This window comes from Oncorhynchus mykiss, chromosome 10 (genome assembly GCF_013265735.2).
Source record: "Oncorhynchus mykiss isolate Arlee chromosome 10, USDA_OmykA_1.1, whole genome shotgun sequence".
In the NCBI taxonomy this organism is placed as follows: Eukaryota; Metazoa; Chordata; class Actinopteri; order Salmoniformes; family Salmonidae; genus Oncorhynchus; species Oncorhynchus mykiss.
In genome coordinates, this window is record NC_048574.1 from 48,223,964 (window position 1) to 48,294,753 (window position 70,790).

The 70,790-nt window shown below is 44.1% G+C and overlaps 5 protein-coding genes across 10 annotated transcripts in view; 1 reads left to right on the plus strand and 4 right to left on the minus strand.

The window, feature by feature from the left end:
- Positions 1–1,762: 1,762 nt before the first annotated feature.
- On the minus strand, positions 1,763–9,453 carry htatsf1 (HIV-1 Tat specific factor 1; the record flags this gene model as incomplete). Its single annotated transcript, NM_001124178.1, is given in 8 exon segments — positions 1,763–1,998; positions 4,521–4,617; positions 4,738–4,901; positions 5,108–5,262; positions 6,736–6,783; positions 6,883–7,087; positions 7,765–7,929; positions 9,439–9,453. Coding segments are annotated over 8 exon segments (861 nt in total), but the record flags the coding sequence as incomplete, so codon positions are not given.
- Positions 9,454–23,181: 13,728 nt separating this feature from the next.
- LOC110533133 (adhesion G-protein coupled receptor G2) lies at positions 23,182–31,486 on the minus strand. The gene is made up of 15 exons (XM_036933249.1): positions 31,194–31,486; positions 29,626–29,726; positions 29,320–29,524; positions 28,834–29,002; positions 28,540–28,680; positions 28,311–28,436; positions 28,159–28,204; positions 27,905–28,008; positions 27,668–27,789; positions 27,181–27,449; positions 26,937–27,042; positions 26,138–26,421; positions 25,760–25,861; positions 23,902–24,057; positions 23,182–23,767 (listed from the first exon to the last, which is right to left on the minus strand). Exons 3-15 carry the CDS (start codon positions 29,514–29,516, stop codon positions 23,613–23,615), a joined length of 1,977 nt encoding a protein of 658 aa, XP_036789144.1. The 5' UTR covers positions 29,517–29,524; positions 29,626–29,726; positions 31,194–31,486; the 3' UTR covers positions 23,182–23,612.
- Positions 31,487–36,362: 4,876 nt separating this feature from the next.
- On the minus strand, positions 36,363–38,908 carry LOC118936699 (adhesion G-protein coupled receptor G4-like). Its single transcript, XM_036933250.1, has 3 exons — positions 38,810–38,908; positions 38,148–38,224; positions 36,363–37,420 (listed from the first exon to the last, which is right to left on the minus strand). The coding sequence occupies exons 2-3, from the start codon at positions 38,215–38,217 to the stop codon at positions 36,759–36,761; spliced, it is 732 nt and encodes a 243-aa protein (XP_036789145.1). The 5' UTR covers positions 38,218–38,224; positions 38,810–38,908; the 3' UTR covers positions 36,363–36,758.
- A 439-nt stretch (positions 38,909–39,347) lies between these two features.
- Positions 39,348–60,097, minus strand: fhl1b (four and a half LIM domains 1b). Of its 3 annotated transcripts, XM_021618854.2 has the most exons (7): positions 59,944–60,097; positions 47,502–47,686; positions 42,658–42,832; positions 40,447–40,616; positions 40,081–40,267; positions 39,780–39,932; positions 39,348–39,690 (listed from the first exon to the last, which is right to left on the minus strand). In XM_021618854.2, exons 2-6 carry the CDS (start codon positions 47,655–47,657, stop codon positions 39,781–39,783), a joined length of 840 nt encoding a protein of 279 aa, XP_021474529.1. In that variant the 5' UTR covers positions 47,658–47,686; positions 59,944–60,097; the 3' UTR covers positions 39,348–39,690; position 39,780. The 3 variants fall into 3 exon arrangements, with proteins under 3 accessions (XP_021474529.1, XP_021474528.1, XP_036789146.1); XM_021618853.2 differs by having other exon boundaries at positions 39,348–39,932; XM_036933251.1 differs by lacking the exon at positions 59,944–60,097 and adding an exon at positions 47,850–47,869 and having other exon boundaries at positions 39,348–39,932.
- Positions 60,098–70,221: 10,124 nt separating this feature from the next.
- Positions 70,222–70,790, plus strand: part of LOC110534150 (sorting nexin-12) — a 10,936-nt gene continuing 10,367 nt past the window's right edge. For 2 of the 4 annotated variants that reach the window (XM_021618857.2, XM_021618858.2), the window contains exon 1: positions 70,224–70,584. In XM_021618857.2, coding sequence (XP_021474532.1) covers positions 70,420–70,584 — 165 coding nt within the window. In that variant the 5' untranslated portion in view covers positions 70,224–70,419. Of the gene's footprint in view, positions 70,585–70,790 lie in introns of all 4 variants that reach the window. The other 2 variants (XM_036933252.1, XM_021618855.2) reach the window with 2 other exon arrangements.

Genomic DNA, 70,790 nt, shown 5'->3' on the forward strand with positions numbered 1-70,790 from the left:
CACTAGTTAACTACACATGGTTGATGATATTACTAGATATTATCTAGTGTGTCCTGTGTTGCATATAATCTGACTGAGCATTCAAGCATACAAGTATCTAAGTATCTGACTGAGCGGTAGTAGGCAGAAGCAGGCGTGTAAACATTAATTCAAACAGCACTTTTGTGCGTTTTGCCAGCAGCTCTTGGTTGTGCGTCAAGCATTGCGCTGTTTATGACTTCAAACCTATCAACTCCCGAGATGAGGCTGGTGTGACCGAAGTGAAATGGATGGCTAGTTAGCGCGCGCTAATAGCGTTTCAAACTTCACTCGCTCTGAGCCTTGGGGTGGTTGTTTCCCTTGCTCTGCATGGGTAACGGTGCTTCGATGTGGTGGCTGTTGTCGTTGTGTTGCTGGTTCGAGCCCAGGGAGGAGCGAGGAGAGGGACGGAGGCTATACTGTTATACTGGCAATACTAAAGTGCCTATAAGAACATCCAATAGTCAAAGGTTAATGAAATACAAATGGTATAGAGGGAAATAGTCCTATAATAACTACAACCTAAAACTTCTTACCAGGGGAATATTGAAACATGGTGTTAAAAGGAACCACCAGCTTTCATATGTTCTCATGTTCTGAGCAAGGAACTGAAACATTAGCTTTCTTACATAGCACATATTGCACTTTTACTTTCTTCTCCAACACTTTGTTTTTGCATTATTTAAACCAAATTGAACATGTTTCATTATCTACTTGAGGCTAAATAGATTTTATTTATGTATTATATTAAGTTAAAATAAGTGTTAATTCAGTATTGTTGTAATTGTCATTATTACAAATACATTTTATATATACATATATATATTATTTTTTAAATCGGCCGATTAATCGGTATCGGCTTTTTTGGTCCTCCAATAATAGGTATCGACGTTGAAAAATCATAATCAGTCGACCTCTAGTCTGAATACTTTCCGAATGCACTGTAGTTCCCGTCTGAGTTAGAACAGTCATGAATTCTCCACTTCCATTTTACGTGGACAGAGCACGACAAAATAACTGACAATTAGGCACCTGCAGGCGTCAGAATTGTCACCCTCTCGACTGGGTCGGAGGGCCGTGTGCGGGAAGAAAAGGAAATCCCGCTTTACACTTCGTTCCCCTCTCGTTTCTTTACTAACCTTGTGGGCACACCACATCTTGAGGGCGGGGATACAACCACAAATCTCACGTGCAGTCTCACCCAACACGCTTCCCATCTACACACAATGGAGGGGCATTGTGACGCGGACGTCCGGCTTGCCAGGCTATTTAAGATTTTTTACATTTTTTTAAAACATTACTTGGGAGATGGACAATCTGTTACAGTTAGAGGATGGGGGCAGCAGCATTTTGTCTGTGAAAGACGATGGCTATTGGCGTGACAGCGCATTAGGGCACATTATTAAGAGGCTGCACGTGAGCTCGTCAAGCTGGAGGTGTTGGGAGGCCTTGACCCAAGTGAACCTGCCTTCAGTACAGCCAGCCTGCTACCGGGAGAGTATACTGATATCTCTTTCTCCCACACAGGCTGAAACCTCAACACTGCCAGAAACACTTCCCACTACTTCCCCAGTGTCTGCTGCCCTTTCTAACATTCCACAACTCTTATTGTATTTTGTTACTTTGTTCATGAGACATTCACACACACACACACACACACAAAACAAGTCTACTGCCTCACGGCAATAGCTACACAGAAATCAATAACATGGGTGAAAGATTACACACCATACCATGCACGGTTGCCACTGGTAACGTTACGTTTATTTTCCATCTCAAAACAAATCATGACAGGACAGGATGGAGTTTTAGCTTTTACGGTTGAAATCGAGTTCACTGCTATATTCAAGAGAGACAATGAGAAACATGGATGTAAATCCTTTCAGTTTCAGACCTCTCCGAAGCTTGGTCCCTAACTGCGTATCCATTCCCAGCGTATTCAAATCAAGACCAAGATCATTTAGTTCATTACACAAATTCCTAGTATAAAAGACATAAAAGTGATGTTGCAAATTATTGAGGTCAATCAATAAAACAGGTCATTGTGGAGGGAAAGAATTGAAAATATACAAATAACTTTTTTTATTATTCATCACTAAGTATGCAACAGAGTATTTCCATCCCAATAAGCCTTATTCCTCAGCGTGTCACTTTCCACCAATCAAACAAGGTGTGGGGGCAGTTTAGCAGATGTCAGGCAAGACTGTCCTTTTATATGCTGAACACAAGGAGGTGTACAGTGATGTCTGTGTGTCTGTCTACGTGTCTTCTTCGTCACTTCCTGCCAGGCTGCTGTCAGTGGAACTTACTTCTGCGTCCTCAGAGGTCTTTGGTTCCACCCCAGGGTCAACTGCTGCCTTTGCTCCTGCTTCCTGGCTCTGAGAGTTGGAGGGCTCTGTCACAGGCCCCTCTGCCTTGCTGGATGACTCCTCTGTGGTTGTGGTTGGTCCCTCTGTACTCCCTGGCGGTGCCCCCGGCGGTGCAGGCCCCTTGCTCCCACCTTCTAGGTAGGCTGCCCAGCCTTTCAGTCTCTCCTCTCGCTCCCTCGTGGTTTCCTCCACCTATAGACAGACACACGGCAAACACAGTTATTTTCGCTAGGGTACATTAACCGAGGTGGTTGATATGTTCCCCGGAAACAATTGACGAGGTGCTGAGCCTCTCTCAACTCTAACGTGATAGTGACCTAGCAACTGTACTACCTGTCGCTGCCTCTTCATGAGCCCCATCTGTGCTGACATGTGGGCCATAGCAGCTTCTAATGTTGCAACAGCACACAGTTCTTACCTGGTAGTCAGTGGATCCATCCCACAGCTGTGCTGATAACTTCTTGCCACCAAACCAGCGGCCGTCCAGCGCCATCTGACACACGTCTGCATCCTCTGGCTCTTTGAAGGCCACCGAGGCCACTCCATCAGGATGTCTCTATGGAGGACATAGGAACCATGTCACTAGCTAGGTTTCCTCTCCAAAATTGACCGAATGATTTGAATGCGAAATTCCCCCCCTTCTAACTTGCTGGTTTGCGAATCAAGAGCTGCAACCCAGTGACGTCACACGTGACAAAACACTAATCGCAGAATCTTTGATTGATCCATTTAAAAAGTTTGAAGGGTTTCTATTGGATTTTTTTCTGACATGGTAGCCTACACGACAGCGAGGCACCGATCATCACGTCACCAGCAAGCAAATACCCCGGTGACGTGAAAATGCAGTCCCTTCACCACCCTGTGGCTCTTTGAAGGCCACCGAGGCCACTCCATCAGGATGTCTCTATGGAGGACATAGGAACCATGTCACTAGCTAGGTTTCCTCTCCAAAATTGACCGAATGATTTGAATGCGAAATTCCCCCCCTTCTAACTTGCTGGTTTGCGAATCAAGAGCTGCAACCCAGTGACGTCACACGTGACAAAACACTAATCGCAGAATCTTTGATTGATCCATTTAAAAAGTTTGAAGGGTTTCTATTGGATTTTTTTCTGACATGGTAGCCTACACGACAGCGAGGCACCGATCATCACGTCACCAGCAAGCAAATACCCCGGTGACGTGAAAATGCAGTCCCTTCACCACCCTGTCACCATAACTTACTTCAGTCCGTTCACCTGCATAGCCTAATAACCTCCATGGTTATCCACCGACAATTTTCCGTTTCCACCAGGCCTGCTGTGAGTTTGTTTTATGCAACAGAGCATTCACTGCATAAAAATGGTTGGATAGAAACATGGCTACTGTCAGAACACTAAAGATATGGTTCCCAATTGACACCTTAACGGAGGACATGTTTCGGATTTTGGAGTGTGTTATTTTGCTTTATAAACTGGATGGTTTGAGCCCTGAATGCTGATTGGCTTACAGCCGTGGTATATCAGCCCGTACACCACGGGTACGACAAAAACTAAAAAAAAACTGCTCTAATTACGTTAGTAACCAGTTTATGATAGCAATAAAGGCACCTCGGGGTTTGTGATATATGTCCAATATACCACGGCTAAGGGCTGTGCCTAAGAACAGCCCTTAGCCGTGGTATATTGGCCATATACCACACCCCCTCGGGCCTTCTTGCTTAATTATACCAGAGTGACAGAAATGAAGTGAGCTGATTCCCATCAGTAGGCACTTACATCAAAAATGATGACCTTCTTCACCTGACCAAATTTCTCACATTCAGTCCGGAGGTCGTCTCGGTACTCATTTAACACCAGGGGGTCTTCCTGTAGGACAGAGATACAGTACACAGGTTTACTACAGTGCAGAAAAGGACTGGAGGTGAAGTGTTGGGATGTGAAACTAGAACACAACGAATCCTGATCTCTTACGGAGAAAGACTCAAGCCTGACTCCCTAAAATACCACAGTGCTGTCGATGGTAAGGAGTCTAAATCAGTTTAAACGACTCATTGCACTGGGGGTATATGCTGTCCTCACACCAGTCATCTATATCTATTCACACCAGCTCTTTGTGGTCGTGAGTGAGAGAGTGAGTGAGGTATTTGCTCACCTCAAAGTCACTGGGGTGGAACATGTTCTGGATGATGAGCACACGTTCATGCCTCTTGCGCGCCTCCCCTTTCTTCTCTGGCCTCCAGTCCAGCTGCCTATCAGTTAGATCAACGGTGAGAGATGAGCCACACAAAAGCCAGTTAAGGGACACCTAATGCCCAGAAGCATTGAGCTATTCCAATTCCGGTTGCAGAATTTGTCAGGACGGGACATACTTCTGCTGTGCCTTCATCCTCTTGCGGTAATCCTTGCTCTTCTTCTTCTTCTTACTGGCGTCGTACTGGCCCTTGAGCTCGAACCTGGCAGCCTCCACGTGGAGCTGATACCCCCTGATCTCTGACTCGTCAATCAGTCGCTCAGCCAGGGCCACAGACTCCTTCTGCAAGGGAGGGGGAACGGAGAGGCATGCTGAATGGAAACGCCACACACTACACACACACACATCCTCTCATGGAAATAGACGCATAGCAACAAAGAGATCCAGCGAGACATTTCCCACTAACGCTGGGAGAACACTAATCGTCTCGATTACACTCCTCGTAAGACCACAAAGAACCATGACAACGCTAAGCCCAGAGCACTCACCTTTAAGTAACAGCAGAGTCCGTCGCCTTTCTGGTTCCCCTGGCCGTCCCTGTAGAGTTTGACTTTGTACTCCTCGGAGATGGGGTCCCTCATAACAATGCCACACTTAGACATGACCTCAACAAACTCCTCCGTGGTGATGTCCGGTGGAAGACCTGAGGAATAGAAAATAACTTCCCTGACTGAAAGGACAGTAGGAACTTGCCTGAACAATTCATTTCTGCCGAAACAGTGAAACTCAATTGTGTTGGTAGCCATCAGATCTGGGTTCAAAAGACACGTGTATTTAAATATTTGTATTTCTTATTTTTCTGTGTATTTGAGTATTTTCAAATACACTGGCCAAAGCACAGCCAAAAACAACGACTTATATTTGAAGTAGTTGTAAATACATGCCAATACTTTCAAAACATATTTCCAAATCAGGGATCCAGACTGCGACCATTTAAATCGCACCACCTCACTAAATACATCCTATTTTTGGGGGGGGAGGCTCAAACCATGATTTGTAATGAAAGTGTCTTCCTGCCCCTGTTCCACTGGGCCCTGATGCTGTGTTGAGCGAGTCGCGAGTCTCTCTCTCTCTCAAAAAATGCTCCGAGGTAATTTTGTAAAAAACATTTTAAAATCCAACTGCGTGTAAAACACAGCTATCCTGTAGTCACGGTTGAAGAGAGGAGGTTCTCAGATTTCTATAGGTATCATTTTTTTTCGAACTCTCAATGTTGAGCTCAATAGCAACTATTTTACAGCCAACATATTTGATATGGCTTTGAGATACAGAGTGCGCTAAATAGGCATCAGCCATTACGATCGCATAGGCCTCAATTAATTGTTAGATTAACGCATGGCTACTAGCAGTGGGCATTATATTTAGAGCTAGCGATTTAGCTAACGTGTTTTGCGTTTCCATTTACTCAGGTCGTGAATTGGCCTTTGATATTAGTGCACATACACTACCGGTCAACAGTTTTAGAACTCCTACTCATTCAAGGTTGTTTCTTTATTTTCCCTTTTTTTGGTTACTACATGATTCCATATGTGTTATTTCATAGTTTTGATGTCTTCACTATTATTCTACAATGTAGAAAATATTAAAAATAAAGAAAAACCCTTGAACGAGTAGATGTAGATGCAGGCAAATAGATTTCTAAAAATAAATAAATGTAAAACAACATTCTAAAGGCCTATTTTAACTGTAAAATATAACAACAAAAGCCTACTGTCAACCCACAATTCATGACATTAGATGGATTAGGTTGCACATCTAAATATTTAGAATCACAACATGTTAAATAAAACAACGTATTTATTGAATACCATCTCATTAGTCTATTACACTTTTTAATAAAGCACTGTGAATAACTTTATATGACGAGTACACGTTTTCTAATGCGCGATGCTGCAAAAAACATTGGAGCATGGTGCCACCAAGAACTTAGTGGTACCAGGAGAAAATGTTCATCTGGAGCCCTGCAAATACATTCCAATATTCAACTACTTGTATTTTCAAAGAAACTTTGTCTAAATAATTGTTTTGAAATGTATTTGAAAGTACTGTATTCAAAATACAGTAAATAGTATTTGAACTTAGGTCTGGTAGCCATATTCAGAGAAGGGAGACTTACCTGACACGTACACATTGGTATTCTTGTCGGTTTCCACATCAAACCAGGCTGCAAAGACAATGACATTTGTTTGAGTATTCCCTTTGAGGGCACACCAAGTCACATGTCGATTTCACGCTAAACACATGTCTGTAAAACATCCTGTACCTGCAGTATCAGCCTTCCTTTTCTCTCCTTTCTCCTTTTTGCCATCTTTCGGCTGTTCCGTGTCAGTGCGCTTCTCGGTTTTCTTCCCCTCCTCTGGCTTGGCTGTTGTGTCCGTGTCAGGTGCACACGCAGCATTTGGATCATGCTGCCCATCCTTTGTGAAGCCGTAGTTAGCTTGATACGCAGCAAGGAAGTCCTCTGTTATCTGGACAAGACCAGAATTAGCCCAACCACTATTTCGCACAACATATTCTCACAACCAAAAGGTGATCAATGGAAACTGACAGAGGGTCATGGCAATTCTAAAAGGTTCTAGAAACATAACATTAAAACAGGGATGGGCAACTTTGTTGGGGGTGGGGACCATCAAAAAATCTGAACTCGTCATGAGGGGCCGCAGTGTCACGTGGGTCATCCCCCACCATTTCTCGCAATTCTGCACATTTTGCCATGGGGCGTAGAGAAAATGTTGCCGTTTTAAAGCAAGTTTGCTGCAATTCTAAACATTTTGCTATGGGGAGGAGAGAAAAATGTGCTGTTATACAGCTAATTTCCTACAAATATACACATTTTGTCATAGAATGGAGAAAAATGTTTGCAGTTTTTTTTTATATGATAACTGATGACCAAGGTCGGTTTTTCGACCATGCTTACAACACGTTATGATAGCTGGCCGCTAGACTAATTAACCAATCTAAAAATGTTTGCTGACATGGGCTAATTGAATGACTGCTGATGCACAAGGGGGGAAATTGGTCTGCAAGCCTACAAAAAGGCGGGCCGCATCCGTCCGCCAGTTGCCCATCCTTGTATTACAACATCAAGTTGTTGCAGACAGAAATGAAAGGTTTTAGCTAAGCAGAAGACGTGAAGGTAACACACTTTAGGAAACCATGCTTTCTTGTCATGGTCCCAGTCATACACTGTCCCATCCTCTGGGTCCACGAAGGTGTTAGGGTCAGCTCCGTCCCCCTGTCTCTGGCCATACAGCTGCTGCAACCGGAGCTGCTCATGGAACTCCTTATTTCCATCAGTATCACCACTCATCTAAACAACACAGGAGAACACAGGTGGATACAAGAACATACATTGAAGATCTTGCTTGTTTAGAGGACATGTGTTGTTGTTGAATGGGCCACTACTAGCTAGAATAGTGGGCCAGCCAGCCAGCCAGCTAGAATAGTGGGCCAGGCGGCCAGCCAGCTAGAATAGTGTGCCAGCCAGCTAGAATAGTGTGCCAGCCAACTGGCCAGCTAACAATTTAAAACAAATGTAAGACTTGTGAACTGTCAAGTCAAGAGTTGCAGCTAGCAAGCTGTCGATAGCTATGTGGACAGCTAGCTGGTTAGCTAACGTTAGTGAACTAGCTTTAAATCTATACTGAACAAAAATATAAACGCAACATGCAACAATTTTACTGAGTTACACTTCATACAAGGAAATCAGTCAATTTAAATAAATAAGTCCCTAATCTATCGATTTCACCTGACCAGAGAGGGGTGCAGCCATGGGTGGGCCTGGGAGGACATACGCCCACCCACTTGGAACCAGGACGACCCAACCAGAATGAGTTTTCCCCCACAAAAGGGCTTTTTTACAGACAGAAATACTCCTCAGTTTCATCAGCTGTCCGGGTGGCTGGTCTTAGACGATCCCGCAGGTGAAGAATCTAGAAGTGGAGGACCAGGGCTGGCGTGGTTACACGTGGTCTGCGGTTGTGAGGCCGGTTGGATGTACTGCCAAATTCTCTAAAATGACGTTGGAGGCGGCTTATGGTAGAGAAATTAACTCTGGTGGACATCCCTGCAGTCAGCATGCCAATTGCACGCTCCCTCAAAACATCTGTGGCATTGTTCTGTGTGACGAAACTTCACATTTTAGGGTGGCCTTTTATTGTCCCCCAGCACAAGGTGCACCTGTGTAATGCGCATGCTGCTTAATCGGCTTCTTGATATGCTACGCATATCAGGTGGATGGATTAGCTTTGCAAAGGAGAAATTCTCACTAAAGGGATATAAACAAATGTGTGCACAACATTTGAGAGAAATACGTATTTTTGTGCGTATGGAACATTTCTGGGATATTTTATTTCAGTTCATGAAATCAATACTTTACATGTTGCGTTTATATTTTTGTTCAGTATAGCTACAGTAACGTTAGCTAGCTAACGAGTGAGCTACGTTAGCTAGTAGCCCATGGGTGCTGCGTGACAATCTGAAATCAGACAATGAAAAGTATATTATACACATCTTTATAACTACTAACGTTACTAATATCTAGCCAATTGACTGGACCTAGCTAGTTAGCTTTGTTTATTTATAAAAATTGTAGCTACTAAATTAACGTTAGCTGACAATCAAGCAAGTGTGCCTAGTTAGCTAACAAGCTAACGTTAGCAAACTCTGCTTTGTGTATTTAGCCAGGAATTTAACTAGAAAGTAACGTTACATAACGAGCCAAAGGGAAGCAATGCTTGTCTTTGAAGATAAATTATTTGTATGTGGATTATTGATTAGTTCGCTAATTAAACGTTAAAACATTAGCCAGCTCAGCTACCTTTGGCTTTGACGGTCCGCCGCCAACGATGACTGAAGATACACTTCCGGTGTCAAAGAAGAACTTCTGGTAGTAATAAACCCATGGAGTCAAGGTTAGAACGATTCCAGCTTTTGTCAACTCAAAACGTCAAATGTTTTTTTTAAGTACAAAAAATGAAGCATTTTAGCTAACCCTAACCTGCTACGTTAATTCCCCTAACCTGCTATGAAAAGTGAAATCTGACAAAAGCTGGAGGCTTTCTAGCTATAACCTAAACCTGTGTCGTCACCAAGGGAGAACAACTGCCTCTCAATGAAGCCAGAACAAACAAAAAATCCAAAATTCTATACCAAAATTACCATTTTTTCTGATTAAATTTAATTATCTTATTAAAACACTAACCCTAGTGAATAACACAAATAATAACATCTTCATGAATCATTATAATAAGATATTTTCAGAGTGAATATAATTGCACTTAAATTGTTTCTTTTTTTAATTGTGTTTATATTTTTTGTATGTTTGAGCATTGTTAATACCTGTGTTTGGTTTGCTAGACATGTTTGATGTAGCAATGTAAGTTGATTTTTCGTATTATGAATAATAAAAAATAAAAAATGAAGCCAGAACATATTTGATGAAGCCACGCAATTCAAGGCCGACCGTGGTACTACAGGCAGGCATTGTTTGCAGAAAACACGATCCCCCAATATAGTCCAAGTATGGCGATTTTCATGACTTTTTATGGGCAAAGATGATGGTATGTGTAATTGCAATAGTCTGTAAAACAATGGACAAAGCAATTACTGATTATGGTCCCAACGCGAAGTAGACAGGCTTCTGAGTGGCACAACGTCTAAGGCACTGCATCTCAGTGCTAGAGTCGTCACTACAGAACCTGGTTTGATTCCAGGCTGTATCACAACCGGCTGTGATTGGGAGTCTCAAAGGGCGTCGTACAATTGGCCCAGCGTCGTCCTGGTTAGGCGGGTTAACTGACTTGCCTAGTTAAATAAAGGTTAAATAAAATAAAAAAGACAGCACCTTGAATGACGTTTTACATCGTCACATCCGAATGAGCCTTGATCTGAGAGGCAAAGTCCTTGTTGGAAATCTTGAAATTGAGCCAAAAAAACAACAATATTGAATCAGCATCGAGCAAACATTTTTTCAACCAGTTTATCTTGAAAGTGTTATTTATGTCAACAAAATCCAACACTTCTAGACCGCCTTCAGCTCTTTTGTTAGAAAGGACATATTTTTTTTAGTTTGTGAGACTTATTTTTCCAGATGAAGTCAAGAAAGGTCTTATTGATCTCTTTACAAGTAGCTGGATTTACACATAACGATAATGAGGGGTACACAAACGAGACAGTCCCTCTGCCTTGGACAGAAGTACTAAGTTCTTCTCGGGCCTCTATAACTATATCTATTGTTCTTATTTTTGTTGTTGTTGTGTGATTTTGATTAATCCCCTCTACCACACGGAACCCCACTAATCTACTGACCGAACGCAAGAGGTGGCTAACAACATACCTCCATCCTATGCTAGCTTGCTACCGATGGCCTGGCTAGCTGTCTAAATCGCCGTGACCCTCAACCAACCTCTCCACTCACTGGACCCTTTTGATCACTCGACTAAGCATGCCTCTCCTTAATGTCAATATGTCTTGTCCATTGTTGTTCTGGTTAGTGTTTATTGGCTTATTTCACTGTAGAGCCTCTAGTCCTGCTCACTATACCTTATCCAACCTATTAGTTCCACCACCCACACATGCAATGACATCTCCTGGTTTCAATGATGTTTCTAGAGACAATATCTCTCTCTTCATCACTCAATACCTAGGTTTACCTCCACTGTATTCACATCCTACCTTACCTTTGTCTGTACATTATACCTTGATGCTATTTTATCGCCCCCAGAAACCTCCTTTTACTCTCTGTTCCAGACGTTCTAGACGACCAATTCTTATTGCTTTTAGCCGCACCCTTATTCTACTCCTCCTATGTTCCTCTGGCGATGTAGAGGTGAATCCAGGCCCTGCAGTGCCTAGCTCCACTCCTATTCCCCAGGCACTCTCTTTTGACGACTTCTGTAACCGTAATAGCCTTGGTTTCATGCATGTTAACATTAGAAGCCTCCTCCCTAAGTTTGTTCTATTCACTGCTTTAGCACACTCTGCCAACCCGGATGTTCTAGCTGTGTCTGAATCCTGGCTTAGGAAGACCACCAAAAATTCAGACATTTTAATTCCAAACTACAACATTTTCAGACAAGATAGAACTGCCAAAGGGGGCGGTGTTGCAATCTACTGCAAAGATAGCCTGCAGAGTTCTGTCCTACTATCCAGGTCTGTACCCAAACAATTTGAACTTCTACTTTTAAAAATCCACCTCTCTAAAAACAAGTCTCTCACCGTTGCCGCCTGCTATAGACCACCCTCTGCCCCCAGCTGTGCTCTGGACACCATATGTGAACTGATTGCCCCCCATCTATCTTCAGAGCTTGTGCTGCTAGGCGACCTAAACTGGAACATGCTTAACACCCCAGCCATCCTACAATCTAAACTTGATGCCCTCAATCTCACAAAAATTATCAATGAACCTACCAGGTACCTCCCCAAAGCCTTAAACACGGGCACCCTCATAGATATCATCCTAACCAACTTCCCCTCTAAATACACCTCTGCTGTCTTCAACCAAGATCTCAGCGATCACTGCCTCATTGCCTGCATCCGTAATGGGTCAGCGGTCAAACGACCTCCTCTCATCACTGTAAAACGCTCCCTGAAACACTTCAGCGAGCAGGCCTTTCTAATCGACCTGGCCGGGGTATCCTGGAAGGATATTGACCTCATCCCATCAGTAGAGGATGCCTGGATATTTAAAAAAAAATGCCTTCCTAACCATCTTAAATAAACATGCCCCATTCAAGAAATGTAGAACCAGGAACAGATATAGCCCTTGGTTCTCCCCAGACCTGACTGCCCTTAACCAACACAAAAACATCCTATGGCGTTCTGCATTAGCAACGAACAGCCCCCGTGATATGCAGCTGTTCAGGGAAGCTAGAAACCATTATACACAGGCAGTTAGAAAAGCCAAGGCTAGCTTTTTCAAGCAGAAATGTGCTTCTTGCAACACTAACTCAAAAAAGTTCTGGGACACTGTAAAGTCCATGGAGAATAAGAACACCTCCTCCCAGCTGCCCACTGCACTGAAGATAGGAAACACTGTCACCACTGATAAATCCACCATAATTGAAAATTTCAATAAGCATTTTTCTACTGCTGGCCATGCTTTCCACCTGGCTACTCCTACCCCTGTCAACAGCACTGCACCCCCAACAGAAACTCGCCCAAGCCTTCCCCATTTCTCCTTCTCCCAAATCCATTCAGCTGATGTTCTGAAAGAGCTGCAAAATCTGGACCCCTACAAATCAGCCGGGCTAGACAATCTGGACCCTTTCTTTCTAAAATTATCTGCCGAAATTGTTGCCACCCCTATTACTAGCCTGTTCAACCTCTCTTTCGTGTCGTCTGAGATTCCCAAAGATTGGAAAGCAGCTGCGGTCATCCCCCTCTTCAAAGGGGGGGACACTCTTGACCCAAACTGCTACAGACCTATATCTATCCTACCATGCCTTTCTAAGGTCTTCGAAAGCCAAGTCAACAAACAGATTACAGACCATTTCGAATCTCACCATACCTTCTCTGCTATGCAATCTGGTTTCAGAGCTGGTCATGGGTGCACCTCAGCCACGCTCAAGGTCCTAAACGATATCTTAACCGCCATCGATAAGAAACATTACTGTGCAGCCGTATTCATTGATCTGGCCAAGGCTTTCGACTCTGTCAATCACCACATCCTCATCGGCAGACTCAACAGCCTTGGTTTCTGTTACGGTGCGTGAATGAGGACCCAAAAGCGAATTAACTTAAACAGAGCTTCTTTAATTACCAAACATAGGTAGGCTCAGACGGACCGGCAGATTCCGACAGGACAAGACAAGGTTACAGCAAACATGACGATAGTCTGGTTCAGGCATGAAACACAACAAACAAGAATCCGACAAGGACAGGAACAAAAACAGAGAGAGATATAGGGGACTAATCAGAGGGAAAAGGGGAACAGGTGGGAGAAGGGGTGACGAGGTAGTCAAGAGGAGACAAGGAACAGCTGGGGGAAAGCGGGGGAGAAAAGGTAACCTAACAACGACCAGCAGAGGGAGACAGGGTGAAGGGAAAGGACAGAGACAAGACACAACATGACAGTACATGACAGTACCCCCCCACTCACCGAGCGCCTCCTGGCGCACTCGAGGAGGAAACCTGGCGGCAACGGAGGAAATCCTCGATCAGCGCACGGTCCAGCACGTCCCGAGAGGGAACCCAACTCCTCTCCTCAGGACCGTACCCCTCCCAATCTACGAGGTACTGGTGACCACGGCCCCGAGGACGCATGTCCAAAATTCTACGGACCCTGTAGATGGGTGCGCCCTCGACAAGGATGGGGGGGGGGGGGGGGAAGACGAGCGGGGGCGCGAAGGACGGGCTTGATGCAGGAGACATGGAAGACCGGGTGGACGCGACGAAGGTATCGCGGAAGAAGAAGTCGAACTGCGACAGGATTAATGACCCGAGAAATACGGAACGGACCAATGAACCGCGGGGTCAACTTGCGAGAAGCCGTCTTAAGGGGAAGGTTCTGAGTGGAGAGCCAAACTCTCTGACCGCGACAATATCTAGGACTCTTAGTTCTACGCTTATTAGCAGCCCTCACAGTCTGCGTCCTATAACGGCAAAGTGCAGACCTGACCCTCTTCCAGGTGCGCTCGCAACGTTGGACAAAAGCCTGAGCGGAGGGGACGCTGGACTCGGCGAACTGAGATGAGAACAGCGGAGGCTGGTACCCGAGGCTACTCTGAAAAGGAGATAGCCCGGTCGCAGACGAAGGAAGCGAGTTGTGGGCGTATTCTGCCCAGGGGAGCTGTTCTGACCAAGACGCAGGGTTGCGAAAAGAAAGACTGCGTAAGATGCGACCAATAGTCTGATTGGCCCGTTCTGCTTGACCGTTAGACTGGGGGTGAAAGCCGGAAGAGAGACTGACGGAAGCCCCAATGAAACGGCAAAACTCCCTCCAAAATTGAGACGTGAATTGCGGACCTCTGTCCGAAACGACGTCTGACGGAAGGCCATGAATTCTGAAAACATTCTCGATGATGATTTGTGCCGTCTCTTTAGCAGAAGGAAGCTTAGCAAGGGGAATGAAATGAGCCGCCTTAGAGAACCTATCGACAACCGTAAGAATAACAGTCCTCCCCGCTGACGAAGGCAGTCCGGTGACAAAATCTAAGGCGATGTGAGACCACGGTCGAGAGGGAATAGGAAGCGGCCTGAGACGGCCGGCAGGAGGAGAGTTACCGGACTTAGTCTGCGCGCAGACCGAACAAGCAGCCACGAAACGACGCGTGTCATGCTCCCGGGTGGGCCACCAAAAACGCTGGCGAATGGAAGCAAGCGTACCCCGAACGCCAGGGTGGCCGGCTAACTTGGCAGAGTGAGCCCACTGAAGAACGGCCAGACGAGTAGGAACGGGAACGAAAAGAAGGTTCCTAGGACAAGCGCGCGGCGACGGAGTGTGAGTGAGCGCTTGTTTTACCTGCCTCTCAATTCCCCAGACAGTCAACCCGACAACACGCCCCTCAGGGAGAATCCCCTCGGGGTCAGTGGAGGCTACTGAAGAACTGAAGAGACGAGACAAAGCATCAGGCTTGGTGTTCTTAGAGCCCGGACGATAAGAAATCACGAACTCGAAACGAGCGAAAAACAGCGCCCAACGCGCCTGACGCGCATTAAGTCGTTTGGCAGAACGGATGTACTCAAGGTTCCTATGGTCAGTCCAAACGACAAAAGGAACGGTCGCCCCCTCCAACCACTGTCGCCATTCGCCTAGGGCTAACCGGATGGCGAGCAGTTCGCGGTTACCCACATCATAGTTACGTTCCGACGGCGACAGGCGATGAGAAAAATACGCGCATGGGTGGACCTTGTCGTCAGAGAGGGAGCGCTGAGAAAGAATGGCTCCCACGCCCACCTCTGACGCGTCAACCTCGACAACGAACTGTCTAGAGACGTCAGGTGTAACAAGGATAGGAGCGGATGTAAAACGATTCTTGAGGAGATCAAAAGCTCCCTGGGCGGAAACGGACCACTTAAAGCACGTCTTGACAGAAGTAAGGGCTGTGAGAGGAGCCTGACCGAAATTACGGATGAAACGACGATAGAAGTTCGCGAAGCCGAGAAAGCGCTGCAGCTCGACGCGTGACTTAGGGACGGGCCAATCAATGACAGCTTGGACCTTAGCGGGATCCATCTTAATGCCTTCAGCGGAAATAACAGAACCGAGAAATGTGACGGAGGAGGCATGAAAAGTGCACTTCTCAGCCTTCACAAAAAGACAATTCTCTAAAAGGCGCTGGAGGACACGTCGAACGTGCTGAACATGAATCTGGAGTGACGGTGAAAAAATCAGGATATCGTCAAGGTAAACGAAAACAAAGATGTTCAGCATGTCTCTCAGGACATCATTGACTAATGCCTGAAAGACAGCTGGAGCGTTAGCGAGGCCGAAAGGAAGGACCCGGTATTCAAAGTGCCCTAACGGAGTGTTAAACGCCGTCTTCCACTCGTCCCCCTCCCTGATGCGCACGAGATGGTAAGCGTTACGAAGGTCCAACTTAGTGAAAAACCTGGCTCCCTGCAGGATCTCGAAGGCTGAAGACATAAGAGGAAGCGGATAACGATTCTTCACTGTTATGTCATTCAGCCCTCGATAATCTATGCAGGGGCGTAGAGACCCGTCCTTCTTCTTGACAAAAAAAAACCCCGCTCCGGCGGGAGAGGAGGAGGGGACTATGGTACCGGCGTCAAGAGCTACAGACAAATAATCTTTGAGAGCCTTACGTTCGGGAGCCGACAGAGAGTATAGTCTACCCCGGGGGGGGGTGGTTCCCGGAAGGAGATCAATACTACAATCATACGACCGGTGTGGAGGAAGAGAGGTGGCCCTGGACCGACTGAACACCGTGCGCAGATCGTGATATTCCTCCGGCACCCCTGTCAAATCACCAGGCTCCTCCTGTGAAGAAGAGACAGAGGAAACAGGAGGGATAGCAGACATTAAACATTTCACATGACAAGAGACGTTCCAGGAGAGGATAGAATTACTAGACCAATTAATGGAAGGATTATGACAAACTAGCCAGGGATGGCCCAAAACAACAGGTGTAAAAGGTGAACGAAAAATTAAAAAAGAAATGGTTTCACTATGATTACCAGAAACAGTGAGGGTTAAAGGTAGCGTCTCACGCTGAATCCTGGGGAGAGGACTACCATCCAGGGCGAACAAGGCCGTGGGCTCCTTTAACTGTCTGAGAGGAATGTCATGTTCCCGAGCCCAGGTCTCGTCCATAAAACAGCCCTCCGCCCCAGAGTCTATTAAGGCACTGCAGGAAGCTGACGAACCCGACAAGGTAGTGCAGGATCTTGAAGGAGAGACAGGAGTAGTAGCGCTCACCAGTAGCCCTCCGCTTACTGACGAGCTCTGGCCTTTTACTGGACATGAAGTGACAAAATGACCAGCGGAACCGCAATAGAGACAGAGGCGGTTGGTGATTCTCCGTTCCCTCTCCTTAGTCGAGATGCGGATACCTCCCAGCTGCATGGGCTCAGCACCCGAGCCGGCAGAGGAAGATGGTAGTGATGCGGAGAGGGGAGCGACGGAGAGCGCGAGCTCCTTTCCACGAGCTCGGTGACGAAGATCAACCCGTCGCTCAATGCGAATAGCGAGTTCAATCAAGGAATCCACGCTGGAAGGAACCTCCCGGGAGAGAATCTCATCCTTTACCTCTGCGCGGAGACCCTCCAGAAGACGAGCGAGCAAGGCCGGCTCGTTCCAGCCACTGGAGACAGCAAGAGTGCGAAACTCAATAGAGTAGTCTGTTATGGATCGATTGCCTTGACATAGGGAAGACAGGGCCCTGGAAGCCTCCTCCCCAAAAACAGATCGATCAAAAACCCGTATCATCTCCTCCTTAAAGTCCTGATACTGGTTAGTACACTCAGCCCTTGCCTCCCAGATTGCCGTGCCCCACTCACGAGCCCGTCCAATAAGGAGAGATATGACGTAGGCGACACGAGCAGTGCTCCTGGAGTAAGTGTTGGGCTGGAGAGAAAACACAATATCACACTGGGTGAGGAACGAGCGGCATTCAGTGGGCTCCCCAGAGTAACACGGCGGGTTATTGATTCTGGGCTCCGGAGATTCGAAAGCCCTGGAAGTGGCCGGTGGATCGAGGCGGAGATGGTGAACCTGTTCTGTGAGGTTGGAGACTTGGGTGGCCAGGGTCTCAACGGCATGTCGAGCAGCAGACACTTCCTGCTCGTGTCTGCCTAGCATCGCTCCCTGGATCCCGACGGCTGAGTGGAGAGGATCCGAAGTCGCTGGGTCCATTCTTGGTCGGATTCTTCTGTTACGGTGCGTGAATGAGGACCCAAAAGCGAATTAACTTAAACAGAGCTTCTTTAATTACCAAACATAGGTAGGCTCAGACGGACCGGCAGATTCCGACAGGACAAGACAAGGTTACAGCAAACATGACGATAGTCTGGTTCAGGCATGAAACACAACAAACAAGAATCCGACAAGGACAGGAACAAAAACAGAGAGAGATATAGGGGACTAATCAGAGGGAAAAGGGGAACAGGTGGGAGAAGGGGTGACGAGGTAGTCAAGAGGAGACAAGGAACAGCTGGGGGAAAGCGGGGGAGAAAAGGTAACCTAACAACGACCAGCAGAGGGAGACAGGGTGAAGGGAAAGGACAGAGACAAGACACAACATGACAGTACATGACAGTTTCTCAAATGATTGCCTCGCCTGGTTCACCAACTACTTCTCTGATAGAGTTCAGTGTGTCAAATCGGAGGGTCTGTTGTCCGGACCTCTGGCAGTCTCTATGGGGGTGCCACAGGGTTCAATTCTTGGACCGACTCTCTTCTCTGTATACATCAATGAGGTCGCTCTTGCTGCTGGTGAGTCTCTGATCCACCTCTACGCAGACGACACCATTCTTTATACTTCCGGCCCTTCTTTGGACACTGTGTTAACAACCCTCCAGGCAAGCTTCAATGCCATACAACTCTCCTTCCGTGGCCTCCAATTGCTCTTAAATACAAGTAAAACTAAATGCATGCTCTTCAACCGATCGCTACCTGCACCTACCCGCCTGTCCAACATCACTACTCTGGACGGCTCTGACTTAGAATACGTGGACAACTACAAATACTTAGGTGTCTGGTTAGACTGTAAACTCTCCTTCCAGACCCATATCAAACATCTCCAATCCAAAGTTAAATCTAGAATTGGCTTCCTATTTCGCAACAAAGCATCCTTCACTCATGCTGCCAAACATACCCTTGTAAAACTGACCATCCTACCAATCCTCGACTTTGGCAATGTCATTTACAAAATAGCCTCCAATACCCTACTCAACAAATTGGATGCAGTCTATCACAGTGCAATCCGTTTTGTCACCAAAGCCCCATATACTACCCACCATTGCGACCTGTACGCTCTCGTTGGCTGGCCCTCGCTTCATACTCGTCGCCAAACCCACTGGCTCCATGTCATCTACAAGACCCTGCTAGGTAAAGTCCCCCCTTATCTCAGCTCGCTGGTCACCATAGCATCTCCCACCTGTAGCACACGCTCCAGCAGGTATATCTCTCTAGTCACCCCCAAAACCAATTCTTTCTTTGGCCGCCTCTCTTTCCAGTTCTCTGCTGCCAATGACTGGAACGAACTACAAAAATCTCTGAAACTGGAAACACTTATCTCCCTCACTAGCTTTAAGCACCAACTGTCAGAGCAGCTCACAGATTACTGCACCTGTACATAGCCCACCTATAATTTAGCCCAAACAACTACCTCTTTCCCAACTGTATTTTATTTATTTATTTATTTTGCTCCTTTGCACCCCATTATTTTTATTTCTACTTTGCACATTCTTCCATTGCAAAACTACCATTCCAGTGTTTTACTTGCTATATTGTATTTACCTTGCCACCATGGCCTTTTTTGCCTTTACCTCCCTTCTCACCTCATTTGCTCACATTGTATATAGACTTGTTTATACTGTATTATTGACTGTATGTTTGTTTTACTCCATGTGTAACTCTGTGTCGTTGTATCTGTCGAACTGCTTTGCTTTATCTTGGCCAGGTCGCAATTGTAAATGAGAACTTGTTCTCAACTTGCCTACCTGGTTAAATAAAGGTAAAATAAATAAAATAAATAAATAAAAAACTCTCCCAAGTATAGAAAGATCTCTTTGTAGCCAATTATTAAATATATTTTTAGTTCTCTTCATTTTAGGAGAGAAATTCAAATGTTGTCTGACTAAGTGGTTTTTTGACAGATATATTCCTATATATTTAACACAGTCCTTTACAGGAATGTTTTCAATTTCTTTATCATCAGAGTCAAATAAACATAAGATTTCACATTTAGAAATATTCAGCATTAATCCTGATGCAATAGAAAATGCAGTTATAGCATTAAGGGCATGTGCGACCTGGTCTTTGTCTCTTAAGAAAAGAGTAGAATCATCAGCCAGTTGGGAAATTTTGATTTCTTTGTTAAAAATGGTTAAGCCATACAAATTTGCATAATTCAGAATATCTAGAGGTAGAAGTTCCACAACCAAAATGAATAAAAATGGCGAACCACATTATATGTTATAGCAATCTGTCAGTCGCTGACACAGTCGATGACGTGGCACGCAACTATTAGTTGATGCATGCAACGTCTAAGCGTTAACTCTAGTTGAAGGCCGACTCGGGTACTGCAGGCTGCCATTTGCAACTAAATTATCCTCATGACTTCTGTGTGCGCAATTTTTTTTATCTGTTCATAAATAAATTGTCAGGTTAGGAGGATTAATGTAGCCGGTTAGGAGAATGAATGTAGCCAGTTAAGATAATTAATGTGACAGGTTAGGAGAATAAGGTTAAGGTTAGGAAAAGCGTTAGGATTTGCTAAAAATGCTACAAGGAAGCAGCAAGCAGCCACTGAATAGTCTTGAGAGGCAACCAATCTTCACATTTAGCTGTTAGGTTTCCATACATACACCCACTTATGTTGATCCCCCCCACTTCTTTCTCAACTCCCACGTTCAGACACACTCCACATATGCAGGTACCCATGACACTAACCATGAGGCATACCAGAGTGGGATGAGTCTAAACAGAATCCTTGGGACATCTTGCCAGTGATACTCTAATGACGAGATGATCTAAGTATGGGTAACTGCTTACGAATTCTGCATTCATAACCAAGTAGGAAGGTGGTAATTCCCAGTTGGAAAGTCGTAAATACCAGTTGAATGCATTCACGGGGTGAGTTCTAGTAGTACGCCTAACAAAGCCGACTGCAGACGAAAGTTGAGTAAAGTCTGACACTGGTGGTTTTCCAACAGCAAGGCTCAGATCAACACGGCAATGTCAACATAGCTGCTATTGTTTCTAAAAGTTTCCGTATGTCCAAATATACCCCCATATTACACACTCACAAACTGCAAACATAATGCGTGGAAGATTATTTGGTTAGAGCGAGGTCGCAAATATCACTTTCATGTATATCTCCCGTAGCTTTAGAACCGTGGCAAAGTTGGCTCCTGTTTCAGTCATGTCTTTGGCCACATTCACGTGGGTTAAACAAAAATACCCTAATGATTGGTTGACAAATAGTGTCTCCAACCTGCATTGTATAGTTGGTGATAAGCAATCGCAGCTACTTGAAGGCGACTTCATCAAAAACTGCATGTCCTTTGATCACATGATTTTTGTAAAGTTTATACACTCATCACGTAGTTGCAAGTCGGACAATTTGTATGCCCATAATGCAACACACCTTTGAAAGGTGGTGACCATTGAGGGTCACCGACTTAACAAAAGTGATCACTCAAACGCGCCCACGTTCTTTGAACACCTTGAGAAACTCTGATTGGCTAATGGCCAACATGCTTTGTCAACCATCAACTCAAAAGTACAGCTATCATGTTTGTAAACAAATCAAACTATATTAATAGATTGCTTTTTATAAATAATGTATTGTTGTTGCAGTTAACTGTCGAAAATATGGCCTCCCGGGTGGTCTAAGGCACAGCATTGCAGTGCTAGCTGTGCCACCAGAGATTCTGGGTTCGAACCCAGGCTCTGTCGCAGCTGGCCGCAACCGGGAGGCCCATGGGACTGCGCACAATTGGCCCAGTGTCGTCCGGGTTAGGGAGGGTTTGGCCGGCAGGGATATCCTTGTCTCATCGCGCACTAGCGACTCATCGCGCACTAGCGACACTACCGACTGTGTCGGACAGTGCGCAGTGCACGCTGACCAGGTCACCAGGTGTACAGTGTTTCCTCCTACACATTGGTGCGGCTGGCTTCCATGTTGGATGTGCATTGTGTCAAGAAGCAGTGCGGCTAGGTTGGGTTGTGTTTTCGGAGGACGCATGGCTCTCGACCTCCCCCTCCCGAGTGCGTACAGGAGTTGCAGCGATGAGACAAGACTGTAACTGCTACCAATTGGATACCACGAAATTGGGGAGAAAAAGGGGTAAAATATATATATAAATAAATACAGTTACAAAAAAATCTGCCGAAAATACTGATATCAAGGTAATTTCTTTAGTAGTTGACATCAGAGGTGGGAGAAGTCGGAGCTCAGGGATGATAGACTAGTAATTGCCAGTTGAAGGGTCGTTCAAGTTTATTTTTCCATTAAATACTACTTTCCCACTTTGTTAAGAACGCAGCATTAGAGTGTGTCTGAAAGTGGGTGTTGTGATAGAAATGGATGGATCAACAGCAATGGGTGTAACATCTGCGCTCTGTTATTTGTTAGACGGTTTTGAGTGAGCAGTTATTTTTTTCTTACCATACCACGAGAGTTTGGACTTCTGTTTTGTCTGAGTTGAATTTTACTTTTACTCTCTTGTATATTTTTCAGTTAATAAAACTCACAATTGTTTATATTTGATTAAAAGTACTGATGATGGTGGCTGTACTGTTGCTGGTATGTGTGTGAAAGTGATCCCCTCGAACACGCCCATGACACAGATCGTCTTGTCTCGTCCCTCAAAAATAGGAGTCGTTGGGCGTGTTCGAGCGGATCACTTTTATCAAGTCGTGACCATCATTGGTCACCGCCTTTCAATGTGTGTTGCATTATGGGGATAACAATTGTCTGGGCTCGATTGAGTGGTCGGGCGTCAGAAACCGACTGTAGACAAATTGAGGATTATGTGGATTTTCGGTAATGCACCATAAATAGAAGGCGGAAAGGCAGGCGGCAGGAGGCGAGATCAGGTGGGAACATTCTAGCAAATGAGAGGGCAGATACGTGTGCACAGCAGACAACTTTTTGTTGATGCCACGTGCGTCCACTTATATCAGTACATTCGTAACTACCGTAACATTACAAAACTATTTGATCAAATCAGATCCAACAGTCTCATACAAAGAATCCTTAGTCGGTCTGCTTACCACTGTATTCTCACATGGACAGATTCTGACAGGTGTGGAGCCTCTCACTTCGAAACTTGCTCTCTGCCCGTGCATATAATGCATGGCAGCAGGGGGCAGTAGAGAGCACCACCCGTTAACCACAGATCAATAAAATCTCCCATCCCAACTTTTCAGGCACATACTGGTATTTTTCATCTCGCATAAAACTTTGATACACAAATATTAATATTAAAAAAAGATTGCAGCCAATGTCATTTATTGTCTGTTTTGCACACATGCATACTAGTCTAATTTGTCACACCTTCAGTACAATAAATAGATCAGTGAAGATGGACAGGACATCATTCATCAGATAGATCATCACAAAGAACTTCATTTTTAATTTGCTCCAAAGTAGAAATGAAAAACACCATTCATATTGTGTCCTAAATGTTGCTTTATCAGACATGTGCATTCATGTCCCAGATTGAGGTCAAAGCGAAAGCTGCCTTGTTACACAGAACCAAGCCTGGTCTGATATCTCAGATTGCACAAGTTACAATCTTTGTTTCTCTATTCATTCATTTAACACAAATGAAGGTGTTCCTCCTTGCCGTATTTCAAAGGTCTTAAGGAATGGGTAGCCGGTGTCTTGGGTGAGATCCGTCTTGCCAAGAGGGCCCCTCGCAGTGCCCCTCCTCTGGGAAAGAGGCACTCTTGTGAGGTAGAGGAGTGGAGTTGCGTTGGACAAGTGGTAGTGTCAAGTTATTCTCATACACAAGGTCTGCCGAAAACAAGCAGAAAATATATTTCTACACCAGGCGCTCGAGCTCAAATCACTCATTATAACGTCATCACAGGAGTCATAGAATAATTCAAAATCAGAATAGTTCTTCCTTCAAAAAAATGGGATCTCACCCAAGTTAGGTCTTCTGATGGAGACCTGTCGTTGACTGGAGTCGGAGGAGGCCGAGGTGCTTTCTGTGGCACTGGACTTGATGGACCTCACTGAGGGCATGCGCACCAGAAGGTTAGGTCTGGATTTCGCACCAACTGTAAAAGTCTGGCTCCACTCTGAATAACAAGACAAATTACACATCCATAACTTTAGATTTTCAGGATCAACATAATCCATACAGTACCAATCCAAAGTTTGGACACACCTCATTTCAGGGTTTTTCTTTATTTTTAGTATTTTCTACATTGTAGAATAATAGTGAAGACATCAAAACTATGTAATAACACGTGCAATCATGTTGTAAACATATACATATTTTAGATTTTAGATTCTTCAAAGTAGCCCCCCTTAGCCTTTGACAGCTTTGCACACAGCTTTGCATTATCTCAACCAGCTTCATGATGTAGTCACCTGGAATGCATTTCAAATAACAGGTGTGCCTTGTTAAAAGTTAACTTGTGGAATTTATTTCCTTCTTAATGCGTTTGAGCCAATCAGTTGTGTTGTGACAAGGTAGCGGGGGTATACAGAAGACTTGCTTGGGCCAAGAAACATTAGACCGGTGAAAATATGTCCTTTGGTCTGATGAATCCAAATTTGAGATTGTTGGTTGCAACCACCATGAGACGCAGAGTAGATGAACGGATGATCTCCGCATGTGTGGTTCCCACCATAAAGCATGGAGGAGGAGGTGTGATGGTGTGGGGATGCTTTGCTGGTGACAGTCTGTGATTTATTTAGAATTGAAGGGACACTTAACCAGCATGGCAACCACAGCATTTTGCAGTGATACGCCATCCCATCTGTTTTGGGCTTAGTGGGACTATCATTTGTTTTTCAACAGGAGAATGACCCAACACATCTCCAGGCTGTGTAAGGGCTATTTGACCAAGAAGGAGAGGGATGGAGTGCTGCATCAGATGACCTGGCCTCCATAATCACCCAACATCAACCCAATTGTGATGGTTTGGGATGAGTTGGATCACAGAGTTAAGGAAAAGCAACCAATAAGTACTCAGCATATGTGGGAATCCTTCAAGACTGTTGGAAAAGCATTACAGGTGACGCTGGTTGAGAGCATGTCACGTTCTGACCTTAGTTCCTTTATTATGTCTTTGTGTTAGTTTGGTCAGGGCGTGAGTTGGGGTGGGTAGTCTATGTTCTTTTTTCTATGTTGTATTTCTGTGTTTGGCCTGGTATGGTTCTCAATCAGAGGCAGCTGTCGATCGTTGTCCCTGATTGAGAATCATACTTAGGTAGCCTGTTTTCCCCATTTTGGTTGTGGGTGATTATTTTCCGTGTCTGTGTTTGCTCCATACGGGACTGTGTCGGCTTCCATTTATTCTCTTATTCTTTTGTTTTCTGTGTTCAGTTATATTTCATTAAAATTACATTATGAACACTTACCACGCTGCGCATTGGTCCGATCCTTCCTACTCCTCCTTAGAGGAGGACGAAAACCGTTACAGAGCATGCCAAGAGTGTGCAAAGCTGTCATCAAGGCAAAGGGTGGCTACTTTTAAGAATCTCAAAAATAAAAAATGTTTTGATTTGTTTAACACTTTTTTTGGTTCTACATGATTCCATATGTGTTCTTTCATAGTTTTGATGTCTTCACTATTATTCTACAGTGTAGAAAATAGTAAAAATGGAGAAAAACCCTTGAATGAGTAGGTTTGTCCTAACTTTGACTGGTACTATATATATATATATATATATATATATAAAAAATGAACATTTGTTTTATTTATTCAAACACTAATTACATTTCTGATTTGGGTGGTTATATTACAGTATATTGATATGTGGTTGCATTACCAGAGTAGTCTTGGAGTCTGAAGCGGCCAAAGCACAAATGGATTCTCCATTGTTTTCTCACATTCTCCTTCATCAGACAATGGAACAGAAATATAAAGAACCCTAAAACACACCAGTGACACTGGCATCAGGTTTATACCCTCTATACATTACACCCTATGATAGGATAGTGCGACATCTTGGCAATTCCATTTTTGTTCTACTTACCCAGAGTCAGATGAACTCATGGATACCAGTTTCACGTCTCTGCGTGCAGTTTGAAGGAAGTTTAAGGTCATTTCTGGAGCCATTGCTAACTAGCGTTAGCGCCATGACTGGAAGTCTACAGGAACAGCTAGCATGCTTTAAACAAATAAACGCCTGGCAGGAGTCACTCACCTTGCAGACTGTTGAGGACACAGAAGAGGTAGAGGAAGGGAACCTTGGCTGGCCCCCAGGCGAAGAAAGCCACAGTCCAGGTGAGACCCAGCAGGAAGGTGAGACTGGAAACCCCCTTCAGGTCCTGCAGAAGGAGGCCGCTGTGGATGCCAGCCGGCTGATTGACCCGCATGTGGCGGATCTGGACCAGGACCACCACGAAGATAGCCATGTTGCACAGCATCACTAGCAGAATGTAGCCCACCACAGACACATAGAAAGCCACTTCATCCTGGATCCAGCAGCTGATAATAGGATAGAGGGACTTTATCTACACATCTGGATAACAACCTCAGTCCAGAATCCAGGGGTGTAACTTTCACTGGGGACTGGGGGGGAACATGACTCGTATTCCCCCCCCCCCCCCCCCCCATTCTGAAATTGCATTTTTGTCCCCCCCCCCAGTTTTATCATAGGAATGTGATACAAAACGAGGTGCGGTGTACTTTAGGACCAGGTACCAGGCCTCTGAGCTGTTTGGAGTGTTTATCTGACTGGAAGGGAAAATAAAAATATAGATATATATGTCCCCCCCACTTCTAAAACCAAAGTTGCCCCCCTGCCAGAATCTACAATACCCAGACTTTAGTACCACACAATGATCATTCATGATCTACACGTAGCCCAACGTAACTGTCGAAAGTTTTGAATTGACATTGAGTGTCAGATACATGTCATTCAGGGTCAGAAAAAGGTGCTGTTCATCTAATGATAGTGACATGGAACAATCAAAGTACAACAGGATGAATCTAATACTTACAACGCCTCGGAGTTATCTAGTGGTTCCATGGACTCACTGCCGAGGGAGCTGCCGTAGGACTCTCTCTTCACAACCAGAACTACGCAGCATATGGTCAGAGGGATTCCTGCGAGAGGGGAGGAAGATGGAGAAGTAGAACACGTGATATGGTTCAACTGATAAGACTAAGGGGAAATACAGATAACTGTAGTTAAAAAAAATATAGCATTTCGCTATTGTTCTAATTGAACGAAGTTAATCTCACCCCATCCTAGGGAGCAGAACTTGAGGATGTATGAGGGCACATAAACATTGAAGACTTTGACCAAGGCAAAGTACATGTGCACAGCCTCCAGGCCCATCCAAGTGAAAGAGGCCAGTAGGAAATAGTGCAGTGCGGAAGCCACCGCCACACAAAGCCCATAGCTGCCAAAGGAGGAGAGCCAGGAGTTGACCAGGAAAACCATGTTGAGCCCCAGCAGCGCCAGAGACAAGTTAATGAGGATCTTGGATGGGTAGTCTCTGCGGAGCTTCCTGTGAGGGAAAATGGGGGTATGTGAGATTGAGAGAAAGCTGAGAAGGCAAAATTTGAGCAGATGGTTTAAAGTACATGAAAAAAAAGGAGGCTGTGGAAAGAACACTGTAAGCCACTTTACAAAACGCACAAAGACGATACAGTGTGAAAGCAGGAAGACGGTGCCACTCCAAAAACTGAAGGTGCAGAGTGTAGATGTAACTGAATTGATTCTTACTCAAATGCTGTGTATGTCAACACAGTGATTCCCAGGAAGACGGAGGACACACCGCAGCCCAGATGAGTGATGATGGTCAGAATTTCCTCATTTGGTATGTCGATTTGAGTCCTGGATACATCCTACAGTACGAGGGAGGATCGTGGCGTAGAGGAGAACATCGTGGTGAGGACAAAGCTTGTGTACCGTTTTAATGCAAGGTAATCACCCTTGGTGCATTTCAAAGAGGCTCATTACCAGAAGTACTCCAAAATGAGTGAGGTGGTCACACAGGCATGTGGTATAGTCAGCACTGGTGTTGTGCTTCCTGCATCCATGCTGTTCCCATCCTCCCCTTCCTTCTGTAGTAAAATACAATATTTATCTACCCCATGCCTCCTCTGTACCCCACACACACACACACTACACAGATCAACTCGGAGTACACACTTTCCAAAATATTAGGATTTCATTTGCTGGATTATTCCTCTGCGGTTTATAATAGGACCCACCATTTTGATTGAAGTTCCAGTAGACACACTGCACCTCCTTGCCAAGCTTCAAGAGAACATCCAATTAGATCAGGCAGCAAAAATATGGGTTTGATTGATCATTTTACAAGTGATTGTTCAGTTGATTTCTTGTCAGGAAGTGTTCCACATACTGGATTGGACGTCAAGTGATGTAGTGTCACCTCTACATCCTCCTCTAGGTCCTTGATGGGGCCACTGGCATTGGTGACACTGGCTGAGACCACATAAGTGTTCAGGATCTTCCCATCCGGGTTGTTCTGAAATTTTAAAGCACACAAGACCGGCGATTTAATTCTATCCAATAATACAGTGCCGCTTTGACATAATAAAGGCAGCCCTGCAGGGGTACAACTTGGTTACCATGAAGAGAGTTGGGACTCCATAAAACTGAAACTGAACCCGCGGCTGGGCTCCACTGTGTTGAGGAAATCTGTACTTCAAGGCTGAGGGTAGGGAGATGAATGCAACAGTCCCTTTGAACGGATCCTTGTTGATATAAATCTACAACACCAAGATTAAGGCCAGGATCAGAACAATGCCATCTTAATATCAATGACTGTACAGATGGGTAAAATGGAGGGGTTATATCACCTAGTGTTTAGAAGCATAACTCTGGGGAACCATTTTAATGTTTGGCAATGAATTAGCGCTAACCTCAGGGTTTAGGCCCTCTGCAGCAGACGAGACGCCAAAAGTGAGGACCTGAAACTGGCCCCGGTCTACGTCCACCACGGAGATTGCCATCGCAGAAGTAACCAAAGTATAATTTGTCTGGTCAAAACAAGACATCTTGTCGCCAACCATCTCCGTAATGTCCAGTATTCTGCAGAGCAAAGAGCAGGGGGAAAAGTTGAGGACACAGTAAATATTGATAGCAGAACGTACAGGAAAATGAGAGAGAACACGTTATCCATTTGTACAGCTTCAATAGTCCAGGGCTACGTTCCAATATCCATACTAACATTAGCCCAAACATTCCTTCATTCTAATTGGTAGGCTAGTATGGATCCTAGATCGGATCCCAGGCGTATCTCGTACGACCGTGTGGTTTTGAGGAAGCCTCCTCCTGATCACCCCTCCATTTCTTTAACCACCTGATCTGTGTGGGTGGGATGAGTGGAACAGAGAGAAAACACCCACTGGTTGGTGACATGCTGCAGGTAGCTCTTAGACTCCAAGATGTCTGAGATGATGTTGATGATAGCTTCGCCCAGAGGTGGGGTCATACAGCTGATGAAAACAATGTTTTTGAGTTTCTTCAGAATGGTGCTCAGTTCAGTGCAGTTGAGGTCTGGATGGTCTTTCAGCAGGCCCTCTATCATCTCCACCACATCCATAGCATTCTCTGAAAACACAAAAAGTACAATGCATTGGTTATAATGGTCACAGACAGTGTGCGTCCCCCCAAATGGACACAGTAGAACTACCCAGGTGAAGTCAACTCACCAGGAGTGACATCAATGTTGTCTAGGTCTGGAATGGTCTCAACCACAAACGGGCACTGGTGCAGATCTGGGACACCCCAATGGATTGGAAAACCCAACAGACTGTCAGCAGGACAGGTGTGTCAGGCGTCATCCACCCATGGTCAAACAGATGACAGACAGAAATATCAAAGTCAATGAGTATAATATACACTGAACAAAAATCTAAACAACATGTAAAGGGTTGGTCCCATGTTTCATGAGCAGAAATAAAAAAAATCCCGGCCATTTTTCATACGCACAAAAAGCTTATTTCTCTCAAATGTTGTGCACAAATGTTATATCCCTGTTAGTGAGCATGTATCCTTTGCCAAGATAATCCACCCACCTGACAGGTGTGGCATATTAAGAAGCTGATTAAACAGCATGATCATTACACAGGTGCACCTTGTGCAGGGGACCATAAAAGGCCACTTTAAAATGTGCAGTTTTGTCACACAATACAATGCCATAGATGTATCAAGTTTTGAGTGAGCGTGCAATTGGCATGCTGACTGGAGGAGTGTCCACCAGAGCTGTTGCCAGAGAACTGAATGTTAATTTCTCTACCATAAGCTGCCTCCAATGGCATTTTAGAGAATATATATATATATTTGTTCTTCCAGTTTCGTCGCAGGAGTAAAATAATCCTGCGGCAGGAGGATTTGATTATTCTCAAAGAAGTGCTAATTTGTAACGGGAAATTAGTTTTGATAGGCTATGGTAGGCTATAGTTTAGGTGTAGCTTCCGGCTGCATTTCAGGTATGTCGTAGTGGAGACCAATATATATTTTGTGTTATTAAGCTACAATATATAAAACAACGTCGTTGATGTGTTTGGATGCATTTCAGATACATTTTTGTTCATTTGACTTTTGCAGTAGTAGGATTTACACTAGTAGGACATGTATTCTGCCTGGTGCTTTAGCGTTTCAGCGAGTGAGAGAGAAAGAGAACTGCAGGCTTTCATAAAATGTATCTACATCACAATTTGAGTTTCCTGTAGCGCAGGAAAATTCTCAGTGACAACGAAGTGATCAAATTAGGATACCACACATGTAATTTGACGTGTTTCATCCCTACACATATTTATTGTTATGGAGGCAAACAGGTCTCTCAGAGACAAACACTATCACGTCCCTCGCAAACAGTATTTAACACCCATAATAAAATTGATCATGGTTATAATTTAAATATTAACTCTGCTTATTATCTATAACAGATCCATGCTTTTATTGCAGGACATATTCCAGATGTACAGTCATCAATTGATTTAGTCATAATTGTTCAATGCAAATAGCCCTATTCTAATGTTAAAGAGAGACAGCTTGGTCATTATGTTGCAGACAGCACATTGTCTCTGACAACAAGATGAAATTGGCTATAAAATCAATGAGCCAGAAACGATAAACCTCTACAACTCAAGTTGTTCACTGAGAGACACCATTTGAGACCACAAGAGCCCTTTATACGTTGGACATTTTCATGACCTTGCATAACATACCAACTACATTATGTACTACAATGTTCTAGCTTGACAGCTTGTCTCACCAGAGCCTGCTAGCTGTCTTGCTGGTGTCTCCCTGACATGGCAGCGTGGCAGTCCGGGGGGCCCAGGTGCCTGGCCACACAAACAGGCCCTGTCTGGTCTGGTGTCGGTGCTCAGGACAACTCCCTGGCGCTTGGGGGAACAAGGAAGACAAGCCATCAACTCCTGCACAATTCACAGGGACAAAGGGTGTATTTTCAAATCATTCACATCAAAACGAATGCAATTGTTGTCCTGGTTCTTAGACCCCTAAACCTCTTTTGCTCTTGTCTAGACAGCACCAGAGTCCATTCAATTTCCGTTTTTCATGGGTCTTGTTTCATATCAACAAAGTGAAACTGACGTATATGACGGATGTTAATGTCGTTGGACTTGTTTTCCATGGTTATAGTGCCATTGGTGTATGTCCTCTCCAGGAGGGTACGGATCCGTGTCCTTGTCTCCTCTTGACTTGATGACGTTGTCACCCGCATCTGGAATCGACAGCCGTGTCTGTGGATGGATGGGGAAACATTACATACATCTGGAATCGACAGCCGTGTCTGTGGATGGATGGAGAAACATTACATACATCTGGAATCGACAGCCGTGTCTGTGGATGGATGGGGAAACATTACATACATCTGGAATCGGCAGCCGTGTCTGTGGATGGATGGGGAAACATTGCATACATCTGGAATCGACAGCCGTGTCTGTGGATGGATGGGGAAACATTACATACATCTGGAATCGACAGCCGTGTCTGTGGATGGATGGGGAAACATTACATACATCTGGAATCGACAGCCGTGTCTGTGGATGGATGGGGAAATATTACATACATCTGGAATCGGCAGCCGTGTCTGTGGATGGATGGGGAAACATTACATACATCTGGAATCGACAGCCGTGTCTGTGGATGGATGGGGAAACATTACATACATCTGGAATCGGCAGCCGTGTCTGTGGATGGATGGGGAAATATTACATACATCTGGAATCGGCAGCCGTGTCTGTGGATGGATGGGGAAATATTACATACATCTGGAATCGGCAGCCGTGTCTGTGGATGGATGGGGAAACATTACATACATCTGGAATCGACAGCCGTGTCTGTGGATGGATGGGGAAACATTACATACATCTGTGCGCCAAACTACTTGCTCCTTAAGTTAAATCATACATATGGCTCACTCCCATTTCATCATAAACGATTGTCTTCAGTGTATGTCTGGCTTTTGGGGTATTCTTTTGTATGATCATACCTTGACGTTTTGAGCAAGGAAGGCTGTAAGAAAGAATTACACTGTTTAGTGGTTACAGACCTTGAATATTTGAGCAGAAACAGTAGTGGAAGGTCAAAGCAGTTTTTATTTTCAAAAGGAATATGTTAACCTCTCGCAATTACATGTATTGCTGCCTCAACTCATAATTTGAATGTCCTGCCGATACCTAACCCACTCAACCGTGTTTGATCGTGGAGATGGATGCTGCACACTGAAAGATAGAACACCTACTGATTAAATTGATACTCTGCGTATCAGTTTTTTCTTAAAAGGCCCAATTCAGCCATTTTTATCTCAGTATCAGATCATTTCTGAATAACAATTACCTACCATTCTGTAATAGGTTCCCATTAAAATTGTCAAAGGAAAAAATCACTTTTACAGTGTTAGTTTCGTCAGCTCTTTTAGAATATGATACAAAACACAGGACATTTTATATGTTTTACTGCACTGGGCCTTTAAGAGGGTCAAATTAAGAGCTCACTAAATCCCACAAATGGAATTATGGGAGATTTTATCTTGCTCTTAATTCGAACCTCATAGGCCCAGTGCATTCAAAATGCTGTTTTTCCTGTATTAGTGAGTGTTTTTCTGATACATACCTGTATGCCTTTCCCAAAAGGTGGAAGGTCAGAACAGACATCTCATCAGGTAGAGTGACATGCAGCTGAAATTGTCAGAGAACAGGCAGTGTGAGAGGAAACCTGGGTTCATCAGGAAATCAAGGATTTGAATGAAGAAAAGCTGTCCTTTCAGGCTACATACCCAGGTAATGATTGTCAGTTCCGGATGGATACAGAACCCAGTAAGGGTCACGTTCACATCAACTTCAAAATATATGTCTGTGATGAAAGACAACATTAAGTAGTTTAACACTGAGAGTGTGAGATATTTGAAACCAATATACGTATTTCAGGCCAGATATGATATCACATGCTGTAATTAGTTTGGTTGTGTCACACCCTGACCATAGAGAGCCCTCGGGGTGTTTTTTGTCAGGGTGTGGCCAGGTTTTTTTTCTAGTATTGTTATTTCTATGTCGGTGTATTTGTATGGTTCCCAATTACAGGCCGCTGATTATCGTTGGCTCTAATTGGGGATCAGGTTGTCCCCTTTGTAATAAAGTATGTGGAACTCTACGCACGCTGCGCCTTGGTCCGCTCATTATGTATACGACGAACGTGACAGGTTGTGGTTGGATCATTTCCTGAAACAGAAGAGGGCACTAACCTGAGAGTTCGCCACCAGTCGTGACAATAAGGTCTGTGGCTGTGTCAGAAGAGGTTCCAGTGGCCATGACAATGGGAGGATTGACTGTGGCAGGGGGGAAGTCCTCTGGGGAAAGAAACAATCCCTCTCATCATCACAGTGGAACCATGGACCTGCATTGGCATCACTTTTCTATATCATATATAGGGCCAGGAATCTGTCCTCCTGGCCATGTGACCAGGAACAACTCTGGGCCTAATCATTCAGTAACCGTTCTTCCCCAGTTGGCTACTCTTTAGTTATGACTTTTTCTCCAGAGGTGGGATTCCTTTTGGAATGGTTTGTGACTTACCTACAGCGTTCACTTGGATGCTCTTGGGGTTAGCCATTAGCGTGAGATATCCGACGTTGTGAGGTGTGTTCAGCAACTGAGAGACCTGTTTCTGCACTGTACTGACATCAGAGCTGGGGATCACGTTGAGGTGGACCAGGCAGTCAAAGCTGTGTGGTGAATACAGCAATTATCAAACCACAACAAGGGCAAGTCCTTTTATTCCCAAACCTATAGCTTCAATCAGCTCCTGGACATGTTAAACAGTGTGTATATTTTTGTGTTCATTTCTGCCAATTGTAGTGTCACAGAGACCATTCAAAAAAAAGGGAAACTCAAAACTTATGAACGCCACCAGAATAATGCCTTTCTTACCGGTTTGCATCAAATTCAGCCCGCAATATTGGTTTGTCCTGGGGAATTGAAATTGTAGTACATGCTATATCATCTGTTCTCTAAAAACGTTGCACGGATTATCATCAGAGTAAATGTATATGTAACTATCCCGTTATTGTTGTTACTGTGTAGTATCGTCATTCCGTCAAGTTCAACACTTACATGGGCCTCGTCCTCATATGTCTCACCGACACTGTCAAAAGTGTGAAATAGCTTGTGTTGGTGATTGCAATTGAGATGAAAAGATTATTGATGAGAATATTACATGCATAAATCCATGATACACCTGTACTCATTTTGTATTTTGGACTTTCCTTACCTGGTTGACACAGACACAGAGACTCTGTACAAATGATATTTGTTGGATGGTAATATGTGTCTGAGCTGCAAGGACATAAAGGTAATGTAGACATTCAAATTGAGAACACTGCATGTGCTGAGTCATCTCGGAAACATTTAAAACACTGTGCAACAAACAGTAAGTGAAATGTGACCCCATTAGCTTACCCATTTCTGTGCAAGGTCTCTGGCTTTGTATACATCTGTACTGTTTCCATCGTAGCAGATGATGGCGATCTTGACTTTAAGTTCGTACAAAGACCAGGCTGACACAAATTAGGAAAATGATGGCATTGATCAGTAGCAATGTATAACAGACAAAGCATTACCTTGGTGTTTAGCCCATTTACCTTCTGATTTGTAGCTAACGCTACTTAACTTACCTATAAATCTACACTGAACAAAAATATAAACGCAACATGCAACCATTTCTTCGATTTTACTGAGTTACAGTTCATATAAAGAAATCAGTCAATTGAAATGTAAATTGATTAGGTCCTAATCTATGAATTTCACATGACTGAGAATACAGATATACATCTGTTAGTCACAGATATTTTAAGAAAAATGTAGGATCAGAAAACCTGTCAGTATCTGGTGTGACCACCATTTGCCTCATGCAGCGCAGCACATCTTCGCATGTTGATCAGGCTGTTGACTGTGGCCTGCGGAATGTTGTCCCACTCGTGTTCGTACACGTCGATCCAGAGCATCCCACACATGCTCATTGGGTGACACATCTGGTGAGTATGCAGGCCATGGAAGAACTAGGACATTCAGCTTCCAGGAATTGTGGATAGATCCTTGTGACATGGAGCCGTGCATGTCATGCTGAAACATGAGGCGATGGCGGCGGATGAATGGCACGACAATGGGCCTCGGGATCTCGTCAGGGTAACTCTGTGCATTCAAATTGCCATCGATAAAATGGAATTGTGTTCGTTGTCCGTAGCTTATGCCTACCCATACCATAACCCCACCATGGGGCACTCTGTTCACAACGTTGACATCAGCAAACCGCATCGCCCACATGGCGCCATACGTCTGCCATCTGCTCGGTACAGTTGAAACCGGGATTCATCCATGAAGAGGGCACTACTCCAGTGTGCCAGTGGCCATTGAAGGTGAGCATTTGCCCACTAAAGTTGGTTACGACAGCAAACTACAGTCAGGTCAAGACCCTGGTGAAGACGACGAGCACGCAGGTGAGCATCACTGAGATGGTTTCTGACAGTTTTGCGCCGCAATTCTTTGGTTGTGCGAACCTACAATTTCATCAGGCCGTGTTGGACATACTGCCAAATTCTCTGAAATGACGTTGGAGGCGTCTTATGGAACAGAAATTAACATTAAATTATCTGGCAACAACTCTGGTGGACATTCCTGCTGTCAGCATGCCAATTGCACGCTCCCTTAAAATTTGAGACATCTATGGCATTGTGTTGTATTACAAAATTGCACATTTTATAGTGGGGTTTTATTGTCCCCAGCACAAGGTGCATCTGTGTAATGATCATGCTATTTAATCAGCTTCTTGATATGCGGATAAATGCAAGGAAAGGATTTAAATGCTTTAAAAGGATAAATGCTTTAAAAGGATAAATGCACATTAACAGGGATGTAATCAAATCAACATTTGAGAGAAATAAGCTTTTTGTGTGTATGGAACATTTCCAGGATCTTCTATTTCTACACATGAAACATGGGAATAACACTTTACATGTTGCATTTATATTTTTGTTCAGTGTACTTAATACAATGTTAAAGGACCATCTCTAACAACATGAAAACATCTGCAGTAAGCTTTGATGTTTAACAAGTTTAATTATGCACCCTGTGTGTGCGCCATTAAAATGGGTTCACAAGATCAATATTTTCCAGTCACGTAACAGGAACAGGAGATGAGGCCGCCAGAGACGTGGAAACATGACAAAAAAGGCTGCTCATTAAAGCGAACACCAATCAGTTTTTCCATAGAGAATGACATTCAATATACATTTATAGACAATCAAAATGTATATAAAATGTTAATGGTTTCCTGCCTCACCACACTGTAGATGGGAGTCTGGGACTGGAGGGCAGCTCAGGGTAAGCCAGTCAACAGCATCCCAGCGCACCTCATCCCCCTCTGTGCAGCTCAGGTCCGACACCTGTTCAGGGGTGCGTGCCTGCCCCCACACGCGGAACAGAGAAACACTCCCATTGAGGTTGGTACCGTTTTCCACATGCATCTCCCCTTGGATGAAGTAGTGGGAGACACCCAGGCTGAGCGTGCCGTGCGGGGCCAGCCTGCAGCAGGACGGGGACAGGGGGGATTCGTTAGCATGGGCTGTAACATCCACACTGGTCCCATTGACGTAGAGGGCTGGCTGGTGAGAAGCCCCAGACCAGGTTATACAGACGTAGTGCCAGTGGCCCAGGGGGAGGTGGAGGGGGGCTGACCACCTCATCCCAAACAGCCAGGTGTGGACCAGGCCCTCCTGACCCGCCAGGCCCAGCTCAGCCTGCAGCCCGTCAGGGTGGCGGTACATGAAGGCTGTCCAGGCTGGTGTGCTGATGTGCCGCTGGAGGTGAACACACACGCTGAGCTCCTCCAGGGCAGGGATGGAGAGGTCCGGACTCAGCTGCCAGTAACTGCACTCCCCTGTGAAGTCAGCCATCTTCCCCCACAAGCTCACGCTGGAACATTCTGGTGTACACAGGGTAAATGGGCCACTGTCAACAGGCACATTTGGATTTTGTTATCTTCTACACTGAGTGTACAAAACATTAGGAACACCTTCCTAATATTGAGTTGCACCCCCCTTTTCGCCAAGGTGTCGGAAGCATTCCTACAGGGATGCTGGCCCATGTTGACTCCAATGCTTCCCGCAGTTGTGTCAAGTTGACTGGATGTCCTTTGGGTGGTGGACCATTCTTGACACACACGGGAAACTGTTGAGCGTGAAAAACCAAGCAGCGTTGCATTTATTGACACACTCAAACCGTTGTGCCTGGCACCTACTACCATACCCCGTTCAAAGGCACTTAAATCTTTTGTCTTGCCCATTCACGCTCTGAATGGCACACATACACATTCCATGTCACAATTGTCTCCAGGCTTAAAAATCCTTCTTTAACCGGTCTGCTCCCCCTCATCTACACTGACTGAAGTGGATTTAACAAGTAACATCAATAAGGGATCATACTGTAGCGTTCACCTGGATTCACCTGGTCAGTTTATGTCATGGAAAGAGCAGGTGTTCCTAATATTTTGTCCACTCCGTGTACATCTCCAATATTAACTTACACATCTTACAGATACAGTGTCTCTCAGAGGATTGGCTACGTGTGGCGTGTTATTGATCAGTTGTGTGTGTTATTGAGTGTGAGTAAAGAGTGCTGAGTGCTGTGCAGTGCTGTGGCCAGCTGCTAACCTGGATCCCGGCGAGAGCCACAGCTTAGTAGAGACAGGCTGAGAAGGAGGAGTGTCTCACTGAACTTCATCACGGCTCTGAAATAAACACAAATAAGAATAAGACCCGTTCTCAAGCTTTTGCTCTGATGTTTTATCTATCGGTATAATGTCTTTTCTTTGAAGATCATATTTTGTAGGACAAAATGTGGTTCTCTGTAGTATCAATCTATCACTGTATAAGCTTTACATTTGTGTGAACACTTTACAGGGCGGTTGTCAAGACTGCTATTATCCGACACGATACAATATCAAAGCAAATGTAGCTACCCAATTACACTTTGTTCATGTGTTCGCATATTTTCTTTCTATTATATTGCTTCCACTGTCAAAGCCTTTCTAGTCCGTCGAGGGACGGTTGAATTTAATTCCAAATGAGACTGACAATATTCACAGTAATGAACATTTATAATAATCCCAACAGAATTATGGACAATCATAAAAGATGACAATGTAGGACATGAACGGGAGATGACATTAAGATTCAAATGAAATGGAGTTGGAAATGGATTTTCTCAACAGAGAACAGAGTTTAAAACATCACTTTACACTTTACCGCTGTGTAAACCATCGTCTTAAAGTACATTTTAAAAGGTCAGTAATATAAATGGTAAATTGACTTACCAAATCATTAGAAGGCATACAACTGACTGCAGAGGGTCCTGATATGTAGTAGCCTATTGTATGGCGTTATTAAGCATCGTCTCTATCCCTGGATGGATGTTTTCTAGTGTCAGTGAGACCTGTAGGTGTACACACATGGAAAACCCCGACCTGACTGTCGCTCCACCCCCCACCCCCTCGCCTATTCCTTCTTTGATTTATATGCTGTGACAGTGAATCAGCCTTCAGGGTATGAGCTCTTCTCTTCCCTACTTTACTGCACTCTCCAAACGCTTATAATCAATGGATGTTTGTTACATTTTCAATCTCTTGGGTGGGATGGCACACAAGCCGTACAGTAAACCGTCTGTGTTGCTGGATAATATTAGGCATTTGTCCATGGGTCTGAGATGTTGTATTTTTATTTGAGTAAGGATGTTATACCTAGTATATACTGAACCCAACATGTGACAATTCAATGTAATTACAACGATCATGACAAAAGAAACCAGAGTCCCTCCCAATGCTTGGGAACACAGAAAAAGGAAAATCACACAACTTTGTGGAAATATATTTTGTTTATTGCTGATTACAGACCCACATATGCAAGACACCAGACATGCAGTTCATTATATTGGATTTTCAGATATTTTCATTGGCTTTGTGCACGGAAAGTGACAAACTAAAAGTGCTTATAATTACCCATCACAATAACTATTAGCTAAGCAATCTCTCTGGGACACTGTTTTTCCCTTTAAGACTTTTGAATTAACAGCTACGGCTTTGAAGTTCCCCAGGGTTGAAATGTCTCCTGTAGAACATGACCCCAATCTTTAGGAAGATACTCGATTACCCCACCGAATCCACAGATTTCATCCAAATATTTGTATCCCTCGCTATCGCTGTAAAATGAAAAGTAAAACAATTGCTTTCAGCTTCACATCCCTGAAAAGCTGGCATAGCAGACCCACTGTTTCTGTTCCAAGTTCACCTCAGTCCTTGGCACAGTCGGAGCAGAAGATGTTCCCTCCGTTGGCCACAAAGCGCTTGTTAGCCAGGCTCAGGGAACACTTCTTGCAGTTGAAGCAGTACTCATGCCACGAGCTGCCCTCGTAGTTCACCACATTGGTGGCTTTGCCGAAACCTGGATGGGACCGAGAAAAAACAACAAACAATTACAAATGTGTACAATCGTTCAATAGTGGCGTTAGAGAGAGAGAGTGTGTGTGTGTGTGCTTGTGTGTGTGCGTCTGTGGGTGTGCGAGCGTGTGTGTGTGCGAGCGTGTATTGACCTGTTATGGGGTTCTGGCAGCCGCTGCATTTCTTGGCTACAGTAGTCTTGTAGCAGTCCACACAGAAAGCCTTCTCCTCGTGGGAGGTGAAGCGGGTCCCAGACAGAGGCTTTCGGCAGGAGCTGCAGACAAAACATTCTGAGTGCCATGGCTGCTCCTGGTAGTTCACTCCCCCGGAGGTGATGGTCTAGACAGGGGTCGGCAGAGAGTCAAGTCAGTTTAGAGGGGAATCGTCATGTCCTTTATACAGGAGAACCATTGGTTTCAAATCAACCACTTTGGTCCAATTGGCTTATTGACAATGAACATCCATCAATGATATCCAAGAATTTGGAGGTCATTGAAAAAATGAAATCTTTATGTTACCTGCTTACAGCTGACACAGGTCTTAGCAAACTTCTTCTCATGGCAAGGGCCACAGTAGATGTCAGTGCCTTTGGTCAGGAAGCTTTGGGAGCGGATGGGTTTTTTACACTGGTAACAGGTGAAGCAGTCCTCATGCCACACATTGCCTTTATACTCCACATTCTCAGAGCCTTTAGGAAAGAAAAAAACACACATCAGTCTCTATGATGGTTTAAAGGGGCAATCGGTACATACATTTTTTGACTTTTGAATTAATGATATATATATATACAGTCGTGGCCAAATGTTTTGAGAATGACACAAATATTAATTTTCACAAAGTCTGCTGCCTCAGTTTGTATGATGGCAATTTGCATGTACTCCAGAATGTTATGAAGAGTGATCATATGAATTGCAATTCATTTCTAAAGTCCCTCATTGCCATGCACATGAACTGAATCCCAAAAAAACATTTCCACTGCATTTCAGCCCTGCCACAAAAGGACCAGCTGACATCATGTCAGTGATTCTCTCGTTAACACAGGTGTGAGTGTTGACGAGATCACTCTGTCATGCAGATTGAATTTGAATAACAGACTGGATGCTTCAAAAGGAGAGTGGTGCTTGGATTCATTGTTCTTCCTCTGTCAACCATGGTTACCTGCAAGGAAACACGTGTCGTCATCATTGCTTTGCACAAAAGGGGCTTCACAGGCAAGGATATTGCTGCCAGTATGATTGCACCTAATCAACCATTTATCGGATCATCAAGAAGTTCAAGGAGAGCAGTTCAATTGTTGTGAAGAAGGCTTCAGGGCGCCCAAGAAAGTCCAGCAAGCACCAGGACCGTCTCCTAAAGTTGATTCAGCTGCGGGATCGGGGCACCACCAGTACAAAGCTTGCTCAGGAATGGCAGCAGGCAGGTGTGAGTGCATCTGCACGCACAGTGAGGCAAAGACTTTTGGGGGATGGCCTGGTGTCAAGAAGGGCAGCAAAGAAGCCACTTCTCTCCAGGAAAAAACATCAGGGACAGACTGATATTCTGCAAAAGGTACAGGGATTGGACTGCTGAGGACTGGGGTAAAATAATTTTCTCTGATGAATCCCTTTTCTGATTGTTTGGGGCATCCGGAAAAAAGCTTGTCCGGAGAAGACAAGGTGAGCGCTACCATCAGTCCTGTGTCATGCCAACAGTAAAGCGTCCTGAGACCATTCATGTGTGGGGTTGCTTCTCAGCCAAGGGAGTGGGCTCACTCACAATTTTGCCTAAGAACACAGCCATGAATAAAGAATGGTACCAACACATCCTCAGAGAGCAACTTCTCCCAACCATCCAGGAACAGTTTGGTGACGAACAATGCCTTTTCCAGCATGATGGAGCATAAGGAAAAAGTGATAACTAAGTGGCTCGGTGAACAAAACATCAATATTTTGGGTCCATGGCCAGGAAACTCTCCAGACCTTAATCCCATTGAGAACTTGTAGTCAATCCTCAAGAGGCGGGTGGACAAACAAAACCCCACAAATTCTGATAAACTCCAATCATTGATTATGCAAGAATGGGCTGCCATCAGTCAGGATGTGGCCCAGAAGTTAATTGACAGCATGCCAGGGCAGATGGCAGGGGTCTTGAAAAAGAAAGGTCAACACTGCAAATATTGACTCTTCTTGCATCAACTTCATGTAATTGCCAATAAAAGTATTTGACACTTATGAAATGCTTGTAATTATACTTCAGTATTCCATAGTAACATCTGACAAAAATATCTAAAGACACAGAAGCAGCAAACTTTGTGGAAATTAATATTTGTGTCATTCTCAAAACTTTTGGCCACGACTGTATATACCTATTGATTCTTGCTGAATATAACTTATGAGCTTAGTTGTCGTACCCCATCAGAACCCAAAATAAAATATTGTTTTACTCCTTTGGTTATAAATAATGTCATTGTAAACAAGTACTGAATAGCCTCAAAACATCAATTTTATGGATGGTCAGTCATTCCATCTATAGCTCTGTCTATGCATTTGAAACTGGTTACATTTCTCCAGACCCAACCCTCAGCTATTTATCAAAACAGTAGTGGGGTGTCCACTTTGTTATTGTTTGAACTGCACATTTCACGTGATGGAGAGCATCTAAGAAATGAATCATACAGAGGGCATAAATATCACTAGCTTCATCTAGTGTCAAACACAAATCAGTGAGTCTTAGCCCATAGTGTCCCTTACCGGCTAGAATGGCTTTGTAGCAGGCATGACAACGGGGGGCATCCTCCCGGGAGCTGCACTTCCCACACATGATGCGGTCATCCTTAGCACTGAAGGACTCCTTGGCTAATGGCTTGTAGCACTTGTAGCAGCGAAAGCAGTCTGCGTGCCAATAACGGCCTTTATGTTGCAACTCCTGAAGGAAGGAAGGAAGGAAGGAAGGAAGGGAGGGAGGAAGGAAGGAAGGAAGGAAGGAAGGAAGGAAGGAAGGAAGGAAGGAAGGAAGGAAGGAAGGAAGGAAGGAAGGAAGGAAGGAAGGGAGGATGGAGGTAGAGAGAAGAAAGGAATGGAGGAGGGAAAGAAAGTCAATGTTTTCAAATCAAATCTAATGTTATTGGTTGCGTACACATATTTTGCAGACGTTATCGCGGGTGTAGTGAAATGCTAATGTTCCTAGCTCCAACAGTGCAGTAATACCAAACAATACAAAACAATACACATAAATCCCCCAAAATAAAATTAAACAAATTAAGAAATAGAAACATTTCAAAGAGCAATGTCAGAGTCTGGAATATAAATATATATGTATATAATGGTGTGTACAGACATTATGGACAGTATATGAATAGAAAAGGTGTGTGCAGCAGTAGTTATATAGGATGAGCCTTGACTAGAAAACAGTATATACAGTTGAAGTCGGAAGTTTACATACACTTAGGTTGGAGTCATTAAAACTCGTTTTTCAACCACTCCACAAATTTCTTGTTAACAAACTATAGTTTTGGCAAGTCGGTTAGGACATGGACTTTGTGCATGACACAAGTAATTTTTCCAAAAATTGTTTACAGACAGATTATTTCACTTATAATTCACTGTATCACAATTCCAGTGGGTCAGAAGTTTACATACACTAAGTTGACTGTGCCTTTAAACAGCTTGGAAAATTCCAGAAAATGATGTAATGGCTTTATAAGCTTCTGATAGGGTAATTGACATAATTTGAGTCTAATGGAGGTGTACCTGTGGATGTATTTCAAGGCCTACCTTCAAACTCACTGCCTCTTTGCTTGACATCATGGGAAAATCAAAAGAAATCAGACAAAATCTCAGAAAAAAAATTGTAGACCTCCACAAGTCTGGTTCGTCCTTGGGAGCAATTTCCAAACGCCTGAAGGTACCACGTTCTGTACGAACAATAGTACGAAAGTATAAACACCATGGGACCACGCAGCTGTCATACCGCTCAAGCGTTCTGTGTCCTAGAGATGAACGTACTTTGGTGTGAAAAGTGCAAATCAATCCCAGAACAACAGTAAAGGACCTTGTGAAGATGCTGGAGGAAACAGGTACAAAAGTATCTATATCAATAATAAAACGAGTCCTATATCGACATAACCTGAAAGGCCGCTCAGCAAGGGAGAAGCCACTGCTCCAAAACCGCCATAAAAAAGGCAGACTACGATTTGCAACTGCACATGGGGACAAAGATTGTACTTTTTGGAGAAATATCCTCTGGTCTGATGACAGAAATAGAACTGTTGGGCCATAATGACCATTGTTATGTTTGGAGGAAAAAGGGGGAGGCTTGCAAGCCGAAGAACACCATCCCAACCGTGAAGAACAGGGGTGGCAGCCTCATGTTGTGGGGATGCTTTGCTGCAGGAGGGACTGGTGCACTTCACAAAATAGGTGGCATCATGAGTAAGGAAAATTATGTGGATATTGTGACAAACCTCTTCAAGGTTAGGAGCGTTTGTCACAAATTAAGTGGTAAACTGTCACCAAATCACCCAAGAATGAGAGTTCTTTCGAACAGTACCTGTGTGTTTGTTTCTCTGTCCTGGTCCACCCAGGCCGTAGGCGAGGTCAAGGATAGCAGGGTTTGGTCCACGAATCGGGTTCTCGGTAGGTCCAGGTCCAAACTCCAACAGGTAAGTCCAAAACAATCCAGCTCATACACGGTAAATCCAGCCCATCTCTATTGTCTCTTTCTCTATTGTTCATAGATCCTTCCAGCACACTCTCTCCCTCTTCCTGGTTTTTCTTGACCCTTTATCTGTCGGTCGGCTCCACCTTCTGAGGGTTCCCCTTGCTTCTGGGACTTGTAGTTTTGGCGGTCGGCCATTTTGTGGTCTGTAGTTCTCACAGGGGTGGCCATTTTAGTGATCGGACAGAGCCCGTTTATTAGTTCTGCTCTCACATATCTGCCATTTATCACTCGACCCCCTTCTTTGCCACACATCTCTCCCCCTAGATCGGACCCCCGAGGTCGGGCTACCGCAGCAAAATATGCGTGCATGCGGGATAACCCATCCACGTTTCCCATTTCCTTCCCTGCTCTGTGTTTCAAGTCAAAATGAAACGGTTGGAGACTCAAAAACCACCGCATCACCCGAGTGTTCTTCTCTTTAGCCCTATGCATCCAGGTGAGTGGGGCATGGTCACTGATGAGGGTGAAGTGGCGCCCCAGCAGGTAGTATTTCAGGCTTTCTAGAGCCCACTTTACTGCCAGCGCCTCTTTCTCAACGACTGAGTAGTTGGTTTCCCGTGGTTCCAGCTTCCTGCTTAAAAACAGGATGTGGTGTTCCACCCCTTCTACCTCTTGGGATAGCACTGCTCCCAAGCCGACCTCTGAGGCATCCGTCTGAACCACAAACTCTCTCTCAAAGTCTGGTATCACCAGCACTGGATTACAGCAGAGAGCCTCCTGTAATGTCCTAAATGCTATGGTGGCCCTTTCATCCCATTTTACCATGTTTGGCCCTCTGGCTCTAGTCATGTCGGTAAGTGGGGCGGCCACTGTGGCATAACTTGGGATGAACTTCCGGTGGTAACCGGTCAGCCATAGGAAGGCTCGAACCTGCTTCTTATTTACTGGTTTCGGCCATTCTCTAATTGCCTTCACCATCTTACGTTGGGGTTTGATTAACCCTCTTCCCACAGTGTATCCCAGATACTCTGTTTCCTCTAACCCCACATAACACTTGGCAGGGTTTGCCGTGAGCCCTGCCTTTCTATGGGCGTCTAACACTGCCTGTACCCGGGGTAAGTGGGATTCCCAATCTGGGCTGTAGATCCCCACGTGATCTAAATAAGCTGCGGCGTATGCTTTGTGCGGTTTTAGGACTTTGTCCATGAGCCGTTGAAAGGTGGCTGGGGCCCCGTGTAAGCCGAATGGCATGAAGGTGTATTGAAACAAACCGTCAGGGGTTGCAAAGGCTGTCTTTTCTTTGGCCCTGGGGGTCAGAGGAATTTGCCAGTACCCTTTTGTTAGATCAAGGGTCGTAATGTACCGAGCATTACCAATTTTCTCCATCTACTCGGGGCATGGGGTAGGCATCAAACTTGGAGATTTCATTTAGCTTCCGAAAGTCGTTACAGAACCGCAAAGACCCATCGGGCTTGGAGACCATCACAATTGGGCTAGACCACTCACTATGTGACTCTTCGATCACTCCAGCTGTCAACATTTTCTCTGTCTCTGCTCTAATCGCGGCATGTCGAGCCTCGGGGGGTACCCGATATGGCCTCATGCTCACTTTTCTCCCTGGTAGGGAAACGATATCATGAGCCGTAACCTCAGTTCGGCCAGGTACCTCTGAAAACACATCTCTGTTTTTCTGGATCAGGGTCTTTACTTCCTGTACTTGTGCTGGGGACAGAGTGGGTGAAATATTTACTTCGGCTGTCTCCTGAGTGTGTGTGGGGTATGTGACCATTAGTGTTTCTCTCTCTCTCCATGCTTTTAACAGGTTTATGTGATAAATCTGTTCCTGGGGCCGTCGACCTGGCTGTCGGATCCGATAATTGACTTCTCCAGTACTTCATATGGTCCTTTCCATGTGGCTAGTAGTTTACACTCTACCGTGGGGATCAGCACTAACACCTTATCTCCCGGTTGAAATTCCCTGTCAGGAAGCCCAGGACCCAGATGCACAGGGAGGTGTTCAGACCAAGGGCCCCGAGCTTAGTGATGAGGGAACAGAAACTATGGTGAACAGCTTGAAGAAAATAGGGACAACAGACTGGGATAGGTAGACATTGAATATGTCTGTAAACACTTCAGCCAGCTAGTCTGCATATGCTCTGAGGACGTGGCCAGGGATGCCGTCTGGGCCGGCAGCCTTGCAAGGGTTAACACGTTTAAATATCTTTCTCACGTCGGCCCCTACTACTGACGAGGAGGAGTAGTAAGGATAGGAGGACCAATGCGCAGCGTGGTACGTGTTCATGCTCTTTATTTAAACAAGCGAACACTGAAACAAAACAATAAACGACACGTGAAATAACCAACCAAAACAGTTCCGTGTGGAACACACAGAAAATAAACACCAAACACAAGTGGGAAAAGGCTACCTATGTATGATTCTCAATCAGAGACAACTAACGACACCTGCCTCTGATTGAGAACCATACCAGGCCAAACGCAAAACACAACATAGAACACGGAACATAGACAACCCAGACCATACTAAAACAAAGACATAACAAAGGAACTAAGGTCAGAACGTGACAATTGAAAAAACAATCCTGAAGCATAGATTCCGACTGGTCAGACCAAAGTTGAACAGTCCTTACACGGGTACTTCCTGTTTAAGTTTTTATCTTTAGGAAGGGAGGAGCAGAATGGTTTTCTCCCTCAACTGCTGTGTAGACAGTGTGCACTCATAAACAAGTCTAGACAGACAGTCTGCAGTCATGAAAACACATGCTGACCGTGTGCAGGTATAGACAAACCCATATGGAAACACACAAAAAAACATAACATGTAATATGTAAAATACATTTCATGGCAGTATATTAGACATGGGAGGTGTCACTGAACACACACACACACACACACACACACACACACACACACACACCTTGGAGTCGATGCCAATAGGACGGCGGCACTCAGTGCAGTTGTTGGCACAGAACTTGTCATGGCATCGGACACAGACAGGCTTCTCCTCCTGTTTAACGTACTTCTTCCCACTCAGGTCCTCCCGGCAGTATTTGCAGTTCATACTGTCCGCCATGGCAACATCAACAGCAGGGTAGCAAACACCTGGAAAACACACAGGCATAGAGGACATACTGAGCTGTTACTCTGTTTACCACAAGTGGTATGTTTCAGGAGCTGTCGTCAGAGTAAAATGGTGTAAGTCCTGCAGAGCACATCAATACAATTGAAAGCTATCAGATGTGGTAATGACTGGGTTTTACATTACTTGGCCACTTGCATTACTTCTTGTTGCCACAGAGGGACAGCGTAGCTCTAGTGGTGTAGCTCTAACGATATGAGGGAATGAAATAAGTGAACTGTGAACAAGGAGAGACGGAACACTATTCAATTGAAACCGTTCCCAGGGAAACCATGCCGTAATATTTACTGAAGGTGTTGATAAGATGCTATTTGTTCAACATCTTTTAACAAGGGAGAACATTGAACTGGGTTGGAGCCCGGTTGCTTTGCTGTGTAATCACAGCAAACAAGAGGTAGACTGTGCATGTTCCTCACATCATGCTTATCTTCAACTAATATGACCGGCAGGGATGTTGTAAAACAGAGAATGAACTGTGACTGGTTGAAAGGGCATAAAAAGGTCTGGAGAAAATCACCACGTGCCCTGCCATAGATCACAAATAGATCCCTGATGGTAGGGTTAGGATGACAGAAAATAAATCAAATCCATTTGTAAAATGAGTGGAACCTAAACAACGGAGACTGATTATAGCCTACACACACCTTTTTGACTCTAGCAGCATGTTCTTGTGCATGTACTAGGTGTGAGTGTGCATGTGTGTGAACATGCGTTCGTGCGTGTGAACGGTATGTTTGTGCAGGGAGGTGTGCACATGAAGGAATGCCTGGTATGAATGTGGTGAGACCTGGACTGTTGACACAGCTCTTTGACAGACCCAGTGAGCGTACCCTCCCTTTGGACCCCCTCTGTGAAGCAGAAGAGGTACTAAGGACCCACAGCACACAAAAACTAGACTCTTACGTTCATCTATTACAATGTGTACGGTTATTCCATTGTTGCTAGGACAGAAATATGCATGTTTAACACAACAAAATACAATATGCTGTGTGCAAACACTTACAATACAGAACCGATGGTGTTTGAAAAAAGAAAATCATGTTAAAGAGCTTGTTGTTGTAAGTGCAGTGTAAAACAGTCAGAACCCAGGGAATGTCTGCCACTTCCTTAGACCTGACCACAGACTTAAATAGCCCGGCCATTTTCACTGCACTAGCATATTTCAGACAGTGACATTTTACTACAGTCTGAATGCACAAACCAAATTGGAGCTCATTCATGTCACATGTTGTCTCTACCTATCTTCCCTACCATCTCCTCATCTCCCGTAGTAACCTGTAAAAGACTGACGCATCACTTAAGCACATGAGAAAACAAAAACGAGAGGGGCCAGTGCCCACAGAAAGTTTCCATAATCGAATGTATCTTCTGTTGAGTTGACAGCCGAGGCCAACCCACACCTTCTCTGTCTTTTCTCTTCTTCACTTCCTCGGTTGAAATCCTTCTTTTTCCCCCTTCTATTCCACCATCGCTCACCCCCCCCCCCCCATCTCTTGATCTCTCTCTTTCATAGACACACGTGACGTTATCTACATTTCCCCCTCCTCTTATGTTGTTTTTACCCCCCTCCCCATCTCTTGCTCTCTCTCTTTCATAGACACACGTGACGTTATCTACATTTCCCCCTCCTCTTATGTTGCTTTACCCCCCCCCCCCCAAAAAAAAGGAGAACTGGCATCTATGTTAAGGTATGACCAATGAGAACATTGAAATGAAAGAAGTCAATGACTTTATCTCTGAGTGAGCCACCACCACCATTATCAGTAGCCCGGGTGGTTTGGCAGTCAGAGGTAACTTGAGCTACTCAGAACAATGACCGCCATTCATAGGCCAGCCATTCTGCTTTGTGCTGCATGCTATCATCACTGTTTTCTGGTCAATCCTCGACAAATGCAGACACGTACGCACATGAACTTTACAATGACTCTGACGATGACGTCAGAGGTAAGCAAACTTCTTTTATCTGAATTGATCTCATCTCCATGGAAACGATAAGAGTTATTTGGAAACAGAGCGGTAGACTCTTGCTTCTCTGACATCTCGTGCCAGCATCTGGATCCTGGTTGGGTATGTGTGAAGGGCTACAGCCAAAGAGGGGACACGGCAAAACCAGAGCATCTGTGGCCAGGTCTCTCTCAGCAGGGGATATGCATCAGCCACGGGACTCTACGGAAATTCCAAAGTGGTTGGCAAGCCATATACTGCCTTGTGGCCTCTCTCCCCCTCCCTCTCTCTCTGTAGTAAAGTTGTTTTTATCCTTCTGGCCATGGAAAAGGGTTTGGTGCTTTACCTCACCCTAACCAGTGGCACAAATGAGGGAGACCTAATTAGAATTGGGACAATGACATCATCCTGTGGTTCAAACAGCTTTTAGACACACACACACACACACACACACACACACACACACACACACACACACAAACAGAGAGAAGACAATTCAGCAGCTGGGGAAGCATTGTACGGTTCTGGTATGTTGGCATGAGCTTATCACTAAAGAATGTGGAGGAAAGCTGAGAAACAGGACGTCTGGTAGACTGGTGGCACAGTCTGCTTCAAGCTGTCAACAGTCTGCAAAAACTGCCAAACTATTTTCAGAAACTGCCTATAGTCTAGTTCACGCACAAGTACACACTATCCTTCCAGCAATACACTTTTACTAGACATGAGCCAGATATCTATCAGCAGCTGACTGACACCGACCAACATGGGCATTTTACAAGGGGCTCCGTATGACATCTGTGTGAGTCATACGTTATGATCACTTTCACAGATACTTGTAAAAAAGGTTGAAAGTAGGCCAAAACAGGCAATGTATGCCCCCCCCCCCCCCCCTCCCCTCTCGGTCTCTCTTGCTCTCTCTCAGTACCTCTTTCCCTAAAGAGCTCACCTGAACTCAGTAGCTCAGTAACTGAGAAGTTAGGTTGTACAGAAAAGAGCAGACACTAAACAGCTAACAAAACCTTGGGGTTACTTGCATAACCCTGGTTCCACGATAATGTGAGTGAGATGTCTCACAATCGGATTCACTCAGTGGATCACTTATGGCTCGAGTAATGACTCACACAATGTCTGTTGGAGACAGACAAGGTGAGTGGCGAAAGAGGTGAGCCCCTCTCCTCCGAATAAGACGCCACTCGCCCACCCACTGGTCATTCTCAAGCGTGCCTCTGTTCCTTGCGCTCTTTCGAGCATGGAAATGCGGTGAGACATCTACTCATATTATCGTAGAACCGCTTCGATGTCTGACGCTCAAATCAAATCACATTTTATTTGTCTCGTGCACCGAATACAACAGGTGTAGACCTTACCGTGAAATGCTTACTTACAAGCCTGCAATGCAGTTTTAAGAAAATAAGAGTTAAGAAAATATTTACTAAACAGTCCATGACTCGGGTGACTGGAGTCTTTGACAATTTTTTCCTCTGACACCGCCTAGTATATAGGTCCTGGATGGCAAGAAGCTTGGCCCCAGTGTGTACTGGGCTGTGTGCACAACCCACTGTAGGTTCTTACGGTCGGATGCCGAGCAGTTGCCATACCAGGCGGTGATGCAACTGGTCAGGATGCACTCAATGGTGCAGCTGTAGAAGTTTTTGAGGATCTGGGGACCCATGCCAAATCTTTTCAGTCTCCTGAGCGGGAAAAGGCGTCTGTCTTGGTGTGTTTGGACCATAATAGATTGTTGGTGATGTGGACACCAAGGAACTTGAAACTCTCAACCCGCTCCACTACAGCCCCTTCAATTTGAACGGGGGTGTGTTCGGACATCCTTTTCCTGTAGTCCTTTGTCTTGCTCACGTTGAGAGAAAGGTTGTTGTCCTGGCACCACACTGCCAGGTCTCTGACCTCCTCCCTATAGGCCGTCTCATCGTTGTATGTGATCAGGCCTACCACCGTTGTGTTGTCAGCAAACTTAATGATGGTGTTGACGTTGTGCTTGGCCACGCAGTCGTGGGTGAACAGGGAGTACAGGAGGGGACTGAGCACGCACCCCTGAGGGGCCCTGTGTTGAGGATCAGCGTGGAAGATGTGACCCTTGCAACCTGGAGACGGCCTGTCAGGAAGTCCAGTTGCAGAGGGAGGTGTTTAGTGCCAGGATCCTTTGCTTAGTGATGAGCTTTATGGACACTATGCTGTTGAACGCTGAGCTGTAGTAAATGAAAAGCATTCTCACAATGGGATATGGCTAACTCCCGTATTACAGACATGTTCTCCAAAGCCAGGGTAGTCCCAACATCATCACCACTCCTTCTGTAGAAGTCAAGGGCGGCGGGTGGAAAGCCATAAGCTCTAAGGCGAGACAATTGCAATTGAAACGGACCTCAGGTGTAATGGCGGGATTGAGTAAATGTTACCTTGGATAAACTTTAGGCACGAGCGGTGGACTGACAGTGCGTGTAGCTTACTCACTCGCTTTGCAGATGTAAGGGCAATCAGCAAAGATGTTTTGAAGGAGAGATATTTCAACTCCAAACCTTCCAGAGGCTCAAAAGGTTGCTGTGGAATTGCCTCAAGCACAATAGACAGATCACAAGATGGGGCTAAAGGCCTGGAGAATGGGGGTAAGCGTAACATAACAGAAGGTGTTTCCCTATTCTGTTAATGTCGAAGCCTACATGAGATCGCAGCTAGTTAGACTTTAACATTGGATAAAGCCTTCGCTCTGTCCAAAAGGTTCTGCAAGAAGCATTAAACCTCGGATACAGAGCATTGGTAAGGAATAATCTGTTTTCGGTCCCACGACATGTTTCCATACAGTGAGGGTGTAGAAGTGGCTCTGGCACTGTATAGTCTCAGTGACTCTGAGAGTGCAGCCTGTTGCATTCAGATTTCTCCTGTCACGGGCCTGGCCCAGAGGGCCATGGTTCCTAGGTGAGGATGGAAAATCTCTCAATTCGTAATGGTAGTTGCCAGGGATTGTCGTAAAGCAGAAGACTGATCTCTGCTAACCAAAGCCTCCCTGGCCATCGAGGGGCTACCAAGATTAGGAATAATCAGTGTTCCATCACTCTGCTCAGGGTGGGGAGTATCAAGCATGGAGGAGGAAAAGAGTAGAGCCAGCGCATCCAATCCCAGTGGTGCGTATCCTGCTATTGCAAAGAACAAAGGACAGAGCATATCTTTGTGCAATGCGAAGAGATCTATGGTGGCTATATCATATCTCTCCCAGATCTGGTTCACCATCTGGGGATGGAGTCTCCAATCCCCGTAAAGGGGATTCCCTCTGGACAACTAGTCCGTCCCTACATTCAGTACACCCAGGACGTGAATTTTTCTTTAAGGGCTTGTAAAGTAAGCATTTCACTGTATGGTCTACACCTGTTGTATTCGGCACGTGACAAATAACATTTGATTTGATTTGAGGTGTGCGTTGCTCCACAGAATAATCTTGACAGCTAGTCTGTGTAGATGCAGAGAGCAAGTTCCACCCTGTTGGTTGATGTATGTCACCACAGCCGTATTGTCTGTCCTGACAAGGATGTGACAGTTTCGAAGAAAGGGCAGAAAGTGTATTAGGGAATTAACCACAATCTGTGCTCAACGTTATCTTTCAATCAAGGTGCTGTCATGGACACGGGCAATGGGCAGATAACCAACGCTGGGAGTCTCTCAGTCTCAGTCATCGTAGCTGTACTAGTGAGATGGTGGACGCCATCAAATAAAATCTAATTCTATTGGTCACATACACGTGTTTAGCAGATGTAGCGAAATGCTTGTGCTTCTAGTTCCGACAGTGCAGCAATATCTAACAAGTAATATCCAACAATTTCACAACAAAAACCTAATACGCACAAATCTAAGTAAAGGAATGGAATTAAGAATATATAAATATATGGATGAACAATGTCAGAAAGGCATAGACTAAGATACAGTAGATAGTATAGAATACAGTATATGCATATGAGATGTGTAATGCAAGATATGTCACCACAGCCGTATTGGTGTAGACATTGTTAAAGTGACATTATCAAAGTGACTAGTGTTCCATTTATTAAAGTGGCCAATGATTTCAAGTATGTGTATGTAGGCAGCAGCGTCTCTGTGCTAGTGATGGCTATTTAACAGTCTGATGGCCTTGGGATAAACGCTGTTTTTCAGTCTCTCCTCGCCTCTCCTCCTCTCCTCGCCTTCTGGATGATAGCGGGGTGAACAGGCCCGTGGCTCCGGTGGTTGTTGTCCTTGATGTTCTTTATGGCCTTCCTGCGACATCGGGTGCTGTAGGTGTCCCGGAGGGCAGGTAGTTTGCCCCCTGTGATGACCTGTGCAGACTGCAGCGCTAGGAGACATGTTCTGAGTGTGACCGAGTGCACCCTGTTGAACAGGTAGAGGCACTGTCGGGAACAACGTGATGTGGTCGTCCAAGAGTAGCTCGATAAGAGAGAGAACCCAGCTTGATGCCTAGGTATTCTATTCTCTGTGTGGGCACCAAACAGCTCTTTTTCTGGTTGATCTTGGACCTTTACTCGGTGCGGTGGGTTACAAGGGAAGCCGTGTCACGTACCGCTTGCTCCTGCGTAGGGAAGCCAAGCAGGTAATCGACGATCTAGGCAGAGCTAGAGCTCCCTGTACACACTCACTGAACGTCCGGGGAGCCAGGGCGAGCCCGAATGGAACAAAAGGCAAACCTGAGAAACCTCCTGTGTTGACTGAATACTTACAGTGCCTTGCGAAAGTATTCGGCCCCCTTGAACTTTGCGACCTTTTGCCACATTTCAGGCTTCAAACATAAAGATATAAAACTGTATTTTTTTGTGAAGAATCAACAACAAGTGGGACACAATCATGAAGTGGAAACGACATTTATTGGATATTTCAAACTTTTTTAACAAATCAAAAACTGAAAAATTGGGCGTGCAAAATTATTCAGCCCCCTTAAGTTAATACTTTGTAGCGCCACCTTTTGCTGCGATTACAGCTGTAAGTCGCTTGGGGTATGTCTCTATCAGTTTTTCACATCGAGAGACTGACATTTTTTCCCATTCCTCCTTGCAAAACAGCTCGAGCTCAGTGAGGTTGGATGGAGAGCATTTGTGAACAGCAGTTTTCAGTTCTTTCCACAGATTCTCGATTGGATTCAGGTCTGGACTTTGACTTGGCCATTCTAACACCTGGATATGTTTATTTTTGAACCATTCCATTGTAGATTTTGCTTTATGTTTTGGATCATTGTCTTGTTGGAAGACAAATCTTCGTCCCAGTCTCAGGTCTTTTGCAGACTCCATCAGGTTTTCTTCCAGAATGGTCCTGTATTTGGCTCCATCCATCTTCCCATCAATTTTAACCATCTTCCCTGTCCCTGCTGAAGAAAAGCAGGCCCAAACCATGATGCTGCCACCACCATGTTTGACAGTGGGGATGGTGTGTTGCTTTTACGCCAAACATAACGTTTTGCATTGTTGCCAAAAAGTTCAATTTTGGTTTCATCTGACCAGAGCACCTTCTTCCACATGTTTGGTGTGTCTCCCAGGTGGCTTGTGGCAAACTTTAACCGACACTTTTTATGGATATCTTTAAGAAATGGCTTTCTTCTTGCCACTCTTCCATAAAGGCCAGATTTGTGCAATATACAACTGATTGTTGTCCTATGGACAGAGTCTCCCACCTCAGCTGTAGATCTCTGCAGTTCATCCAGAGTGATCATGGGCCTCTTGGCTGCATCTCTGATCAGTCTTCTCCTTGTATGAGCTGAAAGTTTAGAGGGACGGCCAGGTCTTGGTAGATTTGCAGTGGTCTGATACTCCTTCCATTTCAATATTATCGCTTGCTCAGTGCTCCTTGGGATGTTTAAAGCTTGGGAAATCTTTTTGTATCCAAATCCGGCTTTAAACTTCTTCACAACAGTATCTCGGACCTGCCTGGTGTGTTCCTTGTTCTTCATGATGCTCTCTGCGCTTTTAACGGACCTCTGAGACTATCACAGTGCAGGTGCATTTATACTTTGATATTGATTTGTTAAAAAAGTTTGAAATATCCAATAAATGTCGTTCCACTTCATGATTGTGTCCCACTTGTTGTTGATTCTTCACAAAAAAATACAGTTTTATATCTTTATGTTTGAAGCCTGAAATGTGGCAAAAGGTCGCAAAGTTCAAGGGGGCCGAATACTTTCGCAAGGCACTGTAAGTGTCCTGCATGTCAACTGAAGTAAACCAGTCGCCTCGGTGAATAGAGCAAGACAACATGTCTCAGAAAGAAGTTGAGGACCCGTATGTCCAGGATGGGACAAGCTAATTGCCCTCTCCATGCCGCGAAGCCTTGGCTCGTGGAGGGGGACACCGGGTTGTCACGGTACCCAGGTCAGCGGGGCACTCGCCTTCCTTACTGCGAAGTTCACACTTCTGACGCATGGTGGCGACAGAAGGTCAAAACAAGAGGTCCAAACAAGGTCCAAACAAGTTGAGCCACAAGGCTCTCTCCCCCAGCACCCCAAGGATCATGGCACGCCCACAGCCTTGGATGGCGCTTCTGGAGGCCCGGAGATTGAGATCTGCAATGATGCAGATCTCGTCCCATAGGTCCTGGTTTGGCTGTCTTTGATTAAGAGATTGCCCATCTCTTGTAACAAATCTGCCTGGTAAACCAACAGTGGGGATGTTACGTTCAACGCCTGTACTGGACGTGCCGCAAATACGTAAACTTTTTTGAATATGGAGACTGTGAAGCGCTCCGTATTCCCAGGGAGAGCAGTGGTGGTCATAGAAGAGAAACTGGGGTTGAGGTGGCTAGCCAATGACGGCTCACCACCGGCAGCTTGCCAAGGCCTATCAAAGTGTCTGGTTTGGACCTTGCTGGACAAGAGCTTGTCCCAGTTGAGTTGGGTTTCTGCCACGCAAGCTGGGACCACTGGGAGTAGTTGCTTCACCTTAATGGAGAGGAGCAGGGATGTTCTCTTGATAAGTGCGTGAATTGGACCATTTTCATGTCATGCTAAGCATTCAAAATATAACAAATACTTTCGTGTGTCAGGGACAATGTATGGAATAAAAAATACATTATTTTCCTTAGGACTGTAGTGAAGTAAAAGTAAAAGTTGTAAATAATATGAATAGTAACGTACAGATACCCAAAGAAATTACTTAGGTACTTTAAAGTATGGTCAGGGTGTGATTTGGGGTGGGCATTCTATGTTTTTGTTTTCTATGATTTTGTATTTCTATGTTTTGGCCGGGTATGGTTCTCAATCAGGGACAGCTGTTTATCGTTGTCTCTGATTGGGAACCATACTTAGGTAGCCCTTTCCCTTTAGGGTGGGAGGTTATATTTGTTAGTGGCACTATAGCCCTGTAAGCTTCAAGGTTGTTTTCGTTTGTTGGCGACATTTACTAAATAAAAGAGAAATGTACGCTCACAACGCTGCACTTTGGTCTCCTTCCAACGACGGCCGTGAGATACAGAGCCAAAACAACAACTAATGTGTCCCTGTCCCAATACTTTTGAAGCTCACTGTATGTAAAGATATACAGTACCAGTCAAAAGTTTGAACACACCTACTCATTCAAGGGTTTTTCTTTATTTTTACATTATAGAATAGTGAAGACATCAAAACTATGAAATAACAAATATGGAATCATGTAGTAAGCAAAACAGTGTTAAACTAATCAAAATATATTTTATAGTTGAGATTCTTCGAAGTAGTCACCGTTAGCCTTGATGACAGCTTTTCACACTCTTGGCATTCTCTCAACCAGCTTCATGATGTAGTCACCTTGAATGCATTTCAATTAACATGTGTGCCTTGTTAAAAGTTAACGCATTCTTAATGCATTTGAGCCAATCAGTTGTGTTGTGACAAGGTAGGGGTGGTATACAGAAGATATTTGTAAAAGACCATGTCTATATTATGGCAAGAACAGCTCAAATAAGCAAAGATAAATTACAGTCCATCATTACTTTAAGATATGAAGGTTGTCAATCAGGAAAATTTCAAGAACTTTAAAAGTTTCTTCAAGTACAGTCGCAAAAACAAACAAGCGCTGTGATGAAACTGGCTCTAATGAGGACCACCACAGGAAAGGAAGACCCAGAGTTACCTTTGCTGCAGTGGATAAGTTCATTAGAGTTACCAGCCTCAGAAATTGCAGGCCAAATAAATGTTTCACAGAGTTCAAGTAACAGACATATCTCAACATCAACTGTTCAGAGGAGACTGCGTCAATCAAGCCTTTGTGGTCGAATTGCTGCAAAGAAACCACTACTGAAGGACACCAATAAGAAGAAGAGACTTGCTTGGGCCAAGAAACACGAGCAATGGACATTAGACCGGTGGAAATCTGGCCATTGGTCTGATGAGTCCAAATGTGAGATTCTGTTCCAACCGCCATGTCTTTGTAAGACGCAGAGTAGGTGAACGGATGATCTCCGCATGTGTGTTTCCCACCGTGAAGCATGGAGGAGGAGGTGCTTTGCAGGTGACTGTTAGTGATTTATTTAGAATTCAAGGCACAGTTAACCAGCATGAATACCACAGCATTCTGCAGCAATACGCCATCCCATCTGGTTTGCACTTAGTGGGACTGTCACTTGTTTCCAACCGGACAATGATCCAACACAGCTTCAGGCTGTGTAAGGGCTATTTGACCAAGAAGGAGAGTGATGGAGTCCTGCATCAGATGACCTGGCCTCCACAGTCATCTGACCTCAACACAATTGAGATGGTTTGGGATGAGTTAGACCGTAGAGTGAAGGAAAACTGTTCAGCATGTGTGGGGAGTCCTTCAAGACTGTTGGAAAAGCATCCCAGTTGAAGCTGGTTGAGAGAATGCCAAGAGTGTGCAAAGCTGTCAAGGCAAAGGGTGGCTACATTGAAGAATCTAAACTCTAAAATATATTTGGATTTGTTTAACACTTTTTTGGTTACTACATGATTTCATATGTGTTATTTCATAGTGTTGATGTCTTCAATATTATTCTTCATTGTAGAAAATAGGAAAATAAAGAAAAACCCTTGAATGAGTAGGTGTGCCCAAACTTTTGACTGGTACTGTAGGTATTTTGGTATTTTATTAGGATCCCCATTAGCTGTTGCAAAAGCAGCAGCTACTCTTCCTGGGGTCTACACAAAACATAATACAGAATGACATAATGCAGAACAGCATTAGACAAGAACAGCTCAAGCACAGAACTACATACAATTTTAAAAACGCACACGTAGCCTACATATCAATGCATACACACAAACATATCAATGCATACACACAAACTTTCTAAGTGTCTAGATCTTTGGGGTATACTGCCTACCATTTTACAGGATGGATAAGAGTCAGCTTTATATAGCAGCCATACAGAAATATGAGCAAATTAAGATTTTATGGAGCACTGAGCTCATAGTAATTAATTTTCTGCGTGCAACCTCTGACGTTAGCTCTTTTAAGGGAGCGGGAAAGCTGCTGAAAGAACGCGCTCTATGGCCCAACATCTGTCCGATAGCACAATTGGACTTTAAACCAGACAAACACAGACACACAGAGACGGAGAGAGAGGAGGTGAGAGAATGAGTGCATAAAGAGAGAGAGCGATAGAGAGCGATAGAGAGAGAGAGAGAAAGAGAGAGAGAGAGAGAGAGAGAGAGAGAGGACAGGAATCCATTTAATTGATCTTGGTGATGCATGTTTCTGCCATCACATGCCTCAGTCCCAGAGGTCCATCCCTACACTGAAAAATCTTAACAAGAAACAGATTTTGGAGGAAGATTTTCACAAGTCAGCATGTTGCATATGATATTTCAGCCAACGCCCCAACCAACTCAACACATTACTGCAAATAGCCCTACAGCATTTTTTAAAGTCTCTAATTGATACAAAGGAAATAGTATTCGGTGTTTAAAGAAAGATGACGATCTATTAAAGCAGGCATATTCCTATTACTAACGCCGGTGATTTAACCGAAGTCGCCAGAGTTTGCTATGTAATTATCATGGAGCCAATTCATGTGCAGAAAACTATTAATAATAGGCTTGTTAAAATGCGGTATATATTGCTGATTCTCGAATAAAAGACAGACATGAAATGCAGAAGTCGAAGATGCACATCAGAAACAATATCAGTATATGTTGCCATGTTGCATTATATGGACTGGCTAACGGTACATTCGTGTTTACATAGCTTTTACATTCACAATTGAATCGAAAAACATGCCTTGCCAACATGTCTACAAATACTTTCTAATGTCCTTGTATTAATCAATAACGACAAGATTTGGATCTGTCCATGCAACTTACCAAGTTCAAATAAAGTTGTGGGACGCGCACCCTGATCTGCACAAGCGCCAGTTATTCTGCACAGGATATAGCCTACTACTGTATAAGGCACCTACAAAAAAATGCAAACCACTCTGGAGGCAGGATATAGGGTAATAAATCATGACAGGATATGACTGCCTTCGAATAAACGCAAAAGTACTGTATTTCCATGCAGAATATATTGGCCAGGTCTTCAGGAAATGGTTGAATTAACAATAAGCCTACTTATTGGTCTGAAATGTTGATTGATCTTTGTTTTTAATTGTAGCACTATTCTTTACACAATTGTTTTAAACTGAAAGTGTAGCCTATTTTAGGGGTTTTCAAACTGGGATCTGCGGAGGTACTGCAGGTGGTCTGCGATTTTTAAAAATATATCATTGGGAAACTTTTGGGGGAGGATTTTTTGGTGATTTAAAAAACAAAATTATGAATAACGCTAGGTGCAAAAGAATACCATCATGGATAACATTTCTATGTATTTGCATCCAGTATGAAAGAAGTTAGAAGTAGTTTCATGAGCCAATGTTGACTAGCGTTAGCGCAATGATTGGAAGTTAGCATGCTAGCTGTTCCGGTTCAACGGACTTCTGGGGAAGTAGATAAATGGCTTCATTGCCAAAATCTCGAACTATCCCTTTAATATGGAGGAAATTACTGGCGCTAATTACAGGGTTGTTTCTGCATAGAAGTGGTAATTTTCGGGATGGAAAAACAGTTAAATGACCAAAAACAGATAGAAAGCAAGCAGATTTTAAAATAATATATATAGATATATCTATATATATTTAATACCATCTTTGAGAACTAACAATCAAATAAAAGCTCGACAGTAAGGAAGAATCAAAACATGTTTAAAAAAAAAACGTTAAAAAAACAGGCATTCAAGGCACATGGCCATTGATTTTGTTGAGCAGAGGAACATTTAGCCATGGCAAAATGCATAGAGCTAAAATGTCTCTCAGCTCCATGCCAAACTTGCTGGAAATTAGATTCAAAACTGCAAAGTGTTCTCTCAGCTCAATAGAAAAACCTGAAGAATTGCAGAAAATTTGCTTTACAATAGCAACATTTTCTCTACTCCGCCAATATACCTTTCTAGCTAGATTACTGAGTTCACACTTGCTCTTCCAATGAACTGTGGGGAGTTCAAATAATGACTGTCTACCAAATATATTAATTTTATAATGTTGATTAACGTTACTTCTACTTGCCATTATCATTCACTTGATGATAAAACAAGACGTGATGTTGTTTTGTTATGCTAACATAAATTGGGGTCCCTGGGTCGCTGATTTGCCTGGGCAGGGGATTCTGGGCAAGAAAAGTTTGAAAACCCCTGGCCTATGTGATATAAAACAAGTTACCGTTTAACACATACTTGCACATAAATACACACACAGTGAGATGGATTTGCCTTTTTTGGTAATAGCAACATTTTTAACATATTTTTATTCACCATTAAGTTCACATTAAGTTCACATAATAAAGTATTTTATTGAGCTGTTAGTAACTTTGTCATGTACAAATGAATAATACAGATCTAAGGTTTTGTTTCTCCCCACATCCACCAATTTAACTTTCTTTTTTGAATTCACATTTCAAGGCAAAAACAAAATATACATCAATATCATACACCCAAATACGGTTGGAACAAATAAAGAATGCCTCACCTTTTCAGGTTGAATTTGCTGCTACTTCGACAAATGGCATTTTATATACTAAATATCTACAACCCCACCCACAACCCTACTTACAGACTAGATTTGTTCCAGGGTAGACTATGTGAAGAATTCCATTCATATATACTGACTACAATACACTGGTACAGTTACAGTACTCATAACATGTGGTTACACTATCTACTGTCTGTGGTAGGGTAGAATTTGTTAGCGCAAGTGGCTTATGTTAAATAAAGATGACAATAAAAGAAAATACAAAAATGTAGTATAGAACAAATGTCAGAATATGTCTATAGTTGTATTCGGCGCATGTGACTAATATGATTTGATTTAGATTTAGTTTCTGCCTACCTGACTAAAAAAGAAAGGGTTTGGCCAGGTATAATTCTTTGAAAACAAAAACATATCCTGCATAGCGGGAGCTCGGAGTTACAGTTCCAGCTTCCTGTCTTGGAGCCCATACACAGATTAAGCCAGGGTGTACTCCATAGACAGCAGCTCTGTACAGTGTCATACCAAACCCTTCTTTGGGTCAATAGATTCAGTATCAACGCATCTGCTTATGGATAAGGACATTGTAGTGCACAGAGCAAGACTTGAGTAGGCAGGGATCTCCTAACATAAATCTGCTTATGAATAAGTCTGCTCATACACATTATATTCCACAGTGTATTGGTATAACATTGAGCTGGGTTTCAAGTTATAATAATCCAAATGATTTACTGTAAATTATTCATTAATATGTACAAATCACAGTAGGCTCAGGGGTGTCGTCCATGGGCAGAACCAGACATGTTCCCCTTATGATCAGTTCATGCTCCCCAAACACCACCACCTGGTTCAAGGAGGTCACACCCCTTGTGGAGGCAGACAGGCATTTGCGGTTGGTGGTGCGGGTGCTTGAGGCATCGGTGCTCATTGTAACGTCACAATACATGGTTGCATTGCCGTCATTCAGTTCGTCAGATTCATCATTGTGCAGGCGCCCTTCATTCTGGACAGAGAACGAATCAAGAACCACTACCATTACATTACCAGTGTGTGTGGGAGTGTGTTTGCTTGTGAACACTCACCTCATATGCCTGAGGGCTGGTGAGACAGCGTGCCAAGGGGCCACAGCAGCCTGGCAGGGTGGCAGTAAGGGGTGGGCCGCTGTGAGTCAACAGCGGATTCAGGTAGCTGGAGGAGGCTACTATCAAGAGATCTAATCCTCAAAACGCCACGGATTCCTTTAGCAATTCATTAGGAGATTACTATACATTAGTCTTGGCCTTTTGGCTCGGCTCCTTTGGGGTAGCTCACTGCCAGAGCATATATCATGTAAGATATAATAATAGCAGGCAGTGAACAAGGCATGCTATACCAATCCCCCTGACCGAAACAAAAGCAGATCCCAAACAGGTGGAGGCCGGGGTGGTTGGTGGGAAAGCAGAAAACAGATAAGCGTTGCGAGTAACGCATGTTACAGCATTAGAATGTCACCGAGAACACCAGCCATCAGAGAATGTGTGCTCAACCTGGTCGGCTAAATAGACCAACATATTAAGGGTAGTGTGATGAATCTATTTGATGTGATGCTATCAGCTAATGAAACAGTCGGGTTTCCTGTATGAAACTGCTGCACTTGATTTGTAGTAGTCTGAGCACAATCATCATCAATAAAGGAATAACCTCTATAAAGGCACTCTCGTCATATTTTCATTGATTGTGTATCACATGAACTGACTTTCCTTTACATTGCAAACAAAATTCAAAGAGTGCCCTCTAGCGTATAATGTTTAACATTGCATCTGCACTGCACTATTCTGTACATACAATCACCATTGAACAGTGATTCCCGAATGGTGGGTCCAAGTTGAACACTGGATTGTTATGGCTAGAACTGTTGTGTTTATCTAATGAAAAATGAACATTTTAACACCAAAAATCTAAATTCAAATGTCAGGCCAGGCATTGTCTAACAAAAACCAACAGCATGGTTTTAGAGACCAATAGACTGGCATCTGTTCCAGTACCGGTTGGACTCTGTCCTGGGAGTCAGACGAAAGGTCGTTGAAGGTGTAGTGAGCCTGAGTCCTCCTACACAACAACATGGCCGCCAAAACTGCAGGACAAAGCACACACACACAAGCATGTGATAGACTCACCTATGAAAGGTAGGGTGAAACCGTGTGCGTACCTGTGTGTAAATATGTGTACCAGTGGAGGCTCCTCAGAGGAGGAAGAGGACTATTCACCTCCTCAGTGAATTTCATAAAAATAAAAAAGTTATCCTTTATCCTTTAGATAAAACTACACTAAATATCACACGTTGTTTTGGGATGAAGGTCTACAGTAGTCTCAGCGGCACTCTGTAGGGTAGCACCATGGTGTAGACGGAGGACAGCTAGTTTCCGTCCCCCTCTGGGTACATTGACTCCAACACAAAACCTAGGAGGCTCTGGGTACTCACCCCCATCTATAGACTTACACAGTAATTATGACAACTTCCGGAGGATGTCCTTCAACCTATCAGACCTCCCCAATCAAAGGATTAAAGAATGAATCTAGTACTGAAAGCATAAACTACAGCTAGCTAGCACTGCAGTGGCTAAAATGTGGTGAGTAGTTGACTCAAAGCGAGAGTCAACGACCAGCAACACGTGCCAGTATTGTGGAAAAACTCAATAATTATACCCATTCCTAAAGCATCTAATCCCTCTGGGCTGAATGACTACCGCCCTGTCGCCTTGACAACCTTAGTAATGGAATGCCTTGAGAAAATTGTGAAAAGTCATGTTCTCAGCGCCACCCAGAAGCTCCTCCATCCGTTTCAGTTTTTATTGGTCACATATGCAGATGTTATTGATGGTGTTGCGAAATGCTTGTGCTTCGAGCTCCGACAGTGCAATAATATATATCAAGTAATATCTAACAGTTTGACAACATAAACCCAAAATACACATAAATCTAAATAAGGAATGGATTAAGAATATATATATATATACATATATTTCAGAGCGGCACTGGACTAAGATACAGTGGTATAGTATAGAGTACAGTATATACATATGAGATGGGTGATGCAATATTTACAAACAATTAAAGTGACTAAGATACCGTAGAATAGTATGGAGTACAGTTAACACATATGAGATGAGTAATGCAAGATACGGAGACAAGTGGCTAGTGTTTCATTTCCTTAAAGTGGCCAGTGAATCCTCATCTATGTCTATAGGCAGCAGCCTCTGATGTCCTGGAGATGGCTGTTTAACAGTCAGTGGTGTAGTACAGAATACAATACAGTATGTACATGTGAAACGGGTGATGCCATATGTAAACACAATTTAAAAGTGACTAAGATACTGTAGAATATTGTGGAGTGCAGTTTATACATATGAGATGAGTAATGCTAGATACTGAAACATTATTAAAGTGGTTAGTGATCCATTTCTAAAAGTGGCCAGTGATTCCTAATCTATGTCTATTTGTCTACATTTTTCTGATGTGCTAGTGATGGTTGTTTAGCCGTCCGATGGCCTTGAGATAGAAGCTGTTTTTCCGTCTCTTGGTCCCAGCTTTGATGCACCTGCACCTTGCCTTCTGGATGATAGCGGGGTGAACAGGCAGTGACTCGGGTGGTTGATGTCCTTGTGTCACGCCCTGACCTTAGAGATCCTTTTTATGTCTCTATTTTGGTTTGGTCAGGGTGTGAGTTGGGGTGGGTATTTTATGTTTTAGGGTAGGGTTAGGGTTCTCACTCAGGGACAGCTGTCTATCGTTGTCTCTGATTGAGAATCATACTTAGGCTGCTCTTTTTCCCACCTGTGTTTGTGGGAAGTTGACTTTGTTTAGGGCACATAGCCTTTAGCTTCACGGTTTATTTGTAGTTTTTATTGTTTTGTTCGGCGTCATCTTAAATAAAGAATATGTACGCTCACCACGCAGCACCTTGGTCTTTCTCCTTCAACATCCATTACACCTTGATTATCTTTTTGGCCTTCCTATGGCATAGGGTGCTGTAGTTGTCCAGGAGGGTGGGAACTTTGCCCCCAGTAATGCGTTGGGCAGACCGCACCACCATCTGGAGAGCTTTGCGGTTGTGGGCGGTGCAATTGCCGTACCAGGGGGTGATGCAGCCCGACAGGATGCTCTCAATTGTGCATCTGTACAAGTTAGAGGGGTTTAGGAGTTGCGCCTTCTTCACCACACTGTCTATGTGGGTGGACCATTTCGGTCCCATTGATGTGGATAGGGGGGTGCTCCCTCTGCTATTTCCTGAAGTTCACAATCATCTCCTTAGTTTTGTTGATGTTGAGTGAGAGGTTATTTTCCTGGCACCACACTGTGATCAAGGATTTCTATAGGCAAAAACTGCTTCTCCAATCTTCATACTGTACTGTCTTTGGTTCTAAGTCGATTTTCAACCATTTTGAATGAAGTGCCGTTTGGAAGCCAAATGATGCGGCATTTTTAATCAAGCAATCAATCAATCAAACCTAGAGAAACCTAGAGAGGAAGCAGGCTCTGAGGGGTGGCCAGTCCTCTTCTGGTTGTGCCAGGTGGAGATTATAACAGTACATGGCCAAAATGTTCAAACATTCATAGATAACCAGCAGGGTCAGATAATAATAATCACAGTGGTTGTAGAGGGTGCAACAGGTCAGCACCAGTAAATGTCAGTTGGCTTTTCATAGCCAATCATTCAGAGTTAGAGACAACTGGTGCGGTAGAGCGATAGTCCAAAACACCAGGTCTGGGACAAGGTAGCACGTCTGGTGAACAGGTCAGAGTTCCATAGCCACAGGCAGAACAGTTGAAACTGGAGCAGCAGCATGACCAGGTGGACTGGGGACAGCAAGGAGTCATCAGGCCAGGTAGTCCTGAGAAATGGTCCTAGGGATTAGGTCCTCTGAGAGAAAGAGAGAGAGAAAGAAAGAGAAAGAGAGAAAAAAAATAGAGAATTTGAGGGAGCATATTTAAATTCACACAGGACACCGGATACTCCAGATATAACAGACTGACCCTAGCTCCCCGACACAAACTATTACAGCATAAATACTGGAGGCTGAGACAGGAGGGGTCGGGAGACACAAATTCTGCCAAATGATGCTCCACACCGAAAAGACTCGGATTGAGAATGCTAACCAGCTGGCTAGTAACTTGTGACTCGAGTTCACACTGTTCCGCCAGCCTAACAAACTTCAGAACATCCTGTTGGAATTATTAAATGCATTAAAAAAATGTAGCTCATCATTAGGCCTAAATACCGTAACTTATTAGTGCAGCTTTTCTCATGAACTGCACAAAAATGGGCCTGTTGTTGAGTCGTTAAATGCAAGTGGGACCTGAAACACTTCGGTTGGTGACACATCAAAAATACTTTAAAAAATTAAAGTTACATTTTTTGGGCCATTTTAGTATCGGCTTGCCAGATACAGTATGTCTGGATAAAGATACAGTAGTTCACTCAAGCCCAGGGGCATAATGTATGGAGATCGATTTCCAGAGGTGTGGACTCAAGTCGCATGACTTGGGCTGGAGTCACAAATATGATGACTTGCAACTCGACTTTGACTTTAACACCAATGACTCGTGACTTGACTTGGACTTGAGTCTTATGACTCGACCTGACTTGATACCCTCCCCAAGCCCAAATATTAAAAATGATGCTATTAAAAAAAGTGTGCAGCGCATCAACTCTTCATTTAACAGATTACAGTTTGAATCGGACAGCAGCCAATCAAATTGTGCCAGCTGAGAAAAAGCTGTGCGTGGCAGTGTAGAGGAATGTCGGCGGGTGAATTCAGATGGAGCCCTTGGAAAGATGATAACACCAAATTATTATTTTTGGACATAAAGACAATGCTGTATCAACAAAAAACGGATTGCAACTTGCAAAACATGCAGGAAGAAAATTACAGACATTTGATGCTGCACAATGAACGGTAAGTCGTGGCTAATATAGCCGACAGCTATATATTTTATTACTTTACTAGTGTATCATGTAAGCTAACGTAACGTTAAATCAATGAGCCTCCACATAGTCAGTCAGTGCAGGAACGTAATCATTGCACCCAAGATTGAGCTATAACTGGATAGACAGTTGGTAGCCTAAATCCTGCCTGATGTTACTGCTGTTCCTAAAACCATTGACATACATTAGCCTACTGTAACCACACAGTGTGTGTTAAGGTTGGGCGATTGTGTAGAAGCCTACATTGTCTAACATAAATCATGTAGCAGATATAGGATATGGTATAAAAAGTAGGTGGTCTTTTTTGTAACTCCAGGCTGGAGATAAAATGTATGACAATGTATGAGACGGACACTTTTTACATTATGCAGGTTTATCCAATCAAATAGCATAACCTAAATGGCGCCCAATCAAAGAAAAATGCTTTGTCATGTTAACAACAAACAACATGTCCTTAAAACAGGACAGGTCAAAGTAAAATGGACAATATGGAATGGACAATCACAACTGTTGTCCACGAGTTTCACCCCCATTGTCATGATCAGTGGTTTCCATTAAGTCCATACATTTTTGATAAGCTGACCAGAAAAAAAATGAAAACTTCTGAATTTCCCGCTGTGTAAACACATTGCAAAGAGGCTCACAATACCTCCTGATGAAGTTGGGTAGCTGATATTCCGAGCTTAAATAGACAAATTGATTCACATTTTTGCAGACATGGTAGGCTACACCCCAGTAAGCACGAGCCAATGTCTTTTGGACATATTTTTTGGGTTCTTGATTTCCTCATCCACAGACATTGGTTTTTGGTCTGGTCTAGACAAAATCTGAGCCAATCATAGATGTCTATCTTTGGTTCAGATTTGGTGAGGTCCAGACCAGCCTGGATTTGGCGCAAACATAAACAACAGGTAATGAATGGGATTGAAACCAGGTGTGTAGGAAGACGAGACAAAACCAATGAAAAATGGATTAATGATGGCTAGAAGACCGGTGACGTTGACCGCCGAGCACCGCCTGAACAAGGAGAGGCTTCGACTTCTGCAGAAGTCGTGACAGTCAGTCCTGTTTTTTTTTTTTGATGAAGAGCAAATACCTATGCATGTGAAGCTTGGTTATGTAAGATACGCTGTAAGAGCTTTTGTCTCCAAGCCATTGCAGTGTAAGAATTGTAAAGTATTTGGCCATGTTTCAAGTGTGTGCAGACGGACAGAGTTATTGAAGAACGGTGAGTAGAAGGATTACGGACGGTGTTGCAACTGGCGTGGGTATCATGATCCCGAGTTCCTGGAGTGCCCTGTAAGGGTGAAAAATCTTGAGGTAGCAAAGGTTAGAGCGGTCAATCGAATCTTCTATGCGGAGGCGATTCAAATAATTGAGAATACAAGTGACGCTAGTGAAGATATGGTAGTGGACGCATCACAGCCTGTATTAAATGTTTGCTGCCAGGCAAAAGATACCCTGTGTGTTAAAAAGGTAGATTTTGTGGCATTAATTGACACAGTTATAAACTGTATGGCACAAGTCTCAAAGAAATCTAAGTAACTGGACGTTATTGTGGCTGCAGCAGAAATTCTTTGGGGACTCAGGCAGGACTTGCAGAGAGATCTGCGTCACAAATAGAACTGACTTCTATTTTACAGGCTGTCTACACCGCTCACGTTGCATCTGCGTTGCCAAAAGCTAAAATAGAAGTCAGTTCTTTTTGTGATGCAGATCATGCTGCTAGTCCTGCCTCTCCCATCTCCTCATTGGTTTATAGAAGCAGGTACCCATGTTGGTGACTGAAAGACGAACGAGGTCAGTGGCGGTAATGCACCTAATTTATGAAAGTTGCCAATCGCAATATAAAGTCTAGAGAAGAAAAAGCCTAGAAGATCTCAATGTTTATATCCCAGGACAAATTATCTAGCAACAGCAAGCTAGCTAAATTGGACAAATTAGCTAGCAAGTGCAAGCTAGCTAAATTGCCATAAATGTTGAATGCTTTTCGACCTGTCCCCAAATGAATGTAAATGGTTCAGAGTTTGTTTTGATATTTTAACCTGTTTGGTGTAGGGTGACAAAATAAATGTATGCACGATGGTGCAGGCACAGCCGGTTTGGGTTCCGTTGAGCGAGCAGTGTGGGTGCAATAATTGAATAATATATAGATTTCTACATTTATTTTGCAACGCTCGCGTCACGTGCGTTGCAGAAGTCAGTAGTTGTAGTCAGCCTGTTACAGTCGACTACTCTATACAATGTCTTCAGGCCAACTCTCCCATATTTCATTGAACTTTTACTGCTTGCATCTCGTAATCCAATCACTTCAATGCAAGAACAGAAACCCCATTGTCATTTGTTAATTAAAATAACTCAACCCCTGCACACAAACCCCATTGGCTATTTGCAACCATTTAAACTCTAAACTCATTAACACATACATTTGTCAATACACCACATTTTGGTATTTTGTTCCATTTTTGCGAATCCTGTCTCCATCCCGGACAGTAGGTGGCGGAGAGCATATTCCATCGCACAAAAAAAAAAATATATATATATATACCATAGAAGAAAAAGATTACCGGTGTGTGTGTGTGTGTGTGTGTGTGTGTGTGTGTGTGTGTGTGTGTGTGTGTGTGTGTGTGTGTGTGTGTGTGTGTGTGTGTGTGTGTGTGTGTGTGTGTGTGTGTGTGTGTGTGTGTGTGTGTGTGTGTTTACGCCGCGTTGAAATTTGCTGAACACATCAAATCAATAGGAGAGATCTAGCTGAGAATTGTTCCTCGCTATTGAGTTTTATAACGTGAACATCCTGCGGGTTGTCGGACAAGGAAGATGTCAGATCCCACGGTGGCTGATACTCGCCGGTTAAATTCAAAACCTCAGGACCTGACGGATGCTTATGGTCCCCCCAGCAATTTTCTTGAAATGGATGTTTATGACCCCCAAACTGTTGGAGTCGGGCGGAACCGTTTCACAACGTACGAAGTCCGTATGCGGGTAGGTTATTATAGCTAGAAGTCTGTCGTCACGACATAGTTAGCTAGCTGAACATGTTTGTAGCTTTTGCTAAGGTTAGATGGATGAAAATCGAGGCCCAGGACTTGTTCTGGCCTACTAGCTAGTTAGCTTTGTGAGCTAAGGAAGTGTTTAAAATTGCACGTCAGGGAGCCTTTTTAAGCTAAGATGGGTTAGCTAGCTTGCTA

Coding starts and splice junctions, on each gene's coding strand:
- LOC110533133 (XM_036933249.1), bottom strand. CDS start 29,516: ATGGATGTGGTGGAGATGATAGAGGGCCTGCTGAAAGACCATCCAGAC. Junction 24,058..25,759: donor CAGACTCCAAGACTACTCTG/GTAATGCAACCA, acceptor CTTGTTATTCAG/AGTGGAGCCAGACTTTTACA. Junction 23,768..23,901: donor CATCAGAAGACCTAACTTGG/GTGAGATCCCAT, acceptor TGTTTTCGGCAG/ACCTTGTGTATGAGAATAAC.
- LOC118936699 (XM_036933250.1), bottom strand. CDS start 38,217: ATGAAGTTCAGTGAGACACTCCTCCTTCTCAGCCTGTCTCTACTAAGC. Junction 37,421..38,147: donor TGGCTCTCGCCGGGATCCAG/GTTAGCAGCTGG, acceptor TGTGTACACCAG/AATGTTCCAGCGTGAGCTTG.
- fhl1b (XM_021618854.2), bottom strand. CDS start 47,657: ATGGCGGACAGTATGAACTGCAAATACTGCCGGGAGGACCTGAGTGGG. Junction 40,268..40,446: donor CCTGTGTCAGCTGTAAGCAG/GTAACATAAAGA, acceptor ACCCCTGTCTAG/ACCATCACCTCCGGGGGAGT. Junction 39,933..40,080: donor CTGCCAGAACCCCATAACAG/GTCAATACACGC, acceptor GGTCCCATCCAG/GTTTCGGCAAAGCCACCAAT.